This window comes from Muscardinus avellanarius (genome assembly GCF_963383645.1).
Source record: "Muscardinus avellanarius genome assembly, chromosome: 2".
NCBI lineage: Eukaryota > Metazoa > Chordata > Mammalia > Rodentia > Gliridae > Muscardinus > Muscardinus avellanarius.
This window is the reverse complement of record NC_137787.1, coordinates 49,867,642-49,939,730: the sequence shown is the minus strand read 5'-3', so window position 1 is coordinate 49,939,730 and position 72,089 is coordinate 49,867,642. Positions and strand designations below refer to the sequence as shown.

The 72,089-nt window shown below is 34.7% G+C and overlaps 1 pseudogene across 1 annotated transcript; it reads right to left on the bottom strand.

Annotated features, from left to right (window-relative positions):
- Positions 1–35,058: 35,058 nt before the first annotated feature.
- LOC308258705 (SERPINE1 mRNA-binding protein 1-like) lies at positions 35,059–71,723 on the bottom strand (annotated as a pseudogene). Its single transcript has 2 exons — positions 71,586–71,723; positions 35,059–35,736 (listed from the first exon to the last, which is right to left on the bottom strand). The product of its transcript is annotated as an SERPINE1 mRNA-binding protein 1-like (transcript).
- Positions 71,724–72,089: the final 366 nt, after the last annotated feature.

Below are 72,089 nucleotides of genomic sequence, written 5' to 3'. Positions count from 1 at the left end.
TTCCTTTCTTCCTTTCTCCTTCCTTCCTTCTTCCTTCCTTCCTTCCTTCTTTCTTTCCTTTTTCTTCATGGTACTGGGGATTGAATCCAAGGGTATTCTACCTCTGAGTTACACCCATAGCCCTATTTTATTTTTTATTTTGAAGCAGGGTGTGTGTGTGTGTGTGTGTGTGTGTTTGTGTTTGTGTTAACAGGGTCTCACTAAGTTGCTGAAAGCCTCACTAAGTAGCTGAGGCTGGCTTTGAACCTGCGCGATCCTCCTGTCTCTGCCTCCCAAGCGCGGGGATTACAAGCGTGCGCCACCACGCCCGGCTAAAATAATATCTATTTATATGGTCACAGTTCTGTAGGTCAAGTCCAGCACAATGTGGGTAGAATCTTTACTGAGCTGTCATCTGTAGACTTCGGGGTGAGGGGCCATTTTCAAGCTCAGTTATGTTGTAAGCAGAGCAACAGCAAGGTTAGAGCCTTGTGGTTATAAAATTGGTGGCTCCATCATCTTGGTATCTTATCAGCTAGAGGCTGCTCTCAGTAATTATGGGGGCACTTGCATTACTTTCCATGTGATATGACCACGTGATATGACCATCTTTATCTTGAAGAATAGATGATCTCCTCACAGTATGGGAAGGAGAATAATTAAAGAACCTGGGCCATTGGGGGCCTTTGAGAATTCTACTTACAACTGAGATTTAGGGTATGTCAGTGATAACATCTAGGTACTATCTTGTTTTATTGAGTAGATGGTGATATCATTTCTTAAAGTAACAGGAGTTAGTTTTATACATATTTATATTTTAGAATTTTTCTCTAAAGAAGCATCCAACTCGTAATATTGGTTTGGATATCTATTAAGTGTTCAGAACTCTTAGAACACCAATATCAACTATGAATTTTCAAGTGTTTACTACATTTTCCAAATGCATTTGATTGAAGAAAATTGATTGTATAAAGCACTTAAGGTCCACTGCCATATGGAAAAATTTACTGTAGGATATACTTCAGAAGAGAGAATAGGATGAATTCCATCTTGCTGGAAGAGCCTGGAGGTTATTTTGTTATCTGTGAAGGAAATGAAGAGAGACACTATGTTTTATTAAAGGACATTTGCAGGAATATTGTATAATTTAATAAGAGGTCTTAGAAAGTAAGTACACTTTAAAGGAGCTTACATCTTTGTGCTATTTTAGGTCATTAAGGTAAATATAGTTCTGGAGTTCATTGTTCTGGACCAGTAAATACAATGACAAATTTCTGAGATTATGGAATGAAAGAAAATTCTTTTTTCTTTAGGAAGCTGATATTTTGTTGTTATAACCTTTATAGTTGTATAATTATAATTGTTTGTGGTCTGTGAAAATACACTGTAGTAACAAGAGAAAAGAATCCCAAAGGGTAAGTTGTACTAATTTATGAGAAATGTGTGATATGTGACAAAGTAGACCAAGTAAGAAGAGATGAGAGCTCTGAAGCCCTAAGATCTGTTATGCTCATTTTAGTAGAGTGCTTGTAGGAAAGAAAGAGAAATAGAGTAGATCAAGAGGAAGGGGAGAGCATTTCACACGCAATGGAGCAGCACCAGCTTTTGTGAGAGGAGCCAGGCTGGTGCACAGGGAAGCACAGGGCTCTTGCATCTAATCTAACTATAGACAAAGAATGGTCTCAGGGAGAGCAAAAGTGTAGCCCTGATGGGAAAGTAAAGCAGCAAGGAAATAAGGACCAAATTCTCCATCCTCAAAACAAATAAAATAATAGCTTGAGTTAAAACTAGATGAAATCAATTCACTTTCAACAATTGTTAACCCAATGGATATGTTCCATGTAATTTTCTACTCTTTTATTATGAAAAAAAACAAATTCATCAGTGTGTGCATCATAGTTGATTTTTAGTATGTCATAAACCCTAAGTTTATGACATACAAGAAAAATTACATACATGATTAATAAGTATACTTTCTTCTTTATTTTAATTTTTTATTGGTGCATTGTAGTCATACATCTTAATGGGGCACAAGATGGTAGAGGCATACATACATCACTTATTTAGCCCTTCCCCAATTTTCACTCCATTCCCTCTCCCCATGCTCTCTTAAAAGCCAAATAATTGAGAAACAATGACAGTTTTAAAACTGTGTTAAATAGTAACACTTCCATTAGAAAGTTAGTTAAAGATAAATGTGTTCACAGAGTCATTTTTTTCACGATGTTGGGATTCCAAGCCTGTAGATGGCTACTCTATTTCATTATGTGTGTTATTCATAACTATAGTGGGTCATGGCTTCATTGGATGAAGTGGTCTATATCTGCCTAAGTAGCACTGCCAGCTTCTACCAGTGTACAGGGAGCAAACCTATTGCCCACTTTTATGTTATTACAAAAAATGTTGAATTAAGCAATTAAAAATTCTAAAGCAGTTTTGCCCTGTGTATTAATGAATGCCCAACCTTCTTTTTGTACTTAACAATTTGTATTGGTGATTAAGTTGTGACAAGTAAAAAGGGCTGAGACTCTACTCCTCCAATAATAATTTAATAACATGAGCACTACAATATTTTCTAATATTGATCTGAGAAAGAAAAAGACAAGTTAAAATGGAAAACACAGTGAGGATTTAGAGAATAGAAAATATATTAAATTACTGGTGTGAATAATTTTGTATCAGGTCTTTTTATCCAATAGTTAGAAATTAATTGTAAGTAGGAAAGAGGGTCTTAGTTTTGCTCTTTATCTCTCTCTCTCTCTCTCTCTCTCTCTCTATATATATATATATATATATATATATATATATATATATCTGTAAATAAAATATTGAATTGAGTTTCACCAATGTGAAATTCTTTGGAAAGATAATATTCAGAGTGGGTATAAGACAGCATTATGACCTCAGATAACTTGTGTTTGAACCCTGGCCCTACGTTACACACTACATAAGCTTATGTAATATTTTAAATCTTTTGGGCCCAGGTTTCTTTTTGTTTTAAGTGAAGTTCACAAGGTTGCTGTAGGAAACATAATAGTGCATGAAAGCAACCAGAAATATAGCAATATACATTAGTAATTATTATCCAAATGTTTGTTTTCAATATACCATGTTGCTCATCCTACATACTTTTTGTAATAGTCAAATACATCTAATTACTGTATATAGTTTTATAATACTCAAATCACCTTCAATCCATATTTTCTCTAAAATTTAAACCTTTATTTACAATCAACAAATTTTTATTCATTTCTCTTTCTTCTGCAAGAAAAAAATGGATGTTAGTCTTTCTGCTTTAATGGCTGTCAAAAAAGAGTCTTAGCCCATGTTATCTACTGTACCAAAGTTTTGTAGAAGGTTTGATTTGTCTTACTCAAGAAAATAGTAACAGCACTGGCCAGACATGGTGGCTCATGCTTGTAATTCAAGCATTTGGGGGGCCGAGACAGGCATCCTTGGTCACAGCCAGCCTCAGCTACTTAATGAAGTCTTTTGCAGCTCAGTGAGACCCTCAGTGGGATATTTGGGAGTAGGCACAGGCAAAAGACACAGGGATGTTTACCATGGAGGAACAGGCTGCTTATAAATAAATAAAAAATAGGTAGAATGCCCCTGAGTACCATCCACAGTACTGGAAAAAAAAAAAAAAGGTTACATCACTGAACTCATCATTCTCCCACACTGTTTCGCTTCGTTGTTGGCAACCATCCAGTGGCGCTCCTGAGGGGGAAAGAATTACTCAGGCATGGAGTAGAATTAGAGAGGCAGGCCAGGGGACTTCAGCCTTAGGCAGAGGCCCTGCTGGACACTAATCCAGAGCTTTCATTCATTCTTAAGGGGGGAGATTGAGGTAATAATGCAACTGCATATATGAAGAGCCCAGAAGGTAAAGTTTAACTAGTACACATTAAAAAAGGGAGGGCTAGGGGCTAAAGTTTAACTTGGGCAGGCTGCAGAACAATTGCAGAAAGGCTTTGAGATAGTGGTTAGTAATAAAACCACTGAGGATGGGCAGAAGGTTCTTAAAACAATGTTTGACAAGTGAGATATTTGGGAGTAGGCACAGGCAAGAGACACAAGAATGTTTACCATGGAGGGAAAGGCTGCTTTTAATGAGTCCATCAGTCTAATTATGGTTTCACGACCCTTAGACCTTTCCTAGGGGAACAGTAACCTGTTTCTGGAAATTGCATTCTCTACCCTTAGTTTCTGTATGCCTTGCCTTTTATGCAAAACACTTGAGCCCCAGCTATTTCTCTCATACATTGAATCCAACCTGTCACTGTAATTTGTTCATGGTGGCAAACATGGCTTTTGCTGGTACAAAGAATGTCTCAGGGGTTTGTAAAATTTATTACAAACTCATCTTCCATCTCAGCTTGGGGTTGTGAAGGTCTGAGGCTAGAGATGTTGTCATCTCATCCTCAATAGAGTATAAAATGCCTGAAAGAGCGGACTCCTGGGTTGCTCTACAGCCTTCCCATTGATTCCCCTGCTGTAAACATTTCCCGTTAGTTCTGTCCCCACACAGAATGACTCACCTAGCTCACAAATCTCACCGTGTCATATGCCTGCTTAAAACATCTTCTCTGACTGTACTATAAAAATAATTTTACTTTATTTTTTTTATATTTTTGCAGTACCAGGAATGGAACCCAGGGGCATTCTACCTCTGAGCCACACCCCCAGCCCTATTTTTTATTGTTTATTTTGAAACAGTGTCTCACTGAGTTCCAAAGGGCCTCACTAAGTGGTAGCTGAGGCTGGCCATGAAACTGGATCCTCCTGTCTCAGCCTCCCAAATGCTGGAATTACAAGTATGCACCACCAGGGCTGGCTGTAAATATCATTATCTTTAACCTTGTGTGTAAAGTCTCAAAGATGAAACACCCATTTTTTAATTTGATAAACTCTATCTCTTTCCATATGGTCATAGAACTTTCACCCCATTGCTCCAGTGGGCTTTTCTTTTTTCTTCTTCTTCATTTTTTCTTTACACTCACAGAAAAGCCCTGCATCCCTAATTCTTCCATATCTTATTCTATAATACATTCAGTCCCTTTTCTTTATCTTAACATTTTTTTCAGCACATACCAGCTTAGGGAGTTAGATTTGTGTGCTAATGACTGGCAGGAGTTCTAATTAGAGGAGAGAGGAAGAGACCCTCTGGGCTGGTCATTCATTTGGCCCAGTTTTCTGATTGCTGCTACAGCAACATCACTCTGCTAGGTTTTATAGGAAGCATCTTTGAAACCACATGGAGAGGTGCCAAGACCACTATAGAGAGCATACCTGTCACACGTCCAGGTGTGAGGAATGGAGGTCCCTTCAGCCTGTCACCACTGAATTCTTCTCAGAGCATTCTCTGAGATCTTGTAAGCTTTCACTAATAAACTGTATGTCTGCCATGCTGTCTCTGGCCACTGCCCCAGTAGCTCGGGCAAACTGGGCTGTGAATAAAGAAAGCCATGTAGCCTAACATATACACAGGTTTTAGAGACTAGAGTATACACTCCTGGGAGAGTATTATTTTGACTTTTTTTTTAAACTCAGGATTGCGCTCAGGGGCTTGAACTCAGGGGCCTTCTACCTCTGAGCTACTCTGAGCCCTGTTTTATTTTTATTTTGAAACAAGGTCTCAATAAATTGTGGAGGGCCTCACTAAAATGCTAAGCTCTTCTATGAACCTGATATCTTCTTGTCTCAAGCCTCCCAATAATACTGGGATTATAAGTATGCACCATCATGCAGGCTTCTGACTTCTATATTCTGAAACTTTTATATCCCAGCAAGGTCATACTTATGATGGAAATAATGGCAGTGGAAACAAATTTAGATTAATCCACAAAATTAGGTAATCCTAAAACCGTACTTGCTGCCAGGAAGGACCCCTCTCTCCCAACTCTGCCCCCAATATGCCCTTACTCCCTCTTGCTTCATACTCCAGGCTTCTGGAGGAAATGTTCTGCCACACAGTATCTGTCACCTATGTTAAAAATAGTCTTTGTTAGCCGGGCGTGGTGGCGCACGCCTGTAATCCCAGCATTCAGGAGGCTGAGACCAGAGGATCGCAGTTCATGGACAGCCTCACCTACTTAGTGAGGCCCTCTGCAACTTAGTGAGACTCTGTTTCAAAATAAAGATAGGGCAGGGGGTGTCATTCGGAGGTTGAATGCCCCTGGGTTCCATCCCTAGTCCTGCAAAAACAAATAGTATTTGTTTACACTGAACAATTCCAAAAAATTTGATTTAAAAAACCTAGTTTAATTTATTGAAAGTGAATTTAAAATCCCCAAAGTTACTTGCATGTATTTATATTACTTTACTAGATATATAATTCATAGTTTATATTTCAACTAATTACTTCCATATATTTTATTTAAATATGGGAACACATTGTGCTGTTTTGATCTAACTTAATTTGGTTCCTAACACATTTTCTTTCTTCAAAGTAATAACAAAACAAAACATCTTTGATTCAATCATTGTGAGTTCTATTCTTAAATTACCTCTGAGGATAAGAATAATTAGAGAGCATTTTATCTTTGTCTTTTTTTGTTTCTTTTGAGACAAGAAACAAATTTAATAATCTTATTAGATAATGAATTAGAACTGAGATCTAAAAATGTCTGAAGAAGGGAAATGTAATTCTTTTGAAATTACCCATTATTACAATTATTTATAAGTTAAGGGTAGAAGGTGCATTGACTTTGGCCATCCCAAATTATAGAAGTTTCAATGTGACATGTGAGGAAAAAGTGAACTTGAATAATGATGGGAGAAAGTTTTGAGACTATTCTCTTTCTATTATCATCATTATATGTAGTATAAAAATAACTATATTTCAGGAAATAATGAAATGCAAATGAGTCATTTCTCCCTTCTCATGACTTAGGGAGAGGTTAAGTAATAAGCCCCATTTGTCCTGTTCCTCTGGAAGCCAACTTTAGGTGCCCTGGCTTCTTTGAAACTTGGAGAGTAATCTGCTAAAATAGAGAGAGAACGAATTTGTGGTTGTTAGAAAACCACTCTTTCCTCCCACCTGCCCTCATCATTCTCCCAGCATTCCCAAGAAACTGTGAGGAGACAGAAACAGCCCAGGCTCCCAAGGATCCTTGGGAGTGGCTCAGCTTTACTTAAGCAATAGCATTAGGAAAGACAAAAGATCTTAAGTTATTTCTTATTGCTATCATACTGTTGGGAAGGTACAGAGAAAATGTTGATAAATTATTTCTAAATGTCACTAATTTTACATGCAATAAATTATGATGCTTTTAAAATAAGTGGGAATAGTTATATTTAGGCTTTTAGTATACTGTTTTATTGTTCATGTATTAATATTTTAATAATGTTACTTTGAAATAATATACATTAGACATTGTTAGCTTAAAAATTATTGTTTGTTATATTATTTATAAAGAAAATGTGTGCAGTATTTCACATGAATAATTAAATGCACTTTTTATTTTTAATATTTATTTCATACTTTTATTGGTACATTATATTCTCACATCATAATGTAGTTTATAGTGGTAGTGACATGACCTGCCCAAAACAATTGGGGGGATTTTAAAATAAAAATAGGGATGGTGATGTAGTTCTGTGGAAGAATGCTTCTGGGTTCAATCCCCCATACCAAGCACACAAAAATAATCTTCATTTATCAAAAATACTTCATAAACATCTTTTTTAAATGGATAGATGCCTAAGGAAAATTCCCAGCATAAGCTTCTTTACAATTACCTCGATGAAACACTTTATATGCAGCATCTCTAAAATATTATTTCTAAATAAGGTGTTGATAAGTCTTGAATATACTTAAACATGGTACATGGTTGCAGTGGCCAAACAAGATAATAGGTTGGCGCCACACTAATGAATAAGAGTTAGTCTTATTTATTAGAGTTAAGAGTAAGAGTTACTCTTAAACTCATATTTTCTGAAGCCATTTTGATTTCACTTTTCTGTCAAGCTAATCATCTGTGTTCTACCTACAGAATTACTAATCTTTCCATAGTTTCCAATGGATAAAATACTTTGAGTGAAACATTTTTTTTCTTCTAAGAATTATTTTAAGGTACTGGAAATTTTATGAAAAACAAAACAATTCCTTTTTAATAACTGCACTACTATATATTGATCAAATATGAATAGCTTAAAGTTAACCTTATTTACAAGAAAGAAAATGATCATATATCCATAAATGATTCAATTTATTGCTTTACCCCTCATTAGGTTTGATAATAGTTTGAATTATATCTTATAAACAGTATGACAGATAAACATTACCTTTAGAGTTTTATCAAGTTTTATTTTATCCAAAGATTTTATTTCTTACACAAATTTATTGTAAATCAAGAGTATAAATAGTATTAAATACATTTTAATGAAAACACCTCTTAAAAAGTATTATTTCCATAATTGTCTATTTAGTAGTAAAAAGACTTCAAATTTGGCTTCAGGAAAAAAACATTATTTTCTTCAGTTGTATGTAATTATACTAAAAAATGACTGATTACTTGAGTATATGTGGTGGAACTTTGATGTATGAGGTATAGATTACAATTAAATATTTTCTTGTTCTATTCCCTTCCCACTTATAGCCAGTCCACATATTGGAGAATTAAACATATGGACTACTTTCATTAAAATCAGAAATTGCATCACCAGTTTCCTATATTTGTGGATTATAGGAAACCATGAACTTTAGCCCTCCATTTACCCATAAGTGGATCCAAAAATCTATGGATCAAAATTATTCCAAAAGAAATTTCATCTTTACCTGAACATGTATAGGCTTTTCAACTTAGCCATTATCCCCTTAATAATATGGCATAGAGACTATTAATACAACCGTTTCATTGTATTTGGTATAATAAACAACCTAAAGATTATTTAAAACATTCAGGAGGATGTGTAGTTACAAATATGCATGAGGATGTGTATGCTATTTAAAGAATCTGAGCATCTGTAGATTTTGGTATTTGGTGATGGGTAGGTGTGTTCTGAAACCAATTTCACATAAATACCAAGGAACAACTATACTCCAGACATGTATTTTTGCTGTTGTAATAGTATTATGTCAACTCAAAATTTTAATTCTGGCCAAGCATGGTGGTGCACGCCTGTAATCCTCGCGCTTGGGAGGCGGAGACAGGAGGATCATGCAGGTTCGAAGTTAGCTGCGCGCGCTGGCTTAGGAGACCCTGTTTCCAAAAATAAAAAAGTATAAAATAGGTCTGGGAGTGTAGGCCAGAGGTAGAAGGGTTTCCAGGAACCCCAGTACCACACAAAAAAATCCTGAACTGAATATATTTATGACTGATGAATCCATTATTTGCTAAAAATGTAAATTAATTGCCAGCCACAAATCTAAAGAGGTTTACATAGAGTTACACAAAAAAACCCAATAATATAATTTATGGAAAAGTTTAATTTCCAAAAAGTTTTGTTCCCATTCATATATATTCTACATTTTTGAAATATAGTCATATAGTATTACAATTGATATTTACCATTACAGAACTTGTATCTGTGTAAGAATTTAAGATAACAATGAATACTGTTGTTGGAACCTTCGTCTAGAAGATTTTTTCAATACCTATATAGTTGTCTATTATAATTTGGCCAGAAAAATGGATCCTCTCTATAACTAGGGAGCAATTCTAAGTAGAAAATTTTTAGAATCTTATAAATTCAGTGGAGGGATACAGATGCAAATCTCAGGAAATCCACATTGGGTCCAATAAATACAGAAATATCAAGAAAGAAAGAAAATGGTTGATAGCAACTGTCCACACCACTGAATGATTTACGGACTTTGGGTTACATAGCAAAGAGGATCCTAGATGTCCCTGGATGGGTCTCACGTTTGTATCTTTCAAAGCAAAGGTACCTACCTGCTGCTACCCCAAATGTAAAAGTGGCTTTTTCTTTTTAGAACCATGCTGGGAACCATTATGGGAAATGTAGTTTTCTAGTTTCTGGCTCTTATAATAAATGAGAGGGTACTAGTGATAAAATTGTTACTACTGACATACAGTTCATATTTCTTAAAAATGTTAAAAAAAGTCCCCCAAATTATTGTATGTAAGAAAGGATTATTTGAAGATATAAGGGTAAGAGAAACTTATTAAACTATCTCCCGCCTATTCTAGCTTTCCTCCTTTTATCTTACTAGCATCTCTCTAAACTCTTCCGCATCCTGCTTATTTCTGCTCCAGTTTTCCAGTCTTCCCAAAGTTTTCCAGATAAACCATGTTAGAGGATAATGAGTCAGTTAGAGAGAAAAACTTAAATCAAGTTGAGAACAGGTCTTTGTGTAGCATAGTGTTCAATGTGAGGAAAGAATGTGTGGCCAGTCCCAAGATTTTACTAACTAGTATATTTCATCACAAGTGAAAGTGACACAGGCTGGAAAGAAAACCAGTTCATTGTCCTTGCAACTTCGAAGGAAGTTAAGCAAGGGTAATGGTCAGTGGAAGGAGCTCAGGGCATCATAGTGGAGGTCTGTTGGGGATAGAGTACACAAGACATAAGATCACCAAAACCACAGTCTTGATCATCTGCATCCTCTGGACCCAAAACTCAGTCTCTCCTGGTCCATATGCCAAAGTGTGTAATATATATATATATATATATATATATATATATATATATATATATATATCTTACCAATTTAGTTTTATTTGATTCTTTATATTTATGCCTATCTTTGTTAGAAATGTAATTTGTTATTGGACTCACACTTTGTAAAATGGTAAACAGATTAAAAATAAAGCACATGTATCTTCATCTACTTTAAAATAAATTCTGACATTTATATGATACTGCTATTTGGTTATGCCACAATTACTATGCAAAGCCAAGGCTTTTTTGGAACCATAAATTGCAAATGTAATGAAATTTAAAAAGAGCTACAGAAGATGGTTTAATATGATGCCTTGATTAAAAAATTTAAAGAATTTCTGCAATGCATATTTATATATGGTGTGAGGCATATTATGTAATTTAACCAACAGTCCATATTTGTGATAATGGGAATCAAAAATAAGAACAGCTGAAGTTAGGAGCTTCTTGGCCCTGTTTTAGACTAAAGGAAGCAGTGAAAAAATGAATGAGGATTTATACAGATAAGGTGTTTTTAATTAGGAGAAGAGAAAGAGACTCTGCTCTGAAAACTGCTGTCTAGGAACCAATTTCTGCTGCCTTAAAGAAATAAAAGCAAAATAACTTATACAGAAAAGCTCAGAGAACAGTTATATCTAAATAACACTCAGGCAATTAACAATTCTATTTTAGGGTATAGAAAAAAGGAATATAATAACTTGAAAGCAAAAAGAAATATTAGCTATGAAATACTTTAAATTTATTTTAATTGATACATAAAATATAAAAATATAAAAATGGAATAATGTAATAAATATATATGCATACATTATGTTATATTTTAAGCAAGCTAAACATATCTTTCTTCTTATTTAAAATTTTTTCCTTTACTTTTTTAGTTGGATGCATTGTAATTTTACATCATATTTTATATCATAGGTTGTTAGAAAAACATATACACACAACTCTTTTTGCCCTCCCAACCAAGTCCCCCTCCCTCACTCTCACTCCAGAAGTCTTTAAGATTGGAATTGGCAATTTATAGCATTATTTCTAATATTTCCCCCTTTATGATTTCATCTTCTTACCCCTCTTCTAATTACCCTTGGTCATTCCCTTGGAGTCTCTGCTCATCTATCTGATGTTACCCTAATTTCTGAATATCTCTCTCCCTTCCACATATAAGAAAGAACATACATTTACATGTTCTTTGGGACTGGATACTCAGTAAAATGTTCTTGAGTTCCGTCCATTTTCCTGCAAATGGTGTAATTTTATTTTTTATGGCCGAGTAAAATTCCACTGTGTGTATAAAACAAATTTTTGTGATCCATTTATCCATCGGTGGACATGTAGGCTGGTTCCATAATTTGGCTGTTGTAAACTGTGCTTCTATAAACATGGATATAAAAGTACAGTTATACTTTCTGATTTTTCTTCGGGAAGGTGTCAAGGAGCGCTATCATTGCCATATGGCAGTTCCATTCCCAATTTCCTGAGAAAACCTCCACACTGATTTCCAAAGCAACTGTACTCCTTTGCAGTTCTACCAACAGTGTGATAGGATTCCTATTTCCCCACATTCTCATCAGCATTTGTTATTGTTTATGTTCTTTATCATAGCCATACTAACTGGAGTGAGACAGACTATTAATGTAGTTGTGATTTGCTTTAAATTTCCCTGATTGCTAAAGATGATAAACATTTTTCTTATATTTGTTGGCCATTTGAACTTATTCTTTTGAAAAATATCTATTCAGTTCAGTTGCCAAATTTTTAATTGTTTTACTGTTAAGCTTTTAAAGCTCTTTGTATATTCTCGATATTAGATCTTTGTCAGGTGGGTAGGTGGTGAAGATCTTCTCCCATTCTGTAGGCTCTCTCTATAGAACCTTGATGGTTTCCTTGGCTGCACAGACACTTTTTAATTTAATTCTATTCCACTCACTAGTTATTGTTTTAATTTCCTGAGCTTTCTGGGTCTTATTGAGAAAGTTTATACCTCTACTTATATGTTACAGTGTTGGTCCTATATCTTTTTTCTAGAAGTTTCAAAGTTTCTAGTCTAAGTTATAGGTCTTTGAATCATCTTGAGTTGACTTTTTTGCAGGATGAGAGACTAGGGTTTTGTTTCATTTTTCTATATATGGAAAGTTACTTTTCCCAACAGCATTTGTTGAAAAGGCTATCTTTTCTCCAGTGTATGTCTTTGGCACTTTTATAGAAGCTCAACTGGTTATAAATATGGGGCTATTTCAAGTTTTCTATTCTGTTCCACTGGCATATGTGTCTATTTTTTGTGCTAATACTATGCTGCTTTTATTATTATCACTTTGTATTATAGTTCAAAGTCAGATATTTTGATGCCTCCAGCATGATTCTTATTGCTGAGAATTTCTTTGGCTATTGTGGGTATTTTTGTTTTTCCATATGAATTTTATAACTGAGTTCTCTAGATCTGTGAAAAATGGTAATTTTTTTTTTTTTTTTTTTGGTGGTACTGGGGATGGAACCCTTCTACCTCTGGGCTACACTCCCAGATTTTTATATATATATATATATATATATATATATATATATATATGTGTGTGTGTGTGTGTGTGTGTGTGTGTGTGTGTGTGTATGTATATGTATATGTATATGTATATTTTTTATTTTTTTTTGGAAACAGGGTCTCTTAAGCCAGTGAGACTGGCTTCAAACCTGCATGATCCTCCTGTCTCTGCCTCCCAAGTGTGGGAATTAAAATCAGGCGCCACCATGCCTGGCATGATGGTGATATTTTGATGGAGATTATACTGAAGGTGTAGATAGTTTTTGGTAGTAGGGCCATTTTGATTATATTTATTCTGCCTATCCAAGAGCATCGGGAATCTTTCCATCTTCTAAAATCTTCAATTATTTTCTTTAGTGATTTATAATTTTCATTATAGAGGCCTTTCAAAATTACAGAAAACAAAATCATCTCTCCATAATAACAATGAATATCAATCTTCTCAAATCCCCAGTTAAAATAGACTAGAAAACTGAATTAAAACTCATAATCCTTCTCATGTTTGGCTTAGTGATTGACTTTGATATGTTTGTGAATGTACGTCATGTACATTAGGGAGTTTCCCTCTTCCCCCTCCCATCTCCCTCACTTAAGTCACCTTATTTGCTTATCTATAGTATCTCCTTCTTAGTCTAGAATTCCTCCTATGACCCATTTTCTTTCTAGATTCCACATATTACAGAGATCATCAGATTTTTTAAATTTTTGTGACTATCATCACTTACCATAATGCCCTCCAGTTCTATCCATTTCCTTGTGAATGACATAATTGTGTTTTTCTTTATGGCTGAGTAAAATTCCATTGTGTACACATACAATAGTTTTGTAATCCATTCATCTGTTGATGGACATCTTGACTGGTTCCATAGTTTGGCTATGGTGAATTGTGCAGCTATGAACATAGATACACATGCATTGGTTTGGCAGTTTGGTTTCCTTTCTTTTGGGTAGATACCCAGAAGTGGTATTGCTGCATCATATAATAAGTTTGTTCCCATTCTTCTGAGCATCCTCCATATTGTTTTTCTAAGTGGTTGCACTAATTTGCAGTCCCACCAACAATGTATTAGTGTTCCCACTTCTCCACATCCTCACCAGCATTTTTTGCTGTTTGTGTCTTGAATGATTGCCATTCTAGTTGGAGTTAGGTGAAATCTCAGGGTAGTTTTGATTTGCATCTCTGATTGCTAAGGATGTTAAGCAGTTTTTCATGCATTTATTGGCCATTTGTTTTTTTTGTTGTTGTTGTTGTTTGTTTTTTTTGTGGCAGTGGGGGTGGAACTCAGAGGCGCTCTACCTCCGGGCTATACTCCCAGACCTATTTTATATTTTATTTGGAAACAGGGTCTCACTAAGTTGCTGAGAACCTCCCTAAGTATCTGAGGCTGGCTTGGAACCTGTGCGATCCTAGTGTTTCAGCCTCCCAAGTGCGGGGATTACAAACATGTGCCACCATGCCCAGCTCCATTTGAATATCTTTCTTCATGAAGTGTCTATTTAATTCACTTGCCCATTTTTTAATTGGGTTATTTGTTTTCTTAGTGCTGAGTTCTTGGTATAGTCTAGATATTAGTCCTCCATTGGAGGAGAAGGTGGCAAAAGTCACCCATTCTGTTGGTTCTAGTTTGAAGTTCTTAATAGTTTCCTTTGCTGTAGAGAAGCTCTTCAGTTTCATGCAACCCCATGTACTGATCTGCCTTTTAGTTTCTTGTGCTTTTGGAGTCTTGAGAAACTTTTCACCTGTGCCTATGTGTTGCAGTGTTGGACCTATGCCCTCTTCAAGGAGCCTCCAGCTCATTATTAATAGATTACTTTTTATTAATTTTTGAGTTCCATAAATATATTTTAAATATTAATTCTTTGTCAGATACACAGCAAACATTTTCTCTCATTCTGAAGGTTAACTTTCACTTTGCACATTGTTTCATTTACTCTATAGAAGCTTTTTCATTTTTTATATTTTTATTTGTTGCTATGTAATTACATATCTTACTTGGAGGAAGAATGATGGAAATAAACATGTTTACAACTCTTGGAGTGCTTCCCTCCATGTCCCAACCCCATCCTCTTCTCCATATATGTCTTTAAGATTGGAATTGATAATGTATACTTAAATAGCATTATTTCAACTATTACATTCTTTAAGACTCAGTTCCCCCTCCTCTCTCCCCTAAGCCTCTTCTATCATGTCATTGGAGTCTCTGTTCTTCTACCTGATTTTTTTTTTTTTTTTGTGTGTGTGTGTGGTACTGGGGTTCCTGGAAGCCCTTCTCCCTCCCAGCTACACTCCCAGACCTTTTTATTTATTTATTTGGAAACATGGTCTCTTAAGTCAGCGAGACTGACTATGAACCTGCACTATCCTTCTGTCTCCGCCTCCCAAGCGCAGGGATTACAAGTGTGAGCCACCACGCCCGGTATCTTCTACCTGATTTTATCCTTATTTCCAAATTTCTATCTAGCTTCCACCTATAAGAGAAAACAAACAAGTATTCGTTTTTTTGAGTCTGGCTAATCTCACTTAGCATAAAATTTTCAAGTTCTGTTTATTCTTCTGCAAATGACATGATTTTGTTTTTCTTTATGGCTGACTAAAATTCCAATATACACACACACACCCACACACACACACACACCTATGGTGTGTGTGTGTGTGTGGGTGTGTGTGTGTGTGTTTTACTGGAGATTGAGCCCAGGGGCATTCTACTTCAGAGCTACATGTCCAACCCTGTTTTATTTTGTATTTTATTTTTACTTTGAAATGAGTTCTCACTAGGTTTAAGAGTCTCACTACTTGCTGAGGTTATCCTCAAACCTGCAGTCCTCCTGCCTTCTGTGTACTGGGATAACAGTCATGTACCACCATGCCCAAGTATATACTAAAGTTTTGTCATTAATTCATCTGTTGAGAGACATTTAGACTGGTTTTATAATTAATTTGGCTCTTGTGAATTGTGCTGTATAAACATGGATATGCATGTATCATTATAATATTCTGACTTTGATTCATTTGGAAAGAAGTCCAGGAGTAGTGAAGCGAGGTGGTTCTCTTCCCAGTCTTCTGAGAAACCTCCTTCTGATCTCCATAGGACATATGGGGACATATGGGTGTGCTGTATATAGAAAGTCTTTAATCCTAGGGCAGCATGTTTATTAATTCAGTTCTGTAGGTAGTAAAAACTAAACACTGTGTGTGTGTGTGTGTATTTGTAATACTTTAAAATGGAATTATATCTAGAAGGAAAATCAAGGAATGGAAAATAATTAGCAGTCTATAGAAGGCAATCACCAATATATGAATACAGTATCTAACATTTACCCCATAGATTTGTTAGCCTCATTGGGAAATTTAGATTGGAAGAGGTTCAAGAAAGTGGGCTTATTTGAAACCATTCCTATCAGAGCAAATATTTAGTGTATAAAGTTCATAACCTCTTCTCACCGTCCTTTACATTTCTGTAGGTTTTATAGTTACTGTTCACTTTTCAATTCTTTGTATTGATAATTTTATGTATATGTTAGAAAATGATTGGTATGATATATTTGTACAGGATAGTGAGAATCATAGTAATGCATTCATATGTATACATCACATTTGGTCTGTTTCCTTTCTTATATCCGCCCTTTTATTTAGTTTATCACTTTTATTAATATTTTTAACAAGCCAACAGATAGAAGGTTGATAAAATATTACCAAATACGAATGAAATTTCATAAAAATGAACGATTATAGTAGCTAAACTTGATCTCAGAGAGCAAAATCCTAATAAAACAAATGTTATGGGGAAAAATATTAATGTTCTTCATCCCTAAAAGGCAGCATTCTCAGATATCTTTTAGGTTAGTCCTATCAAAACTTCTCAAACAGAGAATCTGGTGAGAGTTAAACAATATAGAGAACAGACAAATAGATGCATTTATTTATGCTGATATTAAAAATCACCAAGAAAAAAATAAATAAAATGTGTGACAGTGTTTATAGTATACTCCTACTTGAGGAAAATAAAAGATGCATCTATTTGTGAGCACAGAGAATTTTTTGGAATTTTACAAAGAACAACATGTTCCGAGTATCTGCCTTAGGAAAATGAGTTTAAAGTGAAGATTGCTTTGTAATTTTGGAGTCTTTCATTTTCATGCATTTTTATTATGGCATATTTAACTTTTCTGATAAGTGTAGTATTTTTAAATGAGCATTGGGATTCTGAAGAATATAATGACAAAAGTCAGCTGCCTAGAAATGCAATTCAGAATAAAAGAGCTATACAAATAAGTCCTAAGACCAAAAAATAATAGTAAAAAAATACACATGAAACATGAAATAGTCCAGCAGAAAAGTAAACAAATCGGTCAGTCATTTTGTTGTTTTCATAATGCTACAATCTGAACATTAGGAAACTCTGGTCATTTGCTTATTTGGGTATCATATATTCTTAAACCCAAATCAGTATTTTTTAAAATATTAAAACATATCATGAAGCATTTAATAACCTTGAAAAGATACAATGAACAATAAAAAAAAAAACTTGCATTAAACCCATCGCAGAGTTTAAGTAAAACTTTGCCATTGTATCTGATTTACTGGAACATATCCTACCCTTCTTTTCAAATTAAGCCTTCATCTTGAATTTTTCCCTTTTTTATGTTTTCATTGTGTGTATTTCTGTGTGCATGTGTATGTGAGTGTGTGTGTTTACAGTCTATGTAGAGTATTATACTGTGTAAATGTTTAAATCACTATTTTTCCTTTTTCAAAATGTACCAAAAGTATTTGTTTTTATGTAACCTTGGTAATATTTCAGCAAGAGGTTGATACACAGGTCCAGAAAATTTACAGAACTCCCTTTAGAAAGGATCAGAGAAGCCCCATGCCACATAATTGTCAAAATGACCAATGTGGAAGCCAAGCAGAAAATCTTAAAGGCAACAAAAACAAAAGGCCAAGTGACATTCAGAGGCAAACCAATTAGAATCACTCCAGACTTCCCAAACAAAGTCATGAAAGCCAGAAGGACTTGGAGTAACATATTCCAAACTCTGAAAGAAAACAACTTCCAGCCAAAAATTTCCTACCCAGCAAAATTTTCTATCAAATTAGATGGAGAAATAAGAAGCTTCCATGACAAACAGAAACTGAAGGAATTTGTCTTCAAAACCAGTGCTAGAGAAAATACTCAAAGAGATTAATTACAAAGAAGAAATAGGTAATACACACCAGAACCAGAGAAACAAGATTTTCCAAAGAAGAATATATTCATGTGTTTATAGGTTAAAATCTTTGGAGATTCATTTTTATTTCAGTCTTTTACCTATTTCTAAATTGTATTTCTAAATTGTATTGTTTGCTTTTATTGTTGCAAATTTTTAGGATTTCTATTTGGAATATTAATATACCTTCAGATATAGCATTTGGGAATATTTTATCCCATTCTATCAGTAACTTTTAACTCTGTTTACATTGTACAATATTTATTTATTTTTTAGGAAGTTTGTTTATTCTGTTGTTGCCTGTGCCTTTGAAATCATATCCAAGAAATCACTGCCAATTTCAATGTTGTAAAGTGTTATGGCCCAGGTTTTCTTCTAAAAGTTTATATTCTTAAGACTTACATTTAGGTCTTTTATGTATTTTGAGTTAATATTTTTATATGGTGTTAGGTAAAGGTCCAATTTTATTCTTTTTCATGTAATTATTACTTTTTCAACAATATTTAGTGAAAATATTATTTTTTCCTTCACCAAATGTTCTTGGAAACTTTGTCAAAAATAACTTGACCATATATGGAAGAATTTCTTTCTAGGCTTTTTATTTTACTCCACTGGTTTATATATCTGCCTTTATAGCAGTACTACACTGTTTCAATTATTGTAGCTCTGTAAGGTTTGAAATCAGAAAATGTACATCTTCTAGCTTTGTTCTTTTTCGAGATTGTTTTGGGTATTTAGAGTTCATATTTTATGTTAGGATAGACTTTTTAAACAAAATTTTTATTGAACATAAATGGTATACATTTAAACTATATTTGGTGCCCTCTCCCCCCCGCCCCCGTTTTCCCTTCCCCTCCTACCAATGGTTGTCCAGGGTAACCATGTCATATTCATAATTTTACACATATTCGGATGTAGACCCCCATTAATCAAGAATAGCCTTCCTCCTCTCCTATCTTTTCATTAAAACTTTGCTGATATTTCCCCTCCATATCTGGAGTCCCACTGGTATCCTCTGTGTTCCCTAGTTTGGGCATATTAGAGGAAACATATGTACCTTCTCCTTCTGTGCTTGGCTGATCTCACTTAACATAATGTTCTCTAGGACTTTCCATCTTCTTGCAAATGATATAATTTTGTTCTTCTTTATGGCTGAATAGAATTCCATTGTGTGTATTTCCCAAAGTTTTGCTATCCATTCATCTGTTGATGGAGATCTGGCTTGGTTCCATATTTTGGCTATTACGAATTGTGCTGCTATGAACATAGGTATGCATATGTTGCTCTAGTTCTCTGAATTCAACCCCTTTGGAAAGATACCCAGGAGTGGTAGAGCTGGATCATATGGTGGATCTATTCCCACCTTTCTTAGGAATCTCCACACAGATCTCCATAGTGGCTGAACTAGTTTGCATTCCCACCAACAGTGTAAAAGAGTTCCTCTTTCCCCACATCCTCGCCAACATTTGTTGTTATTTGATTTCTTTATGCTTGCCACTCTGACTGGGGTTAGATGGAATCTCAGGGTAGTTTTGATTTGCATCTCCCTGATGGCCAGTGATGTAGAACATCTTTTCATGTATCTATTGGCCCTTTGTATAGATTTTTTCTGAAAAAAAAATGTACGATAGTTTTACCTTACCAAAAAAAAAAAAAAAAAAAAAAAATATATATATATATATATATATATATATATATATATATATCCTCTGGTAAGAAAGAAAGCAAAAAGAAATACTTAAATGTTATCTCTAAGTGATCAAAAGTTTGATATCAGACAAACGAATCTGTTATGTGAGATTATCATTATTAATTTTGGATAAATTGCTATAATATTAGATGCCAACCACTAAGCCAAGCAAGGGAAGGAGGGATGGGTAGGGAATGGGGTGGGAATTGGGTAGGGGCTAACTGGGCGATGAGTGAATGTATGTCTACACAAGTTTTTATCCCATTATTATGTATGAATACAGTGCACCAATAATAAAATAAATAAAATAAAAAAGAAATTAGATCTTTTGAGGACTAATTTTTTGGGTTTTATTTTTCTACATACAACCCAATGGCTTTTTTTATTATAGAATCATATATAAAGTCTAAGGATAATTAATATTTAGAATTTAGATAAGCAAGCTCCTAAAAACGGAGTGATTTGATACTAAAAAAATCCCTTGTTATTAACGTACTGAGCAAGTAGTTAGGAAAAAGATGCACTGTGATAAGACACATAATGGTATTCAGTGTGAGTCTCTGTTTTAGAAAAAGGATGCAGTCTATTCAAATGATCCAGCTGCTCCAGAGCCAGCCTGGATCAGGAGCTGTCGATGAAAGGAGGCACACATCCGGGGGCTTGGCCTGCCACTTGCCAACAGGACTGGACCTCCTGGGCTCTCCAAGACTGGCGTTTCTGTACTCTTATTGCTTCAGTAGACATGGACACAGAGTGAATATCAATAGGTCTGTAGTTGTAACTAAAATATGACCAAGAAATGCCATAAAACCACAATTGGTTTACAAGGAAACTTTAACAGCAGCAGTGACTCATATAGATTAGAGAACTGTACAAGTTTAAAATTTTGTGGCCAACAGCAAAACAATGAATTGATTTGTTTTACATTCTTATATAGTAAGTTGATATCTTCTAAATCTTTTATAAATCACATTATTTACACATTGATTGTTTTTATACCGTGATATTTCATTTCTGCATTTTAATGTAGATTAAGAGCAATAAAATACCAAGAGAATTTTGGAAAAATGCTAAATTTAATATGAATTACTCTGGTTTTTAAAATTGATTATAAAATATAAAATTGAAAAACAATGGCAATTGGAGCTGTGAGGTGCTTGGTGGTAGAGCGCTGACCTAGCATGGATGGGGATCTAAATTCAGTTCTGAGCAATACACACACACACACACACACACACACACACACACACACACACAGTTACGGTGTTATCATTTTAGATATGGAAGTGTATACTCTGTGTGATCTCTTTAATGACTCCTAATACTATTTCTGATTAGCAAGCTTCCTTCCTGCTTAGATGATTTCAAATTCACACAGAATATTGACTTTCCCTCCTCTGAGCCTTAGCACTTTCTTCTGTCTTTTTATAGCTCCTCTGGAAAACCTTCCACTTCTATCTCTTTCTTCATATTGATCCTGTAGTTTGCATTTGCTTTTTTTTTTTTTTACAACAAAACCCATTCAGCTATTTGAAGTCCAGATCATTTTTATTCATGACTTCCTCACTCGATACAAAGTTAATTTAATTCAAGAGTATTTGTTGTGCATAGGATATAGTTATTTCTTAACTATATTCAGGTTTGGACTTCGTTGTATACTATGTGTCATTGTGCTATATAATCCTTTCATCTATATCTTTTTTCAAATAAAATCCTGTTGTTAGAAATTTAGGGCTTAATTAATAGCAAACCACACACACGTCTCTGTCCTTTTCATCTACAAGTATGCTTGACTTATTACTTTTAAGTTTTATTTCTGAGGTTTGGGTATATTGCTGAACACAATAAAACTAAAGAATATGTTCTGTAGTAGAAAAATTTCTTGGCATTTCTGTCTAATTTTCTGATTGAGGTCCTTGGACATCTATAGAACAACTACTATGTAATTTTTTCAGAAATGAAGAGTTGCTGCTCTGGCAGGACACAGGCTTCTCTGATTTCTATGGGCCTGGCCCAGGGATATGCATTTTCAGATGCTTGCTGGTTACAACTTGTACTCACTAAGGTTTATAGAATTATTGAACAGATAATTTGATTAATTGAATTCCTTGACATCCATTTAGATTATTAAAGCAAATTGAACATGAAACATGCAACCACTTTGTTTCATTTTGGTGAGTAGGAGATAATGTGAACTAAAAATTTATATTTGTAAAGTAACTTTTATTTGCCAGAATATATATTTTAAATTTATTTTTTAACATTTTTATTCCTAAAAGTCATATAGGTTTACTAATTTTTATACCATCTTCATAATATAGATACTGAAGGATGACTAACTCCTAACCAATTGGGATAAGCATTCAAATGTATGATAATTTTTATTTAATAATCAAAGGGCAAATAAAACAAACCTTTAGCTGGTATTCCAAATTTTTTTCTTGAAAATAAATGCCAAATTTATCTTTTCTAAAATGTAGTGTTTGAATATTTTCTAACTCTAGATTTTATTCCTAGGTTTATATGTTATTTTAGGAAGACAAAATTAAAATGAAGCAGATAACAAAAATATATGAAAGTTTTAAAAAACTAAATAGTTATGAGGTAGTTTTTAATGAATATGGAAAGAGAGGTTTGGGAAGTGGAGGGAAGTGTAAAGCATATAAAAGCTTGGAGACACATTATGTCATTTAGAGAATATTATGCTTAGTGAGATCATCCAGTCTCATAAAGTCAAGTGGGAACTATAGAGAAAATAGGAGACAAACAAAATTTTACTTAAATGAGAGAACCAAGTATAAAAATAGAAGGGGATTGAGGAAAAGGGGCATGAAGGGGGAAAAGAGACTTGATGAAGGAAATGGTTAAAATAATGCTATATTCTTATATGAAGGTACCACTAGCAATCTCAGTAACATGCACAGGGAGGGAGGAAGGGGTGGGATGTGGAGGGAATCATGCAAATTGCTGTGTTTGTGTCACATTGAACATCACTATGGTGTATAATTACATGGCACTAATAAATGCATATTTAAAAAGGAGACAAAACTTTCATTTCAGTAACATTTTATAGTCTTCTATGCCTGGGTCTTACATATCTTTTGTTAAAATTTTCCTATTTTGTATTTTAATGCTACAAAATGGTATTGATACTTAAAAAACAAAACAAAGCTTGGAGGCGGGTTTTTCCTGAGATATTGAGGAACCTGGAATCATAAAATGAACACCCCATTCTCCCACAGGTGGTATGAGGAGTGGAAAGATAAGAGCAGTTCAAATCAACGTATACAGGGGCTCGCTGTAAAGTTGTGCTGGCAAAACATTTCTTCCAGAAACCTAGGATACGTAAGTTCTCTGTTTCAGCATCCAAAGTTTCAGTGCTTTAGAAGGATTTGTTCAGATGTCAATGACCAGCTGAGGACAGGCATCCTAAACACCACAGACACAGTGGCTGGGACCAAGAATTGTACTGTTTATTTTTGGAAGATATAAACTTTGTGTTGTTTTCTCTGAGTAGAGATAATATGCCTACGCTGTAGATGCTGCGTGTATCAGTACACACAGATGAGGATATTTGGTGCTCTACTAGGACAGAGAGTTCTCATGGAAAAAGAAAAACATTGGCTCAGTGACTAGGAGCAGACAGATAAAATGATTACAACTTATTGTATTATTTGCTGAGCCCACCCAGTTGTGTAATGTAGAAGGATATCACATATGTATACAATTAAATTAGTATTCAATAGAAGTGTTTGTTCCTTGATTATTTCAAGTATATAAACAAAGAGAGATTCGCTTGTGTTTATTATTTGTATCTGAATATGTACACAGAGATTACTCATGGAAAAATTTAATCAGCTGTAAGATATATAATTTCAAAATACTTTTAGAATTTTGTTAACTTTCATAAATATTTTGTGTGGTACCAAGGATTTAACTCAGAGAAATTTTTTTCTCTAAGCTACATTGCTAGACTTATTTTTTATTTTTAAACAGGGTTTCACTAAATTGGGGAGGCCTTACTAAGTTGCTGAGTCTGGCCATCAACCTGTGATCTTTCTGTCTCAGCCTCCCATGTACTGGGATCAGAAGCATGTGACAACATACCCAGCTCTCTACCATAATTATTAATGCAAAGCTTTAAGAATTATATTGGTTGCATGGTATTGGGCCTTAATATATTGGTACTTTGAAGCAAGATTTTCATGGTGAAAATTGGAGTTTATAGTATTGCTTTAATACTTGACTATAGCAGAAGTATTAGTTATTTTCTGTTAAGTGAAAAGAGTGAAGATAACATGTACTTTTCAGCTTATAAAGTTAAAGCTGGGTGTGCAGATTTCCATGTCATTTAGAAGAAGGAAACTATGGGAGTTAGTTGGTTTTTCAGTCATTTTTCTTTGGTGAATTAAAGAAATCTATGTTGAAAGATTGTCACTTAGTGTTAATTGGTGACAGTTTTTGTAAAAACACATATTTTCATTTCTTAGAAGGTTTATGACTTTTTTATGCAAATAAAGCATTAGTTGGCAACTTTTTTTGATACCTAAAACATATGGACAGTCATAATTAAGCTTTTTTTCTTTTTGTTTTTAAAAAGGCAAATCTCATTTAATTTAGGAGATTATATGTTTGTTGAAAAGATCGACATAAATGTTGGAAAACTGCATATACACAACAAAGCTTATTTCTTACATTTATTATATTAAAGCGGAGTTATACAAAGGTCCTTGAAAAAGTGGTTTTTTTAAAATAATTGAGACATAGCTTGATATTTCCAAAATTCTGGTATTTACTGCTTAGCATCTTTATTCTCTTTTTTTGTGCCATGTCTGTGACTTTGTAGTTTTTCATACTTATACTCTTCACACCTAATGGCTTCAGTTTATCAAGCCATTTACATCCTTCCTCTCAGTCTGCATTCTCATATGGCTGCTTGGTTTCTGTGCCCATCAGTTAACCTGTTGTAGTCATTAAAAATCTTCAAAGCCAAACCTAACAATCTCAATAGCCAATCTCACCTTCCATGCCATGCCTGTTAACACATGGCATAATTAACATACAGGTTTTGGTTAAAGACAGAGAAAATGTTAATAATTAACAGACACTGGCTAATTACTTGATTGGGTTATTAATCCTTTTAATGTTTAACTCTTTTAAGTTCTTTGTATATTTTAGATATTAGTCCTCTATCTAATAGAAATAGCTGGCAAAAAATCTTCTCCCATTCTATAGGCTTTCTCTTTTGACTCTTGGTAGTTTACTTTGATGAACAAAACCTTTTTAGTTTAATGCCATCCTATTTGTTCGTTCTTGTTTTAATTTCCTGAGCTTTGGGAGTCTTATTGAGGAAGGTTTTACCTGTGCTTATCTGTTGGAGTGTTAGACCTGTGCCCTCCTTTTGTAATTTCAAAGTCTCTGATCTAATTTTCAGGTCTTTGATTCATCTTGAGTTGATTCTTGTGCAGGAATTTAATTTTTCTACAAATGGATAACCAGTTTTCCTAGTGCCATTTGTTGAAAAGACTATTGATTGAATTGAGAATTAGTACCACCACTATGGAAATCAATGGGGAGATTCCTCAAGAAACTGGGAACAAAGCCAGGTGTGGTGGCACATGGTTGTAATCCCAGTACTTGGTTACTTGGAGGGCTGAGAAAGGAGGAGGATTGCAGGTTCAGAGCCAGCCTCATATACTTAGTGAGGCTCTCTGCAACTTAGTGAGATCTTGTTTCAAATTAAAGAATAAAAAATAGGCTGGAGGTATAGCTTGAAGGTGGCATGCCCCTGGGTTAAATCCCTAATTACACACACATACAGGGGTTGGGGGGGGGATAGAGAGATATTGAGATTGTGATTGATTTCTACCCTTGTGAAGGGTAGAGGTCAGTGAGAGAGAGAGAGAGGGGGGGTGGGGGAGAGAAGGGGGGGAGAAGGGAGAGAACATGAACACAGAAAAGAAAAGAAAACTAACAAGAAAACAAAACACAACTGGGAATGAATCTACCATATGAACAAGTTATACCACTCCTGGGTATCTTACCAAAGGAATTGAAGTCAGAATTTTATAGTAATATATTATATACATATCTTTGTTTCTAGCAATGTAACTTACAATAGCCAAGTTAGGGAACCAACCTAAATGTCCATCAACAAATGAATGGATGACAAAATTATGGGAAATATAAACAAAAAATTTTCACCAATAAAGAAGAACACAGTTATGTTGTTTGCAAGAAAATGGCTGGACCTGGACAGCGTTATGTTAAGTGAGATTAGCTAGTCACAGAAAGTGAAGGGTCATATGTGGGAGTTAGGGAGTAATTGGAACATAAGTGGGGTGTTAGATAGTAGAAGAAAAATTCTGGTAGAACAAGGGAGGTGGTTTTCAGGAAAAAGGGAGAATTAATGAAGGAAATACTTCTGCTTACATTATATAGGTGAGAATACCAATTCCTCTCTCCATATCCTGTATAGGGAAAAGGGAGAGTGGAGAGGGAGCCAGGGTACTCACCAAGTAGTGTGTGCATGTGTGTCACTGTCACTATGAAATACATTATGATTTGAGACTGTACTGCACCAATAAGAATATAAAAACAAAGAATGGACAGAGAAAAATAAATACAGATTACATTAAGCAGAAAAGCAACAACAAACAAATAATAGAGATTAGCATCTTAGAAATCAAGATGACACCATGAGGCCTGAAAAGAGACCTGGGGAAGTAAAATGAGGGAAGGGATTCAATGTGTTCATTGCATCTTGAATCCAGGTGGTCAATAGCAATTGGACTAAAGTAGTTTTTTTGTAACAGGGGAAGAAGTTGGACTGAAATCATGAAGACATAAAGTAAGGAAAAGGAAGTATAGCCAATTCATGTAGAAAATTGAAGGTGCTTGATTTTGAGAAGGAAACAGATGGGACTATACTATAGCAAATCATAAAACTGGGAGTTCATTTTGTATTTTCTTTATTCAGTTCATAAAAAAGAGGAAAGAATAATGAGAATAATGAAGAAGACACTCTAGATAGCAGGACTGCTGAGAATGAGGAGGGTATGTCCTTTGAACATAGATATAGTGAGAAGATAACCAGGGCATTTCAATCTGGCCTTTGCTAGACTCCCTGGGTATGGGTTGGAGAAGCGATAGTTTCTCTCTCTCTCTCACTCTCGCTCTCGCTCTCTCACTATGTGTGTATGTGTGTGCGTGTGTGTGTGTGTGTTAGGGATTAAATCCAGAGGCATTCTACTTCTGAACTACCCTTTCAGCCTTATTTTTTATAAAACAATCTCACAAATGTCAAGGGCTTACATTACAATTACATCAATGTAAATTGCTGATGTTGACCTTGAACTTGTGATCTTCTTGCTCAGTCTCTTAAGTATGAGGATTACTGATGTGTACCACCATGCCCAGCTAAGAACTAACATTTTTTGCTGAGGCAACTCCTCTATCCCTGTGTTTGTAGAATGTCACAATATGACAATTTTCCTAGGATAGGAGTGGGATGGAGGGCTTCAAGGAAAACTGCAGTCTGGTGTTTAATTAAGGCAAGTGTTGTGGGTAGCACTTTTGAGCATGTTACAAATTGAAAGACAATATTTATAAAGAAATTAATACAGCATAGGGACAGTGAAAACTTGTGAGATGCAAAGAACTTATTCATAATGTTTGTTTGGGTAAACACAAACAATAAAAAATGCTAGTGAGGATGTGGAAAAGTGAGAACTCTAATATATTGTTAGTGGGATTGTAAATTAGTGCAACCACTTTTGAAAACAGTATGGAAAATCCTCAGAAGAATGGGAATGAATTACCATATGAGCCAGTAATATCATTTCTTGGTATCTACCCAAAAAATGGAAACCAAACTACCAAACTATTGCACGCATATCTATGTTTATAGCTGCACAATTCACCTTTGCCAAACTATGGGAACAGCCAAGATGTCCATCCACAGATGAATGAATTACAAAACTATTGTATATGGAATTTTACTCAGCCATAAAGAAAAACAAAATTATATCATTTATAGGGAAATGTGTGGAACTGGAGAACATTATTCTAAGTGAGATTAGTCAGTCACAAAAAATAAGAAATCGGATGCTCTCCCTAATATGTGAACACTTGGGAGAAAAAGGGTCGTAGAGGAACTCTAGACGAGGAAGAAGAAACCATAGATGAACAAATACAACAAACTAACAGAGTGATGGGAGGAGGAAAGAGGGAAATTTCTTAATGTACATGATATATATTCACAAACATTTTAAAGTCAATCACTAAGGCAAACATGAGAAGGAGGTAGGTAGGAGGGAATGGGGTGGGAATTGGGGAAGGACTAAATGAGTGATGTGTGCATGTATGCCTCTACCATCTTGTACCCTATTAAGATGTATGATTACAATGCATCAATAAAAATAAAAAAATAAAATTTACTTCATGAAAAATCATTTCCAAATTTAGAAACCTAGCTGGCCTTAGTGTCATTAACCCTCCTCCCTTAAGTGCTGTGCCTGCTTCCTCCTGTTGGGTATGTTTTCTTATTTGCTATTCTGTTGCTTAGATGACTTGTTTTCTCTGGTTCTTTCTATTGCTTCTCATTGAATTTTCTTATCTTTTCTCACATTTGTTTCCTTGTGATAGTACAGGGCTATATTTTGGTTCTTTCATAACTAGTTACCTTTTTTTTTTTAAAGGCACTCTGTGATGAGGGGCATATTGGTGGGTGGGGATAGAGAAAAAGGGTGTGAGTGAAAATAATGTGTGAGAATCTTAAGACCTTTATCTCCCTTCACTTTCTTTCCTGAAGTTTCAGTGATGACATGTCTGATAACATTAGAAAAATCTAATAGAGTTGTTTTTCTTAACTGTGGATAAATACTCTAGTAAAGTAATGGTTGAAGTAATACTATAAGTTCAAGAAGTCAAATAGGAGGAAACAATTCCCTACTCAAGTTCTAAAATATGAGAACCTAATTTCAATGGCAGATATAAATATTCTTTGTGTGAAATGAACGAGTCATGTGACATGTAAAAAATATTATACAAACATGACAAAATAAAGATTTTATAATAGCATAAACATTATACAATAAGAAAGTGGAATAAAATAGTATTTTGTGAGAAAGGACAATGTCAGAGAAAAATCATGAGGAAAGTTAAGAATAAAGAAAAGAAGGAGAATAAAAGGTATTAATAGGTTGAAAAACCTGTTGCTTTTAATTTTTAAATTTTGAAACAGGGTCTTGTTAGGCTCTCACTAGGTTGCCAAAGCTGTCCTTTAATCTGTAATCCTCCTGTCTCAGCTTCTCAAGTATTGGGTTTACAGGTATGTGCCAACACACCCAGCCCAAATGCATATATTTAAAATTCTAGTTTTATTCTTAAGCATGAAATCTTATGCTTAGAAGGAAGGAAAAGACTTGCGCCAATAAGCTTTAGTATAATGTAAACTTAAATTGCTAATTTTTAGCAAGATAACATTCTAATTACTAAAATAAATATTTATATAATACTGAAATATCGAGTCTTATTATGCAACAAAAAGTGAAAAAATAATGTGTTATTCAGAAACTGATATCAGAGTCGTTGTTGGCAGCGTAACACACATTTACAACTTTAGGTTAAATAAGGTACAAAAGACAGCTATAGAGAGAAATATGCTATGAAAACTCGGCTCTCTAGATGATAGAGTACATAATTTTTATTATCATAAAAGTATAAATATGACAATTTTAAAGGTAAAATAATATTTGTCATTTAATGTGAGTGATAAAAGATTAAAGATGAAATATTTTTTGTGTGGGAAAGGGAAAAATGTTCAGCTAGCTCTTATCTTCTGTTAATTGCTAAAATTTATGTTTATGAGTAAGAGAAATATGCTTAGTCAAAGGAGCCTAACATAACAAAGCCATCACTTTGTAGGGGTCTTATTTATTTTATTTTTTTCAAAAAACAAAATTGAACCTGTGCGTAGTGGCACATGCCTTTAATTCCAGTACTTGGGAAGCCGAAACAAGAGGATCAAAAGTTGGAGGCCATGAAGTGGTAACTCTGTCTAAAAAATGAGTCAGTGAGACTGTCTCAGAATTTAAAAAATAAGAAGATAGGCTGGCGTGGTGGCCAGGCTTGTAATCCCCGTGCTTGGGAGGTGGAGACAGGAGGATCACGCAGGTTCGAAGCCAGCCGTGCTGGCTTAAGAGACCCTGTTTCTGAATAAAAAAATATAAAAAAATAGGTCTGGGAGTGTAGCCCGGAGGTAGATAGGTTTCCAGGAACCCCAATACCACATAAATAAATAAACAAATTAATAAGAATAAGAATGGCTGAGAGTGTAGCCCAGAGGTAGAACAATTTTGGGTTCAATCCCCAATGCCTAAATAAATAAATAAATAAATAGAAGGGAGAGAGAACATACAGTACTGAGCTAGAACTCCAGGGCCTTGTGCATCCCAAGCCAGGTTCCACCACTGGGCTGGACTTCAGCCTCCATCTACATAGCCACATTGAAATGGCTTTGATGTCAAAAATGTTGACTTTTGAGCAGGGCGTGGTGGGGCTTGGGAGGCTGAGACAGGCTCGTGGGGGTTCAAAGCCAGCCTCAGCTGGCTTAAGAGACCCTGTTTCCAAATAAAATCTAAAATAGGTCTGGGAGTGTAGCCCGGAGGTAAAAGGCCCCTGGCTTCCATAGCCAGTACCAGCAAAAAAAAAAAAAAAAGCTGACTTTCATATCTTATTTTAAAATGTTGCTGTTCAATGATAATGTCATTAGTCATCTATTTAATTGCAAATTGGATAAATTCAAGGTGCTTTATAAGAATAAATGTTTTCACCATCAATCTCCAGTTAAATACACATGTTTTGGTAATGAGTAAAAGTAATATTGGTTACTGTTTCTAAGAAACGGGTGTGGAAAAAGAAAAAGTATATTTTTGCATTCTTAGTGGGTCACTAGCAGAACTTAAAAGTTTTCCATATTGGTGACCTTTTCAAATGTTTTATGAATAACTGTTATTGTCTTTTTACATTCCTATAATAAGAGATATATCTATTAATTAATTGTATACCATATATGTGCAACAAATTCCACCTGAAGGTTAATCCTGAGCACAATTAATTTATTTTCCTCCAGGATAAAACTTAGTGATTATGTATATAATTTACCAAAAAACAAAGTTTTCTATTTCCAAAAAGAAGTATAATATACAAAATTAGCATGCAAATTTAAATTAACATTTTAATTTGTGACTTGAAAAATCGTAGAAATCATAATATCCAAAGTTCCAAATGATTTGAGGTAGAATATTATGAGATTTTAATCAAACCGGGAGACTAGCTGGATCTGTACTACAAATCTTACACAAATCTTTATTTCTGAAGGAAAAATACATTTTTTTCTCAGTTGAAAATAGAGGTCTCCTTATTCACTAGTTTTATTATTACCATGGAAATTGAATTGGAGTCTAAAGATAGAATAGAAAGACAACTATTTGTCTTTGTCATATAGTTATGAACATATAGTATGGGCAGAATTAATACTGAGCTTAGAATAAGATCTAATTCAAGTACCAACTCTCACTTTATTAGACATATAATTTTGGCACAAGTTACTTAATCTTTGAGTTCTAATTTCCTTCTGTATAGGCTGATGGCAATGTTGCTACTTCACAGTTATGCAACTAAGTTAAAATTGTGAGAACTTTGTAGTTAATATATCATAAGGAAATATGTTCTCATTTCATGAGATTTTGAGTTATTACTGATGCATTCTTACTTTAAACAAATCAGTACTTTTTGAATAATAAACAAAATAATTTTGCTCATACGTGTGGAGAAAAATAAATGTTGCCCAACTCTGTTTCAAAGCACAAAAAATTTGAAAAGTATGACTGCTGAAAATGAGAATAGTACAATATTATTTATTTATATGATAGAAAGCTCAATTCTAAATTTACTCTCATATTTATTCAGATTGGTTCTATTATAGCAAAGGGTATTATAATTTATTTAATATGAAGGATACTGAGACTTTTTTAATATGAAGAATAATGTGAAAGCTCTGGCCTTTTGTTAACCTACCTTCCCATGGTAGGCACAGTGTCCAAGAGACATTCTAGTAAGTATGAGTTAATGCTTTGCTTCTCAAAACTTATTAGATTAATAAATATGACACGAACTTTGTACATAATAAAATTTCACCTACTAAGAAAGGAATAAATACAATAATATTTATAAAAGAGATTTGGTTCATGTTATATGACCATATCTATCTACATATCTCAAGTGGAAACTCATTCACTAAGCATTCAATTATTTGTTGAAAAATTGCCCATTTTCTTAAACATTTCCATATGTTTTTCTCCTTTCCTTTACCTCAAAGAAAAATTGTTTTTTTATATTTTGATTACTCTTTTGATAAATACCTCTACTCATTTTCTTCAGAATTCATTAGAACATTTCTTTTTTCTGTCCTTAACTTTTTACTCTCTAGCTTTCACTTCTAAGACTCAACATGTTTTTAAGAATACTCATCATTTTAAAAATGCTTTATTTTTATACCATTATAAAAGATATCATTTTATGCATGAAGCCTCCTAATAGTCTACAGTTGCTTGCTTCTACTTTATTTTCATTTATGTACCACTTGAATTTGACATTTATTACCACTTTTTTACTAAAACCTATTTCAGAATGTTGAACCTGCTTTACATTTAATTCGTATGCTCCTTGAAACTTTAGCAGCATCTATTAAATTAGCTGTTGGATATAAATGTGCTGTTTGGTTGTATTTGATAGTATTTGACTAGATTCTTGATGTGTCTGGCTCACTTTGTAAGTCCCTTCTCTTCTGGCATCATTTTATAAACAAGAAAAGCCGAAAGAATAGTAATGAAGGGAAAACCAATAATCAAGTTAGTTTTTGCTAAACTAGTGGCAATAAATCCCATGGCCAAGCATTGAAGAAATAGATCATTATAGAGCTTAACCTAAAACCTCATAAACATATGTTTTTTTTTTTTATCATTCTAGGCTCAAAAGCAAAGAAGAAAAAAATCCCAGCTCTCACACAGAGATATTACACAGCACATCCAAATTTAATACTTTTAGTTCTGCATCTTATGTCTTCTACTATTTCCAAAATTTCAAAGATAATTTGTTTACAAAAGTAGCTCCATACATGATAAATTTAGAAAATACCAACAATAATGTAGAAGTATATTATATTATCAAAATTATTTTCATCACTGTGGTGGTGCATTCCTGTAATCCTAGTACTTAGGAGACTGAGACAGAAGGATCTCAAGTTTGAGACCAGCCTTAGCAATTTACCAACACTTTCATCAACCTACTGCTTGTAATCCCAGCATTTGGGAAGGTGAGACAAAAGGATCACAGTTCATGGACGTCCTCAGCTTCTTAGGCCCTTTGTACCTCAGCAAGACCTTGTTTCAAAATAAAGAATAAAAAATAGGACTGGGGGTGTAGCTCAGAGGTAAAATGATCCTTGGCTCCATCCCCAGTACTGCAAAAATAAATAAATAAATAAATAAATAAATAAATAAATAAATAAAAATATAAATATAAAAATAGGGTTGATGATGTGAAATAAATTGCTTCTGTGTTTAATGCCAAATACTAAAAAACCCCCTCTATTTCCATTATATCAATAAAAACATAATAGACCTGGACCATAGTGAGTATTACATTATTTTTTGCTTGATTTTGTCAGTCATCAAACACAGTTAAGGCTTGGGTCAGTGTTATTTGGAATGAACAAGCTATACAGAGAACATTTAAGACAAAACACCTAAAAGCTTCTTTGTTTCTGCCTTTCTGATGTACTAGTCATTCCGTGATAGCAATTCGAAGCCACAACTTAACTCCTTAAACTACACTGGAATAATACTCCCTTCCCCAAACTATAAGTCTTACTGTGAAAGCTCCAGCGTCACAGGTGCAGGCAGTTTCCATCGGTACATCCCAAACTTATGAACTAAAAGGAATTCTCTGGAAAAAGAAAGATCACCTCTTCACAAAACTTTTTATTTCACAGAATTTTAAGTACTTTGGGAATGGATTAAATGTCATTGTGATTATCCTTTTCCACCAGCTATTTTTTTCCCTTACAGTTAGAATGGGAGAACCTCATTACCTAGTAGAGAAAAATATTATTCATGCAATCATGTCTAAAGACAGAAAGGAAAAGCAAGAAGCTACATAAAAGAAACCAATTCTGGAGCAACCACTTTGGTGTCTTATCAATTCACATCACTATAAAGATATTTATCTGAACTTTCTGGACTAGATTTCTGTGAAAGATCACTTTATTCATCCTTCTAGGCAGCTGTCATTCTTGAAAATGCATCTTTATATAGATACATGTTTTAAGGTGAGCCTTTCTTTCCTTCTTTATCTCTCCACTTAAAACTCCATATTTCTAAACTAAAATTCAGTCTTTGGGTGAGAATGGTATGAATGATAGTCTTTTTTTTAAATTTCTTAGTTGTTTGGGGTCCTTAAGCATGCAAAGCTTTAAACAGGAGGGTCCCCCAAGGAACCAGGGTTGCCTTATTGCATCCAGTTAAGCCAGAGCTGGAAATGCCTCTGGATCATCCACATCAGGAGCAGAAGCACTTGACTTGTCAGTCCTGCTGCCACAATTTGGGCGTCCACCACACCCACGTCCAGCTGGTCCTCCCCTGCCACCTCGTCTTGGGTGGCCTAGGTCTTCGAATTTGATCTCCAGCTGAGATGTTGTATCATTTACTAGTTTCCAGAAATGATGGTCCATAACAGAATCTTCAGCATAGTTTCCAGAAATGATGGTCCATAACAGAATCTTCAGCATGAGCCTATTCACTCTGATTTTGAAGAAAAATATCCCTTCTTCCCTTGCCTGAGACAGACCGGCTCAGTTGGAGCGCTGAAACCGCTGGGACAGGGTTCCTGGAAGATAGGCAAGGATTTGGTTGTTTTCTGCAGACTTCCAAGGGAGGCAGGGCGTGGCACTTGCCCATCACCACCAGATATTAAATTCTACTTTTGTCCAGTCTTTATTTTGGATAGCTTTCCATTCATTCAAAGTCATCTGATTTGAACCCTCTTCCTTAACCTCTTCAACTTCATTCTCCTTATTTTCAGTGTATGCCACTGGGTGTTCTTCACCTTCAGGCATTTTCCTCAATCAATCATTTGATTGATCTAAGTCACTTAATTCACCTTTGACAGTTCCCAGCTGTGTGATCCGCTACCTCCACATTTGTCCTCATGCTTCAGGCCACTGTCATGTGAAAAAGAAGATCTATCACGTCTACTATGCCTATCAAATTCACGTTTGCCACAAGAATCAAATCCATCTCCTCGGCCCCTTCCAAGACCACCACGACCTCGGATGGGTCAGTCAATAACTGGTCTCTCAACTAAAATTCTCCTCCTTCACTCTTTTCTTCAAGTGGCTTTTCAAATCTTCTTTCACGAGGTGGTCACCTTTCTGGTCTCCCATCAATTACTTTCCGTAAACCCTGAAGTTATTGATCGGGTCTTCTTCCAGCAAGTCTTATTCCTCCTTTTTTCAGCGCCACGAACGGCTGCATTTCCTCCTTCTTGTCAGCCACATCATCACTAGGGGCAGCGGGTTCTTAAGGTCCTTCTGCGACTCTTTGTGCAGCTGTTTGCCACCATGTTGGAGTAATTTCTATAATTTGTGTATAATACACCCCCAAATCAAAATGCTGCAGCTGTAAACAACCCTTTAACCCTTCTCGTTCTGAAGAAACCAAAGGGCGTTGGTTAGTATAGTAAGATTGGGGAAACATTTTAATTATGGGATTTTAAAAGCAGACAGCTTTATAAGGTTGGAACAGCAGCACCATCCATAAAGTATGAGCCCCAAATCCCACTGTTTATGCATTTCCTATATTGTTATTATTTGATCTTAATTTGACAGACGAATGTTCCACAGATGGTGATAAAGTAACATTTTCCTCTTAGAAAATTAAATATAATGGATTCTTTGAATGGGAGCATTATTGCTTATTAAAATATATATTGTTAAGTAATCAATAAACAGGTTTTTTAATATTTTATTCTGCAAAATTTATTAAGCAGGGATTGAATTTTACATAAAGTTTTAAAACTTATGTCACTTAATTTTCATTTTTCTACCTCTGTCTGGTAATGTCCAGGCTTTAGTACCATATAATATATAATATATAATATATAATATATAATATATAATATATAATATATAATATATAATATATAATACATATAATATATATAATATATAATATATAATATATAATATATAATATATAATACATATAATATATATAATATATAATATATATAATATATATACCATATATATGGTATATATAGTATATATATATATATATATATATATATATATATATATATATATGATCTTAAACATATCTGATGTTCAGATGATTGATTTTCACATATGCTCCTAAAAGAGATGCAGTATAAGAGTTATTCATTTGGATGAAATTTATTAGTCTAGTTATCAATCTTGGCATCTTAGGAAGAGATAATTGTTTTTTAAATGATGGATAAGCTTGTGCTAGTGTTTTGGGTTTATGTTGCTAAGCATGTTCTGCACTGGTGATACTAATGTTTTATATTTACAAACATACCTGGCTACCCAGAGATAAATATTAATTTAGTCCATATGGATTATTGACCCCTTTTGAGTTTGCAAAATGTACACATATCTTAAATCATTGTGCTTATAGACTTTCAAGTGTCTAACTCATTTCTGAAGATGTTTAGAAAACCTCTAGATTTCCAGCAACATATAGAAGGCACCTGCTTTTAAAAACAGAAGTTCTACTCACCCTTAACCATTGTCAGTATAGAACATGCAGCAGTCTCTGGTATGTTGCAAGTTTTCAGGATAGTCCAAACTTGGAAAAGTTGGCCCATTAGTTGTATCTTACAGATGTGAATTTGCCTCCTACTCCACTTTGTGTTGGGCTAAAACTGTGAGATTAACTTTTATTGGTGGGTAATAACTGAAAATAAAGATTTATTTTCATGTTAAAAATAAAACTCCAGCTGGGCGTGGTGGCGCACGCTTGTAATCCCCGCGCTTGGGAGGCAGAGACAGGAGGATCACGCTGGTTCAGAGCCAGCCCTGCTGGCTTAAGAGACCCTATTTCCAAATAAAAAAATATGTCTGGGAGTGTAGCCCGGAGGTAGAAGGGCTTCCAGGAACCACAGTACCACCACCAACAAAAAAAAAAAAAAAAAAAAGAAACTCCATATTTCTAAAGAAATGGAGCTTCATACTTATTGCAATAATACACAATAATGCTTGATATAACTCAGAGCTGATAATCACTTTTAATACACTAGTAATACTTGGGCATAATCATTTTAGTACTCAAATGGTAGTCTTGGATTGACATTAGTGTGGTTATTTGAATATTTTAGAAATAAGATTTTGATGAAATCCTAGCTAAGAATCTCTCCCTCTCTCTCTCCCCTCCTCGCATTCTGTGTGTGTGTGTGTGTGTGTGTGTGTGTGTGTGTGTGTGTTTAACAGTCTTTCATCTCTGTATTATCCACTTCCATCCTTTATCATTGCTGCAAAAACACTGGAAACGAATATTTTTGGTATGCTTGGAGGTGGCCCTGATGGGAGGTTAAAGAGAGAATAATTTCTTTTCAATTCCCACTGTGGTATATGGAGGAGTTGGACACATGAGCAGATAACTGAGAACAATTTAGGGGTAGCTTTGTGTTCCAACACATTGTGAAAGTTTTCACAGCGTAGGTGGGAATACAGAGCCCTACACTGTGAAAACGCCCTCTGCTAGTGTTTTAAGAGCTCAGAGGCACTAATTTGTTTATAAGATAGAAAGCTCTTATGTTTTTCCAAGAGAAGCAGGGGGAATCACAGCTCTCCAGAAATTCAACCTCAGTTGTGGTAACAGCTTCTTCATCTTTGGGTTAAAACCCTTTTCTTTCTTTTGCTTTTCCAGTATCATTTATACCATTTGATCTTTCAATAGTGCCAAAAGCTTTATAACCAATTTGAAAACTCTATAATAGAGTTTCAGAATTGTTTATTTTTCCCTTAATGAACACTGACTGATAGAGATATTTGTATCAGGAAATAAATCTATGTAGATAGCTATTTAGTTTTCTGTGATTTGACCTAATTTGATTTAAATGCATTGATGGCCTAATTGCTAGTAGAATTTTGGAGGCTGGTAGCAATATTAGGCTATGGCAAAATAGTCATTTGTGTTATTTTCTGTGGCTATTTATTATGGTCTGCCTATTAAAGACATGATTTGGGAAAAGCAAGTGTCTGCTACATTTAATTATAATTGAGGAAAAAATGGTATGAACAAATGGAGTTAGAGTGATTGCCTCTATTTTTTTTTTTTTTTTTTTTTTTGTGTGTGTGTGTGTGTGGTTCTGGTGGTGGAACCCAGAGGCTTTCTACCTCCGGGCAGTATTCCCAGACCTATTTTATATTTTATTTGGAAACAGGGTCTCACTAAGTTGCTAAGAGCCTCACTAAGTAGCTGAGGCTGGCTTTGAACCTGTGCGATCCTCCTTGCGATCAGCCTCCCAAGCGCGGGGATTACAAGTGTGTGCCACCACACCCGGCTGAGTGATTGCCTTTGACTTAATGGAAGGATTGTGAAATGAAACATTGTCAAACAAATAGCTTATGGAATTATTCCATTGTCAAATTATTATTGTAAAATTTTTCCATTGTCAAACAAATAGCTTATGGAATTGTCATAAATAGCCCCAAGGATGCTGTAGATACAATTCAGACTCCAATTTCGATACTCTCAATGAAAAATTACAAAGTTAGTTAAATTCATAGCATTGTTAGTTTTTAATCTGAAAGTCTAACCTGGGAATATTAACATATATAGTATATTGGCCACTGATATCTGCAATTAGTAAAATTCTCAAATTTGATTGTAGAAACTTAGGGAACATTCATGAGAATTTTTCTAAGAATATTAGATCAAAGAAAGTTAAATATAAGACTTCCATCATCAATAAAAATATTAATCTACTTAACCAAGATAGTTACATCAGTATGTTATTTTAAGTGGCAGCTAGGAGTGGCTATAATACTTTTCTTGGTTGGTTGATTGACAGTTTAACTCAATCAGTTCAACTGGGTGATGGAAGAATGTTCCTTATATCTGCCTCTTTAGAATAACACAAAGGAGAGTATATAAAGCCTTATGACAATAGGCTTATCTGAGTAAATTTAACACATGTCATTGTCCATTATGTCTATGGTAAATCCGGAGGATATTTCTTTTGTCAGTGCATTTAAAAATCTTGATAATATTTGCATAACTTGCTTTCTGACATTTGGATAATGATGCAAGATCTAGTCCAAAAATGTATCCCTTGATTTCAATGGGATGTGGAAATTGCCAACACTAAGTGATGGTTCTCTAGCAGTTAGGATATAGTTACTATAAAAAGCAGGGGAGTTAGTATGGAAATAGAAATGATTTTTTCTGTAGCACTAGCTAATAGTTCACTTCTGAGGACTGAAATATATAGAGATATTATGTATATACACATACACATACATGTACATATTATATACTGATACATATCAGCATACTGATATATTATTGGTTTGTATTTCAAAGCAACATATTTAGACACAACATGACTTGAGTTATTAAAGTATCCATTGTCTGTTACCTGCTTATAAGAACTTAGCCAATTTAAACTAATTTATATTGCAAAGACTCAGAACCTCTTGCATGGGGGTGAGACCAGTCTTCTAAAAAAGAGACCTGACTGGGCATGGTGGCTTATGCTTGTAATCCCAGCACTGGGGAGGTGGAGATAGGAGGATTGCGGTTCACAGACAGCCTCAGCTACTTAGCGAGGCCCTTCACAAGTTAGTGAGACCCTGTTTCAAAAATAAAGAGATTAAAAAAAATAGGACTTGGGGTGTGGCTCAGAGGTACAATGCCCTTGGGTTCCATCCCCAGTACTGCAAAAAAAAAAAAAAAAAAAAAAGACATAAGACATGATTACAAGTATGCACTGTTAATTTTCCTCTATGCTTTTCCCAGAGACCAATTGTCAGTTTTCAGAAATATTTTGCTTGGGAAAACTGAAATACTCAGATCCATATGGTATTATTAGAATAATGGCTTTGAATTGGCCTAAACCACTGGGATCTGAACCATTATGGTCCACTGGTCAGAGAGGATAACTCTTGGTGACAGGTAATAAGTGTTCATTGGTATCAGGTTCATCTTAGAGTGAACCCTGCAGGAGTATGGTTGCAACTTTTATTTTCCCTTTTTGTGATGTGTTGCTGGAACACATAAATTAGCAATTGACACAGTACCTACATAACTTCCTGATATGTGGAATGAGAGCTATTAAAGAAAGAGAGATCAAGTTAAAAACTTTGGAATGACTCTCCCAAAATGAAGAACAAACCCCAAACCAGTGAGATATGTATATATAATTATAATCACATTTCAGTTTTATTCATTTGTCACATGCAAAAGATGACCCTTGAAACATGGTAATTATTACAAAGTTAATCAAACCATAGATCATAGTCTCAATATAATGTCTTTGCTAGAACAAGTCCACATGGTCTTGTTGATAAAGTAGAACTTCTCTATCTCCATCATTCTATCTCCACTTTTCTTGACCAGCACTAGGAACAGAAGGTCATTTTGTAAAGACCATGTAGTTGAGCCAAAGTGATTTTCTTTTTCTTTTTTTTCAGCTTAATTGATTTTATTGACTTCCTTATATTTGAATAATGTATCAAAGTTTGTAAAGTATTTTCTCACACATTTATTTCTTCTTTAAAACATATTTTAATGTAGATGTTTTTCTAACTTTCTCCATGAGGAGGTAGATAGATAAATTGATTGATAGATAGATATGCTTAGTTCCCCCCTTGTGTGTATACCTCTATCTCTATCTACCCATTCATCTATCTATCTATCTATCTATCTATCTATCTATCTATCTATCTATCTATGTTCAACAACTTTCCCAAGGACAAAAGTTCATTGAATAGAGAAGAGGATACTTCAAGCCAAATTTTCTTAAGCAAATCTCAGGCCCTGTGTGTGTTCACTGAGGAAATATCAAGGGACAGGTGGGGGTGCATTGGATGACTACACTGCCTTCAACAGAAATATCTCTATGGAGTTATTAATTATGAAGAACCAGAGAGACTTAAATGATTCAACCCACTCATTGTATATACAAAGGGACTTTTATAAGCAGTTTGAAAACCACTACAAATTTATATAAGAGAACAAAAATTTATTTAAAAATAAAATTCTAAGAAAAAAACCACTGTCCATTATTCAGTAAGTCTGGTATATGATTTATACAACTACAAAATATTTTGTTTAGTGGTAATGGGGATGGAACCCTTCTACTTCCAGGCTACACTCCCAGACCTATTTTATATTTTATTTGGAAACAGGGTCTCTTAAGCCAGTGAGGCTGGCTTCAAACATGTGCAATGCCCCTGTCTCCGCCTCCCAATCTCGGGGATTACAAGTGTGTGCCACCACGCCCGGCTACAACTACAAAATATTTTAAATGATATATCTGAAATGCTGTTTCCTAAACTCTGTAATTATTAGTATTAACTGCTATTATCTTTGTTGATATTTCTAACCCTTTGAAAAGAATACAAGTGATAAAGAGACTGAAATAAAACAAATCCAAGTAATTATTTTAATTCAATATGTCAGGATGTCAGCAATGAATGCAAACCCCCTTTTCTCTTGAAATAGTTGCAGAAATAAGGCAAAATAAAAACCAAAGTTAAATGTTGTATGGAGTTAAGACAGCTGGTGTTTGTTAACAGTCTTCATGGGTCATATTAAAGTCAGTGGGAAGCTCTGGGTGGGGAAATTTCTTTTCTTAGTTCCAGATGGCTTCTGTAGCTTAGCTTGTCAGAATTAAAGCCCGACGATGGAATATGAATGTGTGCATTGAGATCTGAGATTGCCAAATTTTGAGTGGATAGAAAGATGTTCCAAACTTCCCTGATTCCAGTGTTTACATCCTTCCTCTGAGGAGGCATTTTGCTATTTTGAAAGAACACAGAAATCAACATTAAAACACAATCATGCCTGAGAAGTCTTGGGCAAGTGATTAAACTACTTTAGGCTAAGAATCCAAATTAATAAAAGGATGGAATAATAAAATGTATAGAAATATCATGTCCAAGAATATACAGTGGTCATAAAATAACATTGTGAGCTGGGTGTAGTGGCACATGCTTGTAATCCCAGTACTTGACAGGCTGAGATAGGTGGATTAAAGGTTCAAAGACTGCCTTGGCAATTTAGTGAGACACTGTTCCAAATAAGAAATAAAATTGGGATGAAGGTATAACGTGGAGGTAAAGTGCCTCTGAGTTAAATCCCAGTACCACAAGAAAAAAAAATTGTGATCTCTAATTCTATGTATTTCAATTTGATAAATGTTATATGTACTTAGTGGGTACATATCAAAGATGAGTATTTTTGAACATTTCAAATCTATAGTGACAATTTTTTCTTCCAGAAATAAAAGAAAACTGGTTGAACTCACATCTCACCATCAATAATTAAAATTCTGGAGAAGTGAGCCCTGGTGGCACATGGTACCTGTATAATCTCAGTATTTAGGAGGCTGACACAAAAGATTCATAGGTTCAAGGCCAATCTCAGCAACTTAGTGAGATGCTGTTTCAAAATAAATAAATAAATAAATAAAGATGTATGAATTGATGCAGCTTAAAAGTAGAATGTCACTAGTTTTTTTTTTAAATTTTTTATTGGTGCACTGTATTCATACATCATAGTGGGATACAAACTTTTGTAGACATACATGCACACATCGCCCAGTCAGCCCCCACCCAATCCCCACCCCATTCCCTCCCCACCCCTCCCTCCCATGCTTGGCTTAGTGGTTGACATCTAGTATTATAGCAATTTATCCAAAATTAAAAATGATAATCTCACATAACAGTTTCATTTGTCTGATACCAAGCTTTTGATGACTTAAAGATAACATTTCAATATTTCTTTTTACTTTCTTACCAGAGAATATTTTTTTCTATTTTTTTAGGTGAAACTATCATATATTTATATATTTATTTTTCAGAAAAAAAAATCTATCCTAATATAGAACATGGACTCTAGATACCCAAAACGATCTTGAAAAAGAACAAAGCTAGAAGATATATATTTTCTGATTTCAAACCATATAAAGCTACAATAATTGAAACAGTGTAGTACTTTTCTAAGGGCAGATATATAAACCATGGAGTTAAATAAAAGCCTAGATATACATTCTTCCCTATATTGTCAAGTTATTTTTGACAAGGTTTCCACAAACATTTGGTGGTGGAAATAATAATCTTTTAACTAAATATTGTTGAAAAATAATAATTACATGGAATTTAATTCCTAGTAACAAAATCTGGAGCACATGAAATAACTGTTTTCAGAATTTTGAATAAAAAATTACAATACTAGAATAAATAAAGGATATAAATGAGATGAACTCTGAAATTTTTACTTTTCTGCCTGGAGGCACCTCCTACATTTCATTCCGAAAAGGGAAGCCTCCTAAAAGCATGGTAGTCATGCCACATGGAAGAAATAGAGACTGGACGGTCATGGCTACTGAAGAGGCTGGAATTCATGTGACACCAGAGAAAAGGAAACTTTGTGGAGAGCCAACAAGAGTGTAAGATGTAGGAAGGCATTCTACTATTGTTTTTATAACCAACTCAAAATATCTAAATCAAACACACAGCATAGGGGAAAAAAGTTTGATTGAACAATTTTGTACTTAAGGATCATTAAATATGCCAAAATATCTTTTTTTAATTGGTGTATTATAGTCCTACATCTTAATAGAGTACCAGATGGCTTATGCATACATCACCCAATTAGCCCTTATCCAATTCCTACCCCATTCCTCCCTTTCCCTCCTTCTCATGGTTGGCTTAGTGATTGACTTTGATAAGTTTGTTACTATACATCATGTATGTTAGGGAATTTCTCTCTTTACTCCTCCCATCATCCTCAGTTAGGTCACTTTTTTTTTTGTGGTACTGGGGTTGCTGGAAACCCTTCTATCTCTGGGCTATACTCCCAGATCTATTTTATATTTTTATTTGGAAACAGGGTCTCTTAAGCCAGCAAGGCTGACTTCGAACCTACGTGATCCTCCTGTCTCTGCCTCCCAAGCTTGGGGATTATAAGTGTACACCACCATGCCCAGCTTCAGTTAGGTCACTTTATTTGCTCATCTATAGTATCTCCTTCTTTGTTTAGAGTTCTACCTATGACCCATTTTCTCCCTAGCTTCCCATATTAGGGAAAGCATCTGACTTCTTATTTTTTTGTGACTGACTAATCTCACCTAGCATAATATTCTTCAGTTCTATCCATTTCCCTATGAATGACATAATTTTGTTCTTCTTTATGGCTAAATAAAATTCTATTGTGTGCATAGCCCACAATTTTGTAATCCATTCATCTGTTGATTTTCATCTTGGCAGGTTTCATAGCTTGGCATTGGTGAATTTGCAGCTATGAACATAGATTTGTATGCATAGTCTGGTGGTTTGGTTTCCATTCTTTTGAGTAGATACTAAGAAGTGGTATTGCTGAATCATATAGTAAGCTTGTTCCCATTCTTCTGAGGCTTCTCCATACTGTTTTTCAAAGTGGTTGCACTAATTCGCAGTCCCACCAAAATGTATTAGAGTTCCCACTTCTCCACATCCTCACCAGCATTTGTTGTTGTTTGTGTTTTGAATGATTGCCATTCTAGTTGGAGTTAGGTGAAATCTCAGGGTAATTTTGATTTGCATCTCTCTGATTGCTAATAATGTTGAGCATTTTTTGACATTTATTGACCATTTGATTTCTTCTTTCATGAAGTGTCTATTTAGTTCACTTGCCCATTTTTACTGGGTTGTTTTCTTAGTACTGAGTTTCTTGAGTTCTCTGTATATTATATATATTAGCCCTCTATAAGAGGAATAGGTGGCAAAAAACATGCAGGAGGAATTACAATACCTTACTTTAAAATATACTACAAAATCATAGTAATAAAGCCAGGCGTGGTGGCATACGCTTGTAATCCCTGCGCTTGGGAGGCGGAGACAGGAGGATTGCGCAGGTTCGAAGCCAGCTGCGCTGGCTTAAGAGACCCTGTTTCAAAAATATAAAATAGGTCTGGGAGTGTAGCCCAGAGGTAGACGGGCTTCCAGGAACCCCAGTACCACACACAAAAAAAATTCATAGTAATAAAAACAACATGATACTGACACAAAAAACAGATACATAGATAATGGAGAAGAATTGAAGACACAGAAACAAATCTGAATATTTAAAACCAACTGATTTTTTAAAAAGGGGCCAAAACATACAGTGGAAAAAAAAATAGCCTGTTCAACAAATGATGTTGGCAAAACTGGTTAACAATATGCAGAAAATGGAAATGAACTTCGCTTTCTCACCCTGCACAAGAGGCAATTCAAAATGGATCAAAGACTTGGAAATTAGGCCAGAGACCTTGAAGCTTTCTGAAGAAGGCATAGGTCCAACACTGAAACATAAAAGCACAGGTAAAAACTTTCTCAACAAGACCCCAAAGGCACAAGAAACTAAAAGGCAGATTAATACGTGGGATTGTATTAAACTGAAGACCTTCTGTACAGCAAAGGAAACTATCAAGAATCTCAACAGAGAGCCAACAGAATGGGAGGACATTTTTTGCCACCTATGTAAATATTTTAAATGCGATTTTTAGCTTAATTAAGATACATTTTGATTTTCTGTGTCTTGTACTTTTCAAAACAATTACTTTTTTTTTTTTTTTTTTGGTGGTACTGGGATTCCTGGAAACCCTTCTACCTCTGGGCTACATTCCCAGACCCATTTTTACACTTTTTAAAATTTGGAAACAGGGTCTCTTAAGCCAGCGTGGCTGGCTTCGAACCTACGCGATCCCCCTGTTTCCGCCTCCCAAGCACAGGGATTATAAGCGTGCGCCACCACACCCAGCTCAAAACAATTACTTTAAGAACACATAAAAAGAAAAAGAAAAACAAACTAAAGCAAATTATTAAATTATGTAATGTTGGTTTTTTTTTTCCAAAATGGCGACTGAGGGACACAGCACTCCTCAGTAGCTGAAGCAAATAAAGTTCAAATACTTAGAAAGCTGTGTCTTAATCAACAAAATAAATACATACCAGGAACCAAATCAAATCCTGGTACCTCGGGGGAACTCTGAACTTGAAGAAGAAGAAGAACATAGATCGGACACCGGACCAGCTGCAGATACAATCGGATCTGAACACTGTTCAGCGGCGGGCTGCTTTCGCGGGCCCGCGGAGCTGCCTGCCCGATAGTCCCGATAGTCCCGCAGCAAGATAATCCAGGACTGAAAATAGCGAGCAGCACCCACCGTCAGAATTCTGTGTGTTCACCAGCGACTGGACCACAACAGCATAGAGACTCCCACGAATCCTGAACCAAGGAAGACAGGTACCTGCGGGCGCCCAGGGAAGTGCAGACCCCCCCAGCACGCCCAAGCCTCAGACCCGAGCACTCTCCTCTGCGCACCTTGTCTGCGCCCCGTCCCCTGCTAGCAGTCAGTGCCTGGGCCACTCTCTCACTAAATTGGAGCCTTCCTATGTGTCTTGCCCCCCCCCCGCCCCTGCCACCTTGCCAGAGACGGCCTTCCAGGCTGCGAAAGCCCTGTGTAAACCGGAAATCTCCTTGGGGCACCCCCAGTTTCTACATCCCGCGGGAGGCAGAGACCATTACTGGGCACCACGCACTGGATCCTTGAGCACCTATCCTGCACTCCTGGCCCACCGCTAGGTGTTCCTACTCTCCTGGTAGCCAGATGCTTAGTTCTAAGCGAGAACTCAGCTCAATACACCTTGGAAGAGCATACCAGCAGCAACAGACAGCTGCATCCACTCACTCCTGGGTCCAGTAAAAGCAGCACACCCAGCCTGCACTCTTGGAATAGGCAGAGCTCTGGCAGCAAGCGTGGGCATCCAGGAACCAGCATCCATTTGCCCAGGGTACATCTTGGGACCACACCGGCTAACCCAGCTGGAATTTCCAGAGACACAGGAAACTCCAGAGGGCCACAATATCTGCACAGGACCTCAGGGGGAGGTTCTAATTATACCTTGGTCATTCTCCACCCATGTTGTAGGGAAGCACAGGTTTGAGCCTAGGGTGGTGAGTGCAGAGGTACTGACCACAGGTTAGAATTTCGCAGAACCTGTGAATTGTACAGAATCAAATAAAAGTGAAACCAGACATCCGGACACATAAACCTAAAGCAGCTAAAGGAGACAAGGTGTCCAAACACCCAGAGTGACCTAAGTAGATAAAAAATAGAGTACAAAGAAAACTAAGAGACATTGGATGGTATCCTGAAAGTTACCAAAGCAATCAGATAGCACATACTATATAGACCTGATCCCATATGCGTAAATAAGGAGGACTGTTTATTTTACTTTTAATGTGGATGTTTTGTTTTATTTTGCTTTTACAGTGCTTTTGTTTTGATATGGTTATTGCTGTTTTATTTTTTTTCTTTTAACCCACACTTCTCTTACTTTCACATGTTGTTTATATATATATATATATATATATATATATATATATATATATATATTGGATTGTTTGCCTTATTTTTTTATTTCACACAGCTGCTAGTTCCTTTTATTTTATTCTTGTTCTTTTTTCCTCTTTCTTCCGCTTTCCTTCCTTTATTTTCATTCTCCTCCTTTGATTGGTTTTCCTCCCTTTTTCTTGGATTACATAATAGTCTTGGTACCTTGTGTGGATTTTTTTTCTATTCTTTTTTCTTTATGTCTGTCTGCTCCTTCCATCACGCCTATGTACAAACCTTCCCACACTAACCCTACATACTTTTCTCCCCCAAAACTTTTCCACATAATATACCTCCTGGTCTAATACCCTACGTATTTCTTACATCCATAATTACTCCACGAACGACAAGAGTCCTAGTAGTTAACTCTCTCTCATTCCTAGCAAGATTTCACCTTACCATACTTAAAGTCTTTCTCAACCTAAACATATCCTCTACCTAATCTGACTCCTTTACCAATCACCCCAGCTCCTCCCACATCACCCACCCTCAACACTGGAAAGGCTCTGCTGACTAGCCGATACCCCAACTCTTAATATTAAGATTTGACTAAGCATAATACTCACGAACGATGGGTAGAAACCAGAAAAACAGGACAGAGAACGCTACAAATATGAGAACGAGGAATTATGAAGAGACAGCAGAAATCACGAATACTGACCTACTAGAAATGCAAGAAGGGGAGTTCAGAATCTTGTTGTTCAATATGATGAAAGGATTCAGATCAAGTATAGAGGAGGTTAGAGGTGAATTAGAAACACTAAAAAAAAATCAGAAAGAGGTCTGGAATGAAATGAAAGAGGCAATAAGTGAAATGAAGACAGCAATTGAAAGAAACTCTGGAAGATTAGATGAAATGGAAAACAGAATATCAATATTAGAAGATAGTACATCCCAAACCGAAAACACAGTCAGCGATATACAGAAATCTTTACAGCAACAAAACCTAAACATCCAGCAATTATGGGATAATATGAAGCGCCCTAATTTACGGATAATAGGCATTGAGGAAGGGATAGAGGTACAGACCAAGGGCATCTGTAATATCTTCAAGGAAATAATCTCAGAGAATTTTCCAAATATGGAAAGAGACTTCGATCTTCAAGTCCAGGAGGCATACAGAACTCCACTGAGACAAAACCAAAGAATGACCACTCCACGCCACATAATAACCAAAATGACCAATATAGAGGCTAAGGAAGGAATCTTAAAAGCAGCGAGAAAAAAAGGTCGGGTAACATATAGAGGCAAAACAATAAGAATCACCCCAGACTATACAACCCAGGTTAGGAATGCTAGGAGAGACTGGTACGACGTGATTCAGACCCTGGAAGAAAATAACTTCCAGCCCAGATTAATCTATCCAGCAAAACTACTATTCAAGATCAATGGCGAATACAAAGTCTTTCACGATAAACAGAATCTCAAAAAATTCATGAACTCAAAGCCAACACTAGAGAAAATTCTTAAAGAAATAAACCATAAGGAAGAAAAAAGAAACAGACTTCAGAATCAGAGAAGAGAGGAAGTTAATAAGTGGGCCACTTAAGTAAAGAAGAAAGATCACACCACCCAAGAGTAGACAGAACACAAAATGGCAGAAAACAAAAATCATATTTCAATAATATCTCTTAATGTCAAAGGACTTAACTCACCAATCAAAAGACATAGACTGGCAATGTGGATTAGGAAACATAATCCAAATATATGCTGTCTGCAAGAAACACACCTCACAGCCAAAGACATTTACAGGCTGAAGGTGAAAGGATGGAAAAAGATATACCATGCCACCAGTGACCAAAAAAGAGCAGGGGTAGCAACCCTAATATCCAACAAAACAGACTTTAAACTAAAACACATCAAAAGAGACAAATCAGGGCACCTCCTTTTACTAAAAGGAACAATATACCAAGAAGATATAATGATAGTAAATATTTATGCCCCAAATATGGGTGCAACCACATTTGTAAAACAAACCCTTCTGGACATAAGATCCCAAGTAGACCCAAATACAATAATTCTGGGAGACTTTAATACGCCTCTCACACCACTGGACCGATCTTCAAGGCAAAAGTTGAGTAAAGACGTGTTAGAACTAAAGGAAACCATAAACCAAATGGACCTAATAGACATTTTCAGAGTATTTCAACCAGGAACTACAGAATACACTTTCTTCTCAGCAGCCCATGGAACCTTCTCCAAAATTGATCACATCCTGGGACACAAAGAAAATACCAGCAAATTCAAAAAATGTAATATAATTCCTTGCATCTTTTCAGATCACAACGGAATAAAAGTAGAAATCAACAACAGGAAACTTGAAAGAAAGTATTCAAATTCATGGAGAATGAATGATACTCTATTGAATGACGAATGGGTAAGAGCAGAAATTAGGGAAGAAATAAAGAAATTTATGGAAACAAACGAAAACAGAGACACAACCTACCAAAACCTATGGGACACCATGAAGGCAGTACTAAGAGGAAAGTTTATTGCATTGAGTGCCCACATAAAAAGGACGGAGAACCACCAAGTAAAGAACCTAATGACACAACTCAAGGATCTAGAAATTCTGCAACAGTCTACTCCCAAAGCCAGCAGAAGGCAAGAAATCATCAAAATTAGAGCAGAAATAAATGAAATAGAGAACAAAAAAACAATTCAGAGAATCAATAAAACAAAAAGTTGGTTCTTTGAAAAGATTAATAGAATTGATAAACCCCTGGCCAACCTAATCAAAAGAAAAAGAGAATCAACTCAAATTATCAAAATTAGAAATGAAAAAGGAGATATCACCACAGATAGTGAAGAAATTCAAAATATTATCAGAAACTACTTTAAAAATTTATACTCCAATAGACTTGAAAACCTGGAAGAAATTGATAGATTTCTAAGCACAGTTAACCTTCCTACACTTAGCCAAGAGGACATAGCAAGCCTAAACCAACCAATAACAACCAAAGAAATAGAAATGGCAATAAAAATTCTTCCACCAAAGAAAAGCCCAGGCCCAGATGGGTTCCCAGCTGAATTTTACAAAACCTTCAGTGAACAACTAATACCAATACTGCATAACGTGTTCCGGGAAATTGAAAGAGATGGAACTCTCCCAAATTCCTTCTATGAGGCCAGTATCACATTAATCCCCAAACCAAATAAAGATACTTCAAGAAAGGAAAATTACAGACCAATATCCTTAATGAACATAGATGCAAAAATTCTAAACAAAATACTAGCTATACGCATTCAAAACTATATCAAGAGAATAATACATTATGACCAAGTCGGTTTCATCCCAGAAAAACAAGGCTGGTTCAACATACGCAAATCAATACATGTTATTCACCACATAAATAGAATCAAGAACAAAAACCACATCATCATAGCAATAGATGCTGAAAAAGCATTCGACAAAATCCAACACCCATTTATGTTAAAAACACTGCAAAAAATTGGGATAGAAGGAAAGTACCTCAACATCATTAAGGCAATATACTGCAAACCCAAAGCCAACATTATATTGAATGGGAAAAAACTGCAAGAATTTCCGCTACAGTCAGGAACAAGACAAGGATGCCCACTATCACCACTCCTTTTCAACATAGTCCTTGAGACTCTTGCTGCAGCAATCAGACAAGAGAAGGAAATCAAAGGAATTCACATAGGAAGAGAGGAATTAAAATTATCCTTATTCGCAGATGACATGATCCTCTATCTGGAAGACCCAAAGAACTCAACCAAAAGACTTCTGGACCTGATTGACAAATTCAGCAAAGTCGCAGGTTATAAAATCAACCTAAAGAAATCAGTGGCTTTTCTTTATGCCAACAACGAATCCACAATGAAAGAAATAAAAACAACAATTCCATTCACTATAACCTCAAAACCAATAAAATACCTAGGAATAAACCTAACCCAAGATGTAAAAGACCTCTACAACAAAAACTATAAAACATTAAAGAAAGAAATTGAGGAAGACCTTGGAAGATGGAAAGATCTCCCGTGCTCATGGATAGGCAGAATAAATATCATCAAAATGGCCATTCTGCCAAAACTGATCTATAGGTTCAATGCAATTCCCATTAAAATACCAGTGGCATTCTTCAGAGACCTAGAAAAATCAATCATGAATTTCATATGGAGAAAGAAAAGACCTAGAATAGCCAAAGCAATTCTCAATAACAAGAAACATGCAGGAGGCATTAAAATCCCAGACTTCAAACTATACTATAGAGCAATAGTAGTAAAAACAGCATGGTACTGGCACAAAAACAGATACACTGACCAGTGGATTAGAATAGAAGACACAGAAACAAACCCACACATCTTTAGTCAATTAATCTTTGACAAAGGGGCCAAACACATACGCTGGAGAAAAGACAGCCTTTTCAACAAGTGGTGTTGGGAGAACTGGCTAACCATTTGTAAAAAGATGAATCTAAACCCCTATATCTCACCAAACACAGGAATCAACTCAAGATGGATCAAAGACTTAGAAATTAGACCTGAGACTGTGAAGCTAGTAGAGGAGAGCATAGGTTCAACACTACAACATATTGGCACAGGCAGTAACTTTCTCAACAAAACCTCCAAAGCTCAGGAAATTAAAGCAAGAATAAACAAGTGGGATAACATCAAACTAAAAAGTTTCTTCTCATCAAAGGAAACTATCAATAACCTAAAGAGGAAGCCTACAGAATGGGAAAGGATCTTTACCAGCCACCATTCTGATAGGGGGCTAATATCCAGAGTATACAAAGAGCTCAAAAGACTCTACACTAGCAAAACAAACAACCCAATCAAGAAATGGGCAAATGAACTAAATAGACACTTCACAAAAGAAGAGATACAAAGGGCTAATAGATACATGAAAAGATGTTCTTCATCACTGGCCATCAGGGAGATGCAAATCAAAACTACACTGAGATTCCATCTAACCCCAGTCAGAGTAGCAAGCATAAAAAAATCAAACAACAACAAATGCTGGCGAGGATGTGGGGAAAGAGGAACTCTTTTACACTGTTGGTGGGAATGCAAACTAGTTCAACCACTATGGAGATCTGTGTGGAGATTCCTAAGAAAGGTGGGAATAGATCCACCATATGACCCAGCTATACCACTCCTGGGTATCTTTCCAAAGGGGTTGAATTCAGAGAACTACAGCAACATATGCATACCTATGTTCATAGCAGCACAATTTGTAATAGCCAAAATATGGAACCAACCCAGATCACCATCAACAGATGAATGGATAGCAAAACTGTGGGAAATACACACAATGGAATTCTATTCAGCCATAAAGAAGAACAAAATTATATCATTTTCAAGAAGATGGAAAGCCCTGGAGAACATCATGTTAAGTGAGATCAGCCAAGCACAGAAGGAGAAGATACACATGTTTCCTCTAATATGCCCAAACTAGAAAACACAAAGGATACCAGTGGGACTCCAGATATTAGAGGGGAAATACTAGCTAAGTTTTAATGGAAAGATAGGAGAGGAGAAAGGCTGATCTTGATTAATGAGGGTCTACACCTGAATATGTGTAAAATTATGAATAAGACATGGTTAACCTGGACAACCATTGGTGGGAGGGGGGAAGAGAAAACGGGGGCGGGGGGGGGAGAGGGCACCAAATATAGTGTAAATGCATACTATTTATGTTCAATAAAAAGTTGTTAAAAAATGCTATCACAAGCCAAACTCTTTCTATATGTTTAATTAATTTAGACAATATTATAGACTGAAGTGCTCTACCCCATTCATATATTGATATCCTAAGCCCCAGTACTTCAGAATGTGACTCTATTTGGACATAGGATTTTCAAAAAAGTATACTATTTATGTTCAATAAAAGAATTGTTAAAAAAAAATAAAAAAAATAAAGAAATAAAATGAAAAAAAAAATTATGTAATGTTGTGATTAAGAACATGACTATGGGAGTCAAAAGGCATTTATCCCAATCCAATTTAATTATATTTGTCATACAACTTAATGTAGCTTCTCTTTCATAGTTTTTATACTACAAAACAAAGTATATTTTATTTTTATATATACATTGTTATGATAATTGATATAAAAGACTTACTGGTATCCATGCAACTGTCATAAATGGGAACTATTTTACATATACTGTTTTGTCAAATTTTTATATTTTACCAACTTTGCGTTTAGGTTTCTGTCTCATTCTTAATAATTAGAACATAAGAGATGCACTTGAAACTTTCCCAATCTGTTCTCCTTTCTGTCTTTGCAAAAGTGACAAATATTTTTAAATTTCCATTACTATTATAAATTGTATATATTTATGTAACTATAATTAATGTTATTTATATAATAAATTAGAAATTCTATGTTGTTTTTCAGATTTAATTAATGAGCCCACAAAATTTTTAAACTATATTTTATTCAAGTCACATTTTACAAAGAAACTTTGCAATCATAATGAACAAATGTTCAGCTCTTTGTGATTTAAGTGATCAGATAAAAAAAATCAGATAAACAGGGCTAGGGTTTAGTTAACTGCTAGACCCTGGGTTTAATCCCTAGCAACACACACACACACACACACACACACACACACACACACACACAATAAAATAATAATCACCTTATATTATTTCTCAGTAATATATCTCACTTTTTTTTTTGGTGGTACTGGGGTTCCTGGAAACCCTTCTCCCTCCGGGCTACACTCCCAGACCTATTTTATATTTTTATTTGGAAACAGCGTCTCTTAAGCCAGTGAGGCTGGCTTCGAACCTGCGTGATCCTCCTGTCTCCGCCTCCCCAGTGCGGGGATTACACATGTGTGCCGCCATGCCCGGCAATATATCTCACATTTATAAAATGATTAAACTGTAAACACAAGGAGAGTGTTGTAACATTTTAGTGACTTAAAATTGTTAGACATTTTATAAAAATCTTAAAACTGTGAAACATTTGTAAATAGTTCTTAAAGAAGTTCTAATGCTGTCAATTCTAATCCGGGGAAAGAGGGGCTTGGTTTTTGAGTTGTGCTAAGAAACTGATGAAAAATTAAGTATTGATATTTAGAAAAAGAAAAGAATAAAATAATCCACTTAAATACTAGTAGCAAACAAGAGAGAGTGAGCCAGCTAGCTTCAGGTAGCCTGCCCAGAGACATGTCTTAGCAAAATGAGCTTCTGTTACTAGTGCTGTTCAAGAATGCAGGAGATAGACATCACGGGAATAAGAAAAACAGAGCTTGAATGGTGCATCAGTTTGATTTGATGGACCCCTAGGGCATTCTTGTTCTGGTACGAGAATGTGCTTCTGTGTTCATTCATCAAAGGAGCTGCTATGGTCTTTCACCACAACAAAAACACATTTTCAAATTGAGCTCTCATGGAATCTGTTATAAATAGTCTCTTCATTAGATACATATGATATGATTCCGTGTATCTGCTTCCAAGATGATCTTATGTAACTCACCTTGAATTTCATTTACTCTGCCTAGCCACAACCACATACATATGGAATTATGCATGCCAGAAAATAGTTACCTAATGAGATCTTATGAATCACAACAATAAAGCTATCTGGCCAACAAAGACATTTTCTCAATTAACCCCATTATATTAAGTTTTATTTAGAATTGTTGTAGAGTTAAACAGTATCTTTACCTCCTTTCATTATTTTTCCTCTTTCTAACTTTATTATTTTTTTGAAAAATATTTTGGATGAAAACATGTGCACGAAAAATCCAAGTGGTTGAAAAATAGTAGAGCATACAAACCGTATCTTCAAGAATATTTTAATCTGAAGACAGAGGGTTCAAAAAGGTATGTAATGGTGTAGATGTATGTTCCCATCACTCTGAACCTCATTATGATGTATAATTACAGTGAACCAATAAAAATATATTTTAAAAATGAAAAGTACAAAATGAATGATATACACAAATTAAAAATATTAAGAATCTTACTAGGATGGGCTAGGAGTATAGCTCGGTGGTATAGTGTTTGCTTAGCATGCATGAGGTTCAATCCCCAGCACCGAAAAAGAGGGGGAAAAAATGTCTGCTATGTTGCCAGGCCTGGTGATACACACCTCTAATCCCAGTATCTGGGAGGCTAACAAGAGGATGGCAGGTTCAAGATCAGTCTTAGCAACTTAGCAAGACTTTCAGCAACCTAATGAGACCCTGTTTCAAAATAACAATAACAACAATAAAAAAAAAAGTTAAAAAGGACTAGATCTGTAGTTCAAAGGCAAAACCTTTGGGTTCAATTCTGGATGCCAAAAATATAAATTTTTTTACCAAAAAATAATTAAACTAGTATGGTAACACTGAGAAGGATAAATCATAGACAGACATAAGGAAATAAAGTTGAAATAACTTATACAAGTTTATGGAAATTCCATTAATGGAGAGGGAATAGAAAAATAAACCGTGATTTTAGGGGGAATTGAAATCCGTTTTGGCTGACAGACAAGATGTTGGGGATAGTGAGATGATAAAATAAGGACAGCGCTTGGGAGGCAGAGACAGGAGGATCGCGCAGGTTCGAAGCCAGTCGCGCGCGCTGGCTTAGGAGACCCTGTTTCCAAATAAAAATGTAAAAATAGGTCTGGGAGTGTAGCCCGGGGGTAGAAGGGCTTCCAGGAACCCCAGTGCCACCAAAAAAAAAAAAAAAAAAAAGAACCTAAGGAATTTGAACTACTCACTGTCCTATTGTCATGATTTAAGAAAATCTTCAAGCTGGGCACAGTGGTACACATTTATAACCCCCAGGACCACAAAGAGCAAAAACTTCTGATTTGAAAAAGATTGAAATTTGCTTTGTGTCTTTGAAATGTTGAAAATCTCCTGGACTTCATGGATTTGTTCATATATGGATAATTCTAAAAGATATGTCTTTCATTCATTAATTTGTTGTTAATTTATAATTTTATTATACTTAGACAAAATATAGTCTTTGTTTCTGGTCTGGCACCTCATTTTGGCATTCTTTATTGTTTTACTTAAAATCCACTGTACTTTCTAAATAGCTTTCCATGATTCTGCCTTTTGAAGCTCTATTCTTTTCCTTTTTTGTGGTATGATACTGGGGATGGTGCCCAGGGGCATTCTACCTTCTGAAATACACCCCCGACCCTACTTTATTATTTTATTTTGAAACAAACAGGGCTTCATTAAGTTGTGGAGGACCTCAATAATTTGCTGAGGCTGGCCTTGAACCTGCAATCCTCCTGTCTCAGCCTCCCAAGTATTGGCGTTACAAGCATGTGCTACCAAGTCAGACTTGTAACTCTATTTTAATTGGCACTTTCTTAACCTCTATTTTAGTTCATCAGTCAAGCAATAATAAGATCCAACTTCCAAATGCAAACTTGACAATATTGTTCCTGTACTAAAACTCTCTTAATGACTCTCTAGTACTTAATTGGAGGTTTAATTCAAGTACTTAATCATCTGACTCATACATTTTGTTCAGCTTTAATTTCTACCCTTCTCAGAATTTTTTTACTATGTAATAATCAGGAAGAAATTATTTATTGCAATATTATGTGTTCATGTCTTTGAATCTGTCCTTGTCTCTACCCAGAATATTTTTCCCTTCTCTCTCTTTTGTGTCTTCTATTTTGACTTGAAAATGTACTACCATGCCTAGGAAGGTTGTTTGTTTTGTTTTGTTTTGTTATTTTTTGATTTATATAGGCACACTCTAGATTTTTTTCCACAAACTTCTCCTAGTCCTTGCTGTCTGAAATACAAATACTTAAGTAGAGTCGTATCTGTTTTATTGGACTATAAATTCTGAGTCAGTGCCTTTCCTACTCCAAATTAGTGACAGGCATACAGCAAGCATAAATTTTTATTGAATGGGTTAATATAAATGAACCATTCTATAAAATATTAGAGGGTATATAATACATATAAATATTTTTGAGTGGATAAATATAACTTCAGTGTATTCATATTTTATTTTTGCCAAAATAAGAAATACATATACTTATTAAGATTATGTATATTTGTTTTTACTTTGAATTTTTCTTCATTTAATTATAAAGCATTTATGATAATTTGTAAGAGTTAAGATGATCATAGAAAAAAGTGACTTTTATTGGTACCATTAATTTAAATGTAGACAACTACAGTTTTCATCCTATAAATATATACATATATAACATACTTATATAATTATAATTATAGACTTGGCCTTCTTATATATCATAATTATAGCAATTGTAACTATAGGCTAGGATGTACAAGATTGCAATAGTAGAAGTCTAAAAAGAGTTTAAGGATTCTAAAATGGATTAGTTTCTGTCAAATCAAAACCCAAATGACTATAGGTCAGAAGAGGGCAGCAAAGTGTAGTCCAGATCAGACATCTGGACTGAGAGGAGAACAGGACTGTAGGACCCCTGGGGGTGGGTGCATATTCAGTAATGGAGAAATGAAGGAGGAACAGCACACTAACCCATATGGACCAAGGACAGTAGCCAATATGATAGATGAATTTAAAAAGTTACATTGTTCTTATATTCATTATCTGTTAATTCTACCTGAGATAAAGCATATTCAGGACAGAATGACGAGGAAACACCCAAGGCAAGACTTTTCTCTTATGAAACCTGGCAAGACCAGCTTGAGTGAGTCAGACTGATAAGAGGCAAAGCCCTCAAGATTTCAGCCTAGGAAACAGCAGCCAAGAAGAGGATCCAAGTATCAGGGCAAAAGGAAAGAAGCACTGGGCCAGAATTAGGTGACAGACTGATACACTGACTTCTAACAGGATGGCGGGAATTCTTTCTGATGCCTGAATTTATTCCTCCTGTTTAAAGATGACTTCTCATGCTCATATCTGTGTGAAACCTCACATGGCCAAAGAGATGTGTCTCGTTCTAAAAAAATCTTTACATCTCTTTATTGCTTAAAGCCATTAGTATGGCATTTAAAGTTTCATTAAGAATGATCAATTCAGAACTCAGTTATCTCTAGACACATGGCCTTCTTATTATTTGGTGTATTTACAGTATTGTACACATATATGCTTTTTCTTGTCTAATTTAAGACTTTGTTTTACATTTTTGGCTGACATGTCTATTTCTTTCCTCCCCCGCCCCTACCAAGTTTGAACTGCTCATGTGTAGGTGTAGGATTGTATAACAGACTCTCAAGCAATATCTGTTAATGGAATGCATTCCTAGTTCTTTTTCAGATATAGATGAAATATAGGTTAGCACTGTTCCAGAGTATAATATTTTGCAATCGAATGTGGTTCACTGTCTACTAGTAACTAAAGTAGTCATTACTGCCAAAATTAACACAATTCTTTTCCTGTTGAATTGGCAGAAGTTTCTTTGAATTGTGGCCTTATTCTTAGAGGAAGTAGATGCTGAGAGGCTCCATCTACTCCACAAACTTGTCAGAAAACTGTGAATGCATGAGACTTTATAAAGGTCTGCCACTGTAGTCACATTTTCACAAGTGTACAATCAGAACACACCATTAAATGTCTACATTTCAAGCATTTTCCTACTCATTTTCTCTCCTTCAACTTTATATTTTTAATGCCCCAAGGGAAGAAAAGTTCTACTAAATGAAATTGTCTTAATTTCATTTTACTTATTAATATACTTTACTTCTTGTCCTATAAATAAATTAAATATATACTTCCTTAATTATGTGAGTGATACTTAGTATTTTCTAATTATTATTGTTAGATTTTTGTCTCAAGTTTTAATTGTATATTATGTCATTTAAACAACATGTCCAAACTTATTGATACAGAGTTGCTCAATTAAATTGCTCAATTATGATAATTAATTACTGGTGATAACTTTTATTAAATCCATTGTTTATTTTAATTTGTCTAACTGCAGACATTTTATGGAAATATCATGGTTGAAAGACTTGTTTAACAAACATTACTTAAAAAGAAGAAACATTACTTTAAATACTAAAGCCTTTTAAAACCATTGTCTAGCCCGGTGTGGTGGTGCACGCTTGTAATCCCTGTGCTTGGGAGGCGGAAACAGAAGGATCTCGTAGGTTCAAAGCTAGCTTCGCTGGCTTAAGAGACCCTGTTTCCAAATAAATATAAAAAATAGGTCTGGGAGTACAGCCCAAATGTAGAAGGGTTTCCAGGAACCCCAGTACCACCATAAATAAGTAAGTAAATAAATAAAACCATTGTCTAGTTTCATACCTATACTATAAAACCATGTGAATATGTATCGGTATGGCTTGGATTTACACTGTCCCCCACAGGTTCATATGTTGAGGGCTTGGTGCCTAATACATCAATGTTAAGAGACAGGACTCCTGGGAAGGAATAAAATTATGAGGGTTCAGACCTCATGTATGGATTAATCCGTTGATTGCTTAAGAGCTGCTGACCCCAATGAGAGGTGGTAGAAACTAGGAGGTGGTGCCTTATTTGGAAGAAGTAAGTTATAGTGGATGCCCTGGAGGGGTATTTCTTCTTCTCAGCCCCCTCCTGACACACACACACACACACACACACACACACACACACACACACTCTCTCTCTCTCTCTCTCTCTCTCTCTCTCTCTATCTCTATCTCTATTTCTATCTCTATCTCTATCTCTCTCCTATTTCCCAGATGCCTTGAGCTGAGCAGCTTTCTTCCACCACACCATTCTGCCATGATGTGCTAGCTCAGGCCCAGAGCAATGGAGCCAGCAAGCCCATGGTCTGAAACTGTGAGTAAAAATAAATCTTTTCTCCTTTAAGTGGATTTTCTCAAGAACTTTGTCAAAGCAACAAAATGATGATTAATACATGTAGTATGGATTCATCAGTTTCTCTAAGAAGATTTTTGTTTTGTTTTTAATTGCTGCAATAAGTTCTGAGTTTATTTAAAAATACTATATTGCATAACAACTTATTTCAGATATTTTTATTTTAACCACATCATAATGCTTTTAGTAATAATCTGGAAAGTAGCCATGCAGTTAGGATTCTTAAATGTCAAAATCAAAATGTTCACATTATTTCAGAAAAGGGTTGGTTTTCAATTTCAGTAGTAGCACATTTATAACTATATGTCTAATTGTGGAATGCTCAAACATTATGTTCCTGCAGTTTAATTAGCAAATTAGGTATATAAATGTATGTATAAATGTATACATAAAATACATTATATATATACACACACATATATATATATACACACTATCTACAAATTTCAAATTTGATGCCTAAACATTAGGAAAAAATCTGACTGTATGACATAGTTCCATTAGTTTTAGAATACAATTTTTGCATTGCAGAATAGTTTTAAATAGAAGTAAAAAATTGATCTGAGGAAAGAAAAACATTCTTCTTAGATTTATTTTCCCTATCAACTTTTATCATATTATTTTTTAATTTTTCTCTTAGCAAAAAGTAAAATGAATAAAGAGAAGAGATGTAATGTTGATTTAACATAGTCATTCATTAAAATCTGTATGTTTTTTAAAGGTTTGATTTGGCAGGATTCTTTGTAGTTCATTTGTTTTCTCTTTCAATTGAAAAGTTGTGAGTATATGCATCTGGACAGCACCACCTCCACTTAGAAATACAAACAAGTGGCGATGTAAGAGAGCTGCTCTGTGTGTACTAAGTTTGAGTGGCAAAAGTTCAAAAGCAGCAGGACTCTCCCATCTGTTTGCAAGCTGTCCTGGACTTTTTATTTGATTCACCAAAAATTTCATTTTCCTTTGGGAAAGGACACATTTCTCTAGGATTTAAAAGTTTTAAGGATGGTCAAAACCAAAAATGGGCACTCAGTAATAAACCACCTAGTCCTTACTTTCATAATACTAAGATTTTACTTTGAAAACAAAATGCAGACACTGATATGTACTGTTATTTATCAAATAACCCAGAAAAAAAAGAAAAAAAATGAATAGTTTGGAATCATTTGAAAGTAGAGCATTCATGTGATCAAAGAGATTTCAACATATATAGAGGATTCAGTCAATCCTTGGTAGCTTTTTAACAAATATTGCGCGCACACACACACACACACACACACACACACACACACACACACAATTTCCTGTTCACAGTGGAAATATTGCCCTTGTATTTAGTGCCCAGTTTTATCCCATTGTTTGTGAACACCAGGATGTGCTTCACTCTAAAAATAGCTTTCTCCAATATAAAGTGTCTGAACAAAAATAGTTTGTTGTTGCACTATTCAGGAAAGTCTGAAGGCCGTGTGTGTGTGTGTGTGTGTGTGTGTGTGTGTGTGTGTGCGCGCGCTCATACACGATATAGAAGTTAGCACCCAGCAGTCACATAACATTCCTGAGGAATCACAATGTAGTGTGGTAATATAGTCTGAAGAATTGCTTAATGCCTTAGATGAAAGAACATAGAATATATTCATGGTTATTTAATCTAAAAAGCCATATTTTCTCCATCTTTTCTATTAACTAAACACCTTTTTTCTTCACTTTATGTAATTCATTTACAATTCTCCCCCCTCGCCTCTTGGTACTATGAATTGAATACAGGGACATTCTACTTCTGAAATAAACCTTCAGTTCTTATTTTCTATTTTGAAATGCTATCTCTAAGTTGTTGAGGATCTTTCTAAGTTGCTGATGCTGGTCTTGAACCTCTGATCCGCCTGTATCAGCCTCCCAAGTATTGAGAGTACAAATGTGCCACGGCAACTCACAATGCCATTCATATTAATAGGAATGATATGTGCATATTTTGAGGAAAACTTTGATAATTGTATAATTTTCTACTTTTACTCTATATTTTGTATATTTTAGGTGAACCAATATCTGAGTGGGGATTTTTTTTCTTTTTAAAAGACAAAAAAAAAAAATAAATAAAAGAGAGAGAGAGAAATTGCCCATACTGTTGTTTAACTTGTTGATTTTGCTTTAAATAAGATTATAATTTTACATTAAAACAAGTTTTGCTTTTAGCTTTTTTATTTTAATTCAGCAATACTAATAACAAAAAGCGTCAATGATTTTTATCTACAATAGCCATACGATAGGCTTTAAAAAATGCTTGTCATCTCTTACCAGAATCATAAATTGCCTGAAAAATCCACTCAGCAGAGCAAATAACACTAATGTCATTAAGACTGAGGGTGTTGCTAATGAAACACATCCTAATTTTTATGATTAAAATTATACTAATAATTTCCTCTGCTAAGGTCCAAAGCGAACATTCCTTTATCCTACTTCAGAGTTCCTGTAAGTGATTTAAAGATAACTATGTACTAATTTTAATCTAATAGCTTGTATGTAAGACACATGCAATTCTAGAACAAACAGAATTTTATTTGGAACTGTAAAAAAAATTGGATGAAAAATTTTGATGTGTTTTGTAATTATACCAGTTCATACCCAATATTTCCCCTTTAACCAATATTTCCCCCTCCCCTTTGCAGGAGAGGTTTCTTTCATTAATTTCCTACCAGTGTAATTGAATGTTTAAAAACAGGAAGCAATCATTAGGAGTGGGACAAACTCTGTTATGTATTAAAAGAACTGAGAGAGTTTTCCTTGTCATTCTATCTTTCAAATGGTAATGAATATTCATTAAGCCAGGAAAAATATATGCCAGCTGCAAATTTTTGCAAAGTGCCTTAGTTCTCTAAGTCAAAAGGAAAGCAAAAGAAAGCCTCTGTTATGTGCATTATAAAAGATGAAGAAGATTAGTTGGCAAAAGTATTTCCAGGAGGAAAAATAGTCTTTCTTGTACATTTTAGAGAAATATGTACACAGGAAAAAAAAACCTGGTTTCTGATTTTTTCAAAATTTCCTTAAAATTATAAAAATATCACTTGATTATATTAATTTTTAATTTTATTCCTCCTCTGCTATATAGGAACCAAGATAAAGGCAAAAAGATGGGAGTAAATTTCAGAGAGTGTGTTTGGAAAGACTTCTGAGGGCATAAAATTTGCCCTTTTTTCTTGCCCTAGTCAATGAATTGCATGTATCACAAAAATTCTAATTTCTCCTGAGACCTTCAATAAAATTATTAACCCATTAAAACTTTATAAAGCCTGAAAATTGTGGTATGTAAAATAGAACTCTAATAATCCATATATTGTAAGCTTAAAAGTATATATTAATTTATAAAGTAAAATAGGTGAAAGTATTTTCCTTATTTTAGGATTGTAGTAGAAAATATGAGAAATATTCTTGGCTATGATCTTAAAAAATTGGCCTGACAACATAAAAAGTCTAAAGAGCTAAAGTAGATTTTAAGAGGTAGAAATACATATATCTATCTATATCTATCTATATTTATATCTATCTATCTACTGATATATGTGTTACACACATATACATGCAGAGAGGGAGAGAACCCCCTTTATGTAAAGAATCTTTTACTATTAGCTTCTTGGTAGATTTTTTTCTTCTCTCTTTTTTTCCCTTTTTCTTTCTTTTTTTTTGGTAGCATTTTCCTGAAAGCCATGTTATCTTCCATAGAAAAAAATATTTTTCCTTGAATACAGAAAGTTGAAAAAGGATGCTCTCATTTCCGAAATTTACTTTATTTAGTAGTCATATGTCCTCTTTTGGAGATGGAAGGAAAGTTTAATTCAATTTGGTAACTGCTAACAGTAGAATAACTTTAATTTAGAGCATATGTAATTAATTATATGAACAGAACTGTCACAATGCTTAACTCAGGAAAGAGATGAATATAAGAGTTGCATAGGTTGGTGTTGCTTTGTCTGATATTGTTTGGACCCTGCATATTTGTTATAAATAAATATCTAAATGTTATCTGAAATATTCTAATTTTATTTTTTACCAGAAACAGTTTTTAGAGAAATTCTGTTACTTTTTAATATTGTCAATTATGCCTCCATATATTGTAATTGGAATTTTTTATAATATTATTAATGCTTATAAAGAATATATATCATTTGATAAAGAAGCATAGATTGATCTATAAAACCATATCTCATTGCCTACAGTTTATAAAACATAATTCTGGAATAACTCATTTCTAGTTTCAAGAGTTACAGTTCTTGAGACTGTACCAGAGAAAAAGTGTATCTTTCTCTCTTCTTACATTTGTATATTAGGAATACATATCCTTTGAATGTGTAAAATTAGACATTCTTGCAATCTTCTTTGACATTTCAGGATTAGAAATAAAAATATCTTTGGGCAAGCTATTATACAACTGTAGTCCCATCTATTTGGGCGTCTGATGCAGGAGGATCAGTTGAGCCCATGAATTTAAATCAGTTTGGGCAACACAGTGAGACCATGCCCACCCACCACTCCCAAATAAACATAAATAAAAAACAAATACCAAAAGAAATTGTATGTGTTTTTAACTTTTTTTTAACTTTGTTTTGGTATTTGAAAAAAATAGAAATATAAACATATGTAAGTATTCTCTATTTTATTATACCTATAGGGGCTGGGTATGTAACCAGAAATGTTGCTCACTATCCTGTTTTTATTTTCAGTTTCTTTACATGGTGAATATTTTCTCTACCTCTGAACTTGGCAGGCTTCTAAAACCATGGTGGATGTGCTAGTTAGTTTGCTGGCTTGTTAACTTTTAGTTTGTTAACTTGTTAACTAGGAGCACAGGCTCCAGAGGTAAAGGATCTCCCAGTTACATTCTGGTCCTTGGTCTTCATCTCTATAACCCTCTGGAAAGTGCTTAACTGATCTTTAACTTGTCAATCACATGAGGATCTTACTATCATATCTCCTTCAGAAAGTCATTGTCAGGATGAACTGCGTTCATGTGTGTGAGGTGCTTAGCATAGTCCTGGCACATAGATGCAGTGCCCCAAATGGAAACTACTGTTATTGTTACTTTGCTCCATCAGATAGGAGAAGACTATCTAGGCTCTCAACTTCTGTTATGGAGATTCTGGTAATTCAAAGACAGTTGTTAAAGTAAAATTGCAGTATCAGAGAAATCAGGAAGATGCAGTGCTCAAGTATTTTGGTGAGTACCTGATATGTAGATCCTATTAAATCAGTATATTCACTGAACTTTAGCTTTTCTTCAGTTTATAGAATTTACAGAATATTTTTGATTCATTTAATTTTTAACAGATTACATACAGTGTTGAAAATAGTGTCAGGGGCAATGAGCTTTGGTCACTGTTTCAGAATGGTCCATCAGCAATTATTGAGCCAGAATCTTTGAATCTGTTAAGTGTATCTTATGCAGTTATTTCTGAGATGGATATCAGTTCTGCTGGTTCCTCGGCTTCATGATCTTGGACAATTTGCAAAATCTCTGTCAGTCTCAGTTTTCTCATTTACAAAATAGAAACATATGCCTATCTGAAAATTTACTGTGAAGATTAAAAAAATAAATTTAGAAAACTTAGCATCTAAAACATAAAGTAGCATGAAATAAATGACAGTAAATTGTTTTTAGAGTTTCTCCTAACAGTCTAAATTATAATTTGCTATTTGATTGATGTCAGCTTTTCTTCTTGGTCTTATATGATCATTACTCTTCCTTATGAAGCCAAATTAGGCAACTTGCACATGGAAACATGGGGAACAGAAAATGTACCATCTACCCAAAAGAATGAAAATAAAACTACCAAATATTGCATGCATATCTATGTTAATAACCACACAATTTACAATTGCCAAAGTATGGAACCAGCCAACATATCCATCAATGGATGAATGGATTATAAAACTATGGGATATGTAAACAATGGAATATTACTTAGCCATAAAGTAGAACAAAATTACATCATTTGTCAGGAAATGGATGGAACTGGAGAACATTATGCTAAATGAGATTGTCAGTGACAGAAAGTAAAAAAATCAGATGTTCCTCTAATATGGGGAAGCTAGGGAGAAAATGGATTATAAAAGGGACTCTAGACAAAGAAGGAGAAACCATAGACAAGCAAGTAGAGTGGCCTAACTGAGGGAGATGAGAGGGAAATTCCCTATTGTACATGAATACACTCACAAACATATCACTAAGCTAAACATGAGGAGGAAAGGAAGAGGGATTGGGGCAAGAACTGGGGAAGGGCTAAATGAGTGATGTGTGCATATATGCCTCTACCATCTTGTACTCCATTAAAATGTATAACTACAATCCACCAATAATAAAAAAAATACCATCTACATGTTACAGTTGCATAATGAACATTAGTAACCTCCACTATGGCTGTCACTGGTGTGTGACCTTATCCCATCTGTTTTCCTTTAAATGTTCTCACACTATCCCTTTTCTTGTATGATTTAAACTATCATCTTTCCAAGCCCTTAGGCATGACATTTCAGTCTTCTCTGTCTCCTCCTTTTCTCACTCCTTTCAGAATCAAAATCTTGCAAAATATTTTTCCATATTCCTTTGAGAGAAAATTGATTTCATTTATTTCTTCTTATCTATTCTATTAGATGAATCCCTGGAGAAAGCATTAGTCACATTGTGCAGGGTTTCATATTCATATCAATGTTCCTTCAATTAAAAAAAAATCTTCCACCTAATCTCCAAATTCTCTTATACTTGAGATTTGAAATTCACTGCTGAGAACATCAAGTATGTTCCTCAAATTTCTTTTCTATTTTGCTCTATTTCAACACACAACACCATATTTGTCTTCAATTTCCTTTGCTAAATTAAATAAATTTAAGATTCACTGGAATTATTGACTATTTTGAACAGTAACATTATGTAAATTTGATTTTAATTTGTATTATTGATTTAATAATATTGTTTTGAAACAGGGTGATATAACATCCGTCACTTTGTTCAAATTTAGGAAAATTGTAACTCAATAAACAATCCTTATAACATTACTTAAACATATCTCAGAAACTGCCACGAGTATAAGTGGATATAAATATATTTATAATGATGTAATCACCATAGTGTTTAAACAGAAAATAATTGCACTATTCTAATACACAGAAACTGCCACATATACAAAATGAAAGATGTTTCTAGCTACATATGTGTTTGTTTAACTCACTGGACAAACAGTGGCTGGGAAAGTACAATTCACTCTGTGATTTCTTTAAAGTTTGGAGTAATTCCAATTTGATGACACAGGAAGGGGGTGAGGAAAAGGAAGTGTTTGAAAAATATTATTTCATTTGCATCTGTCTTCATTGCTAATCTCAATTTTTACTATAACAGATCTATAAACTTGATTTGAGTTGGATTGATTTAGCTCTTAAGAGAAAAGTAATTATACTTATTGTTCTCAAGCCAAGATAACAGCACACCAATTGTGACTAGCCTAGAAGCCTGGAACTCACAAACCGCCTTTTATTTATTTATTTATTTCTTCATGTTGGCTGTTTATCAGGAAGTGACTTCAGTGAAGAAGAGCTGTAATTTTAACTAAAGTCTCATAACTGTAAGAAGGTGGTGTACAGGCTATAGTAAAAAATACTCTCTCAAAATACTTGTATGCAGACGTTCATTGTATTTAATTTGATTATCAGTATTTCCTTTTAAAATGTTTTAAAATTTTATTTATTTATTAAGATCATAATGGTACGGGGTGGATAAATTTGATTTTTAATTTCTTTTCTTTTGAAACATAGTACTCATATGTGTGTGTCCTCTATCATTGTTTTAAATAACTTTTTCTGACTAGTAAGCCAATTATTATCCTGGATATAATTGACAATTTTAGGTATCCTAAAAAAAGAATTCAGTACAAAACTAATGAATAAACAGAAAGCTAGCCCCGACACAAGTAGTTTTGTTAAGTGTAGCTTTACAGATACTTTCTCAAAGGTTGCGGTAATTTTCAATCCCAGCAACAATGCATTAGAGTTCCTACTTATCTATATCCTTGCCCGCATTTGTTGTGTTTGTGTTTTTAATGATTGCCATTCTAATTGGAGTTAGGTGAGAAATCTCAGGATAGTTTTGATTTGCATCTCTCTGATTGCTAATGATGTTAAATATGTTTTCATACATTTATTGGCTATTTGAATTTCTTTAGCAAGTATTAGCATATCTAAATGACAGAGAAATGTTCTGTTTCAAATTTTCTTTTATTTGTATTCCAAATACTAAACAAAGTATCTAGTAACATGTTGGGTAGCTATTTAATTTTTAATATATTGTTTTATTTTAAATTTTTATATTTTTTAAACTTGGGTCCTCAAAGATACTCTATTATATTCTTAAAATTATTTCATTTCTGATCTCATTCATTATCATCCTCTTTCCTCCCTCCTTTTATATTTCTCTATCTCTCCAGAGCCACTACTCTCTGCCTTTTAGGTTCTTAAATTTAGGAGATTATGAGCCAGGTGCTGTGGTGCATACCTGTAATCCCAGTATTTGAGAACTTGAGACAGGAGGATTGTAGGTCAAGTCTAGCACATAGAAACATAGAAAGACCATGTTTCAAAATAAAAAAAAAAATGAAGCTTGGGATGTATATCTTAATAGAAGCCCCTTACCCCAGTTCAATCCTAAATGCAACATACACAATTTAAAGTGTTATGGATCCTTTTGAGAATATAATGAATGTTATTTACTTTCTGATATTAAAAATACTGCAAATCATCTCATTTCTAAAGACTAAAGCATGTAACTACATATAAGAAACAAATCAGTCATAAGAACCATGTGATCATGTTCATGGAATTGATCACAAAACTCTGCTTTCCTTGTTCTTTTCATTTTAATTTAGGATTTCTGTTCACACTGTCACGAACATTCATTATTTTGAAAGAAGAATAAGAAAAGAGAGTTTATTTAAATTGTGAAATTTTCACTTCCCTCAAGATAATCTGGTGAAATAATTGTATAAATAGTATTTTCCAAATCTCCTCCTATATTCTCTTTAAAATTTTCCCCAACCACACTATTTAACTTTTTACACTATTGAATTCCTTTTCTTTTTCATGACATTTGACATACTGATTGCTCTTACAATTAAATTTGGTTATTATTGGAGTTTATTTGCAACATATTTGTAGTAACATAATGCTTTAAAAATCTCTTGACCAATATGGAACTAATATTAATAAGATACTAATATTAATATATATTATATGTTGTAGTATGTTATATAATATATGTATATTATTACATTTTATAGAACTATTCTTAATTACATAATTAATATATAAATATTAACATGGTTAATATTACTTAAATATTAGAAGACCAAAATTTTTTCTTTTGGTGGTGGAACCCAGAGGCTTTCTACCTCCAGGCTATACTCTCAGACTTATTTTATATTTTATTCGGAAACAGGGTCTCACTAAGTTGCTGAGAGGCTGGCTTCAAACCTGTGCAATCCTCCTGTCTCAGCCTCTCAAGTGCGGGGCTTATAAGCATGGGCCACCACACCCAGCTAGAAGACCAAATTCTTTAAGATCAAGTTTGCTTTCTGTCTTTATTCATCAGTATGCATGATCTCATTATCAGTGAAATAATGGAAAGTTGGAAAGTTGATCTAATAAAAGTTGAGAATATGGTGGTTGCCAAAGACTGAAGAATATAGGAAGGAGCAGGAGGGGGAGAGTGGCCAGTGGGTGCAGTATTACAGTGAGAGGGAAGGAGTAAGTTTTGGTATTCTGCTGCACATTGGGTTGACGATAGTGAGCAAGAATACAGAATGTACCTCGAAATTGCTAGAAGAAGATTTTTAATGTACTTTTCTGAATGCCTGGTAGCAACTTTGTGGGAAATGTGAAATACAAATACACACATATATATTTGTGTGTGTGTATATATGTATATATATATTGGTGTATATATGTATATATATATATATATATATTGTATATATATTTAATATCAGAAGATGGAGTAAGGGTGAGGGTGAGGAAAGGTTTTCAAGGAGAAGTAGGCTGGGTCATTAGTGTGTAGTTGCAAAGACTTCTGTGCTAGGTCAGCAGGCACAATCGTACTCATATGTGGGAGGAGGAATAATGCTTTAGGTGAAGATGTTAAGGAACTGAGCTAAGGCAGAAGAAAAGAAAGACAAAAAAACTCAGACATTAGTGAGAACAAATTAATTCGTCATGAATACTGAAAACAGGTAGCTAGGAAAAGGAAAGTGATTAAAAAGATTTCTAAAATTTGGGCTCAAGAAAAGACAAAAGATGCTAACACTTTTTAAGTATATAATACAGGGGAAGATCAGAATTATTAGGAAAATTAAATAGTTCTACTTTAGATATACTGATATGAGATGATATTGGGATATTAGTTTAATATTTCCAATGGCCAATTTGTTTGCTTATGGGTCCCTTCCTTCCTTCCTCCCTTCCTTCTTCCCTCCTTCTCCCAAATGCTGGGATTACAGCTGTGCGCCACCACACCAAGCTATATTAATGTTAATTTCGGTTGTACATATTTATGATGTAAATATAATGCCTTGATTCACAAATACAGAATATGGATCAACTCAGGAAAATTAGTATATTCAATCACCTTTAATCAGACAACGTCAGAATTCTGAGCTGGATGCAAATTTTTAGAACCTAACATGTAGAATCACATACATTGATTCACAGTTACCTCAACTTTATGCTTTATCTCTTCTTTTTACTATAAAGAGTTGCTAAATACATAATTGAATTCATTAGCCCTCACAAATATAACTCAAGAGCTAGTGTTAATTAAAAATCCACGGTCCCAGGGAGGGAAGAAAGGGTGTAAATAAGAATTTATCACCATGCAATTTTTAAAATATGTTTTTGCCTGAGAAGAAAGAAATATGCTCAGGAAGAAATTCAAGACTCCAGAAGCAGCTAATTTAATTTGGAGCAGTACTAACTGAATTATACATGCGAAACTAAGCTTCAGAATTTACAACTATCATGGATATAAAAATCTTTCACTATTCACCAGTTTACATAAAGATCTACACCGTGGATGTCATCTATTTCTACCTTGAACAGGTTCCTGATAAGTGTCCTGGGTAAGAGTAGGAGGAATCGAGGTTCTCTAGCATTACTGCGGATCAACACTCGGAAGTGAGACTTCATATGCATGGTGTGCTTAAGACAGTGAGATTTGAAGGAGATACATTCAAAAAAATTCAAAATGTATTAACTCTGGTCTGATTTCTTGAATTTCATTCTGACTCTGCAGAGTTTTTTAATCAAAGTACAAAAGTGTTCATTCTTAAGTTAACTTGCATTTTACATTTACTCATGTAATCATTATGAGAAGATGCCATCCCTATAAGCAATAAACTTTTCTACAATGAACATGCTACCCTCTGATAGCAAAAAAATCATTTGAACATTGTTTTTATTGGATATGCTATCCAAATTCTTTTGAATTAATACTTGCCAACATCCTATAATATTTTAAACAATTCTAAGCCTTGATTTTAAGAGCAGTTGTGAGCAGTG